Source organism: Phaseolus vulgaris, chromosome 4, assembly GCF_051622355.1.
Source record: "Phaseolus vulgaris cultivar YP4 chromosome 4, ASM5162235v1, whole genome shotgun sequence".
NCBI lineage: Eukaryota > Viridiplantae > Streptophyta > Magnoliopsida > Fabales > Fabaceae > Phaseolus > Phaseolus vulgaris.
The window spans coordinates 36649492-36721580 of record NC_143501.1 but is presented as its reverse complement, the minus strand read 5'-3'; the positions used below and the strand labels follow the sequence as shown (position 1 = coordinate 36721580).

Genomic DNA, 72089 nt, shown 5'->3' with positions numbered 1-72089 from the left:
ACAATATTGTCCTGCGCGCTCACAATCTTTGTTAGAGCGTCTTCAACTTTATTCATTCTTTCAAGCATGGATGGATCCTCAACTTCAGGTGAATTGTTCTGATAAAAACAGTGACCATTAGGATGAACACCTCCACAAAAATCACACCTGATTGACTGACTTTGGCTTTGAGATGAATGAACAACATATAATTGTTGGGGCAATTTAGCCATTTGTGCAGTTAGTTGCTCAATCTGCTGTGTCAGAATCTTATTTTTAGCCAAGAGTGCATTTTCTAACAACCCTTTATTCTGAAGATCTTGTCCATCATGTTGGGCTTTATAATCAGTTGATGCCAATGCATCAATAATTATTGTCGCTTGTTCTACATCAAGGGCCATCATTGTGCCGCCAGCTGCAGCATCTAGGAGCATCTTTATGTCAGATCTGAGACCATTCAGGAATATGCTCAGTTGAGAAATATCTTCAAACCCATGATTTGGGCATTTTCTCAATATCATCTTAAATCTTTCCCATGTATCACAAAAGACTTCATTTGCTCCTTGTCTGAACATAGAGATCTCAGACTTTGCTTTGATGTAGCGAGAAATTGGAAAAAATCTTTGCAAATTTTTTTCCTCTACATCCTTCCAGCTAGTGAGGCTCTGATTTGGAAGTGATTTGAGTCATTCCTTAGCCTTTCCTGCCAATGAAAAAGAAAACAAGTGCATATAAACATTTTCAAGATCACCTGATTGAAAACCCATTGTTCCTACCAATTCATAAAATGTATCCAAATGTGAATATGGATCCTCATGTTCTATTGCTGTAAATTGATAGGCACGGATGAGAGTGAGAAAATCAGGATTTATTTCCAAGGCCTTGGTAGTAGTAGGTATTGCAATACTAGAAAAATATCTTGGTCCTTGGTACATGACATAATCTCCAACGGTCTTCTTAGTAGGTGGTGCTTGTTGTTCTGTCATGTTGCTTTCTTCCTAAAAGAGAGAACTTTTTTTTCTTTAAAAAGAATAAAATAAAATAAATTTGAAGATAAAAATAAAAACAAAATATGTAAAATAAAATAAATAAATAAATAAAACCAAAAAACAAAAATAAAACACTAAAATGACGTTAAGAGAAAATTAACAAAAATATTCAAAAAAAAAATATAGATAAAATAAAAACTAAAAACAGAATAAAAGAAAACTCTAAAAACAAAAAATAACGTACTAAAAAAAATAAAAAATAAAATAAATACTAGAAATAAAATAAAATAAAATAAAGTTAAAAAAAAAATTGAAAACTATAATTATAAACAACTAATATTCTAACTAACTAGCTTACGTAGAAATAAAAACTAAAACTAATAATAAAATATAATTAAAATAAATAAATAACAGTTACGTAAACATAAATAAAACTACCTAAACTAATCCTAAAAAAACTAGAATAAAATATAATAAAACAAAATCAAAATCAAAATCAAAACAAAATAAAATAAAAATAAACTAAATTAAATAACGTAAAGAAAAGAAAAGAAAATAATATAAAATCAACAACTTTCTTTTTTTTTAAACAGCAAATGTATACTAAAATCAAATCAAATCTAATTTTAATAAAATAAAAAAAATCAAAACAAATAAAAAAATAAAATATTTACAATATTTAGGAAATTATACTCAACAAATCAAATCTGGTCCCCGGCAACGGCGCCAAAAACTTGATGACTTTTTAGGGCAAGTGCACCGCGTTTGTCAAAAGTAATAATTGTCCCTAAGGACAATATCGATCCCACAAGGAACAATGAATTATCGAGTACAATAATCGCTAAATATAAAAACAGAACAATTAAAAGAGTTTTGAATTAATTGTGTTGGCACTGATCAATAAGAAAACAAACAAAGAATTAGTTGTTTCAATTGGAAAAATAAGGATTAGTTTCATCTCTCTCACTCTCAAGTATTTTGATTAGCATGTCGATATTATGTTCTTTGATTGAAATTGATGCCCGTATAAAAATCATTTATATCGATTCCTCGCATATAAAATCCTTAAGAATGTCCCCTAACTATCGATCCCTCGCATAATTATAAGAACAACTTAGAACGAAGCTCAGACGTTTAATAGCAATTAACATTTCAAGTCTATTCCTAGCACTCAAATATGTTAAGTATTGTTGTTTACGTCCGAACCCTAAAAATACCTCCCGGTCAGATTTAAGATTCTCAATTTGTCACGGAAAATTAAAAGTAAAACAACAATACCAATAATCAATCAAGAACTGAATATTAATATATAAAATATCACCTCAATACATAAGAGTTTGAGCAGATTACTCTGAATCCCAAAGGGTAGAATTAGCCACGCATACTTATATCACCTTCCATTCTCCCAATTGGGTTACAATTCACTCTATGGTGTTTTCCTCTCAATCTGGCACACTAAGGTTGAGCCTCTAGCCCTCTATTTATCCTAGTTTTCTAGGGTTAGGTTTTTTATTGTGTCGCGCTAATGGACTAAATGATAAAACATAAAAAAGGCCCAATCTTCCTTTGCATCTTTTTCCATTCTGGGACCTTCAATCTTTATCTTTTTAGCTCAAATCATTCATCTTTAATCCAAATCTCCAATCTCCCTTAGAAATCTGCAATTAACACCAAATTTGGGAATAAAATACTCTTATTCAAATAAAGATCATAAAAAATGTAAAAAGGTATAAATTCATAAATTAGGGATTATTTTTATATGTAAATTAGCAATAAATCCTCATAAGTGCCTATATTTTAATATGAAATATTACTGAAATTAGACACTTATCAGCCATGTGGAGAATGCTTCTAGAAAGTGACCAAATCTTTAGCAAATCTAGGTCAAGTCTCATGGAATCAAGTTTATTCTATTTACACCACAACTAATACTAAGCTATCCTTAATGGGCCTTCATGTAGCATATACAAGTTGCTTCTTCTCCCATCCATAGTTTGGCCCAAGTCTCACATTCGTAGCTTGGTCATGGACCTAGTAATAGGTCCTAGACGGTCTACCCTTCCTTCTAGACGCTCTCCCTTTAGACGCTCTCCACCTTGTGCTAGACGCTCTTCACTTTGGCCTAGACGCTCCTTCCTTTGGCCTAGACGCTCTTGGTTTGGCTTTGGATGCTCACGTCTTGGCTCTTGTCTTTTTATATGAGGTTGTGCTTGGCCCTCATTCTCCAATTGTTTAGATGAAATTGATTGAATATCCTTGGAAAGTTGTTTCAAAAGGGATTTGATGGATTTCACATCACTTTGCATAGACTTTGAAGAATGAGAAGACATGACTAGAACTTTGTCTCTAGAAATGTTTTATTTTGAGAAAAAATGAGGGAAGTTAAAGAAGGTAGTTTTCCAGGTAAGAGAGGTGAGTCACAATGGACTACTTAAATACCAAGTCTTGCCTTAGCCAAAAACTATCCCTCAAGATATTCCACAAATCTTTCTCTTGGTAAACCACTTAAAACACAATGAGGTTGGAGAAATCAATTTTTTTTAATGCAAGAAACAATGCAAACTATCTAACAACCCAAGAAAAAATTATCAAAGCTTAAACAAGACAAATCAAAGCAAATAAGCGTAGCTAACTAAAGGCAAAAAGATGCAATTAAAGCAATTAACAAAAACTAGACTAGATAGTTCTAAACTAGTCGGCCCTAAGTGAGGCTTCTTGGACACTTGGAGCCCTTGAAGACACACTCACCGTCTAATTACGTAATTAAACAAGTAATTAACAAAAGTTAAGTAGTAAAGAAATTAGATGAAACTCCCTTTGTTGATTTTCTAATAGCACTTCCTTTGTTGTCTCCTCTTTGTTGGGCCCTCCAATGTATGTGGTGTATTTAGGAAGTGTTTGTTTCTGCCCCTTGCCTTTGTTCCTCTTGGAATTAGGTAATTAATTCTTCAATCCAACACCTATTAAGCAAACTAGACTCTCCTCAAGTCAATTCCCACTCAATCAAGTACCAATTGATAATTAATCCACCACCAAGCTTAGAGGTCAAAGAATTAAAACAAGAAACAAATTAATTTGAAAAACAATACCACATAAATGGAATTAAATGTGACAACTAGAAAGAGTTTCAATGAAATATTAGACAAGCAAATAAAAGGTACTCAAAGAAAGGATGGCACACAAAATGGAACCTATGGAATAACACTAGATTTGATTTCAAAATAAAAAACAGCACCACTGAAACAAGTTGTTTTGGTCCAGAAAGCGTGATTTTCACAGATTTATGCTGAGCTGGCCTTTTAATATTTGCTTCTGAAAATTTATATTCAATCAGATCAAGATCTCAAAAAATTTTTGGCGTTGGTTTCACTCCAAACGCATGCACCATTGTTTTTTAATAAATTTTCTAAAATCAGTGCTCAGATTCGCTAGTTGTAGCGTCAGGATTGCACACTGTTTTTGTAATATTTATCATTTTTTTTCTATTTGTTTTTTTTTTGAACTGATTCTTTTTTTGTCCTCTTGCTAACACCTCAATCTTGAAAAATCTAGAGGCTTAGAAATTTCTTATGTGTATTTTAATTTTCATAAGCAAAATCAGCCAAAACATAATGGTGTAAAACAGAGGATTCTGTAAATCTGGAAATAAAAACAGAATGATATACCAAAGGAAACACAATGGAATTAGTGAAAGGATTTTGTGTGGATCTAACACACAAATATGAACTCAAACTAAAAATAAAAAGCACCAAAGGATAAAAAACACAGCAGATTCAGATCAAGCATTTATACTAAAAACAAGAAACAAATAAGCCAAAAAAAGTACTACTAGAATTTGATGACATTTTTGGAAGAACATGACTAGACAAAACACATATAGATTCAGAAATTAAAAGACTCAAATGAACACAATATGAACCAATTAAAATTGCAATAAGGACTCAAATACCTAAAATAAAAACAGCAATACAAATTATATGGAATCCTACCAAAAATTGCACAAAGATTGACAATTGAACAAGATGCACCGATTGGAAATTCCAAACAGCACACCAATTCAAAACGAAAATTAAAACAGCAAGACAATATGGAATCAAGATGAACAACTAGGAAATAAGAAGAACTCAAAAGAAAAGACACAAAGAGATACTCATCTTTGAAGAACCATAGCTCATGATACCAAATGATGGATTTCCTACGAGCTCTTTTTGGATGTTTGTAGAAGATGGTGCGGAAGCTTAATGGAGGAGATGGAAAAGGTCCTCCTAAGAGGTGTGGTGAAATGAAGATTAAAACCTAGAAACTAGGCAAGGAGTAATGTATGGCACTAAATTGGCAGCATAACAATACTCTATTCAATCTTGAAAATACAAGGTGTAGGCTCCTCCTTTTATAGGCTAAGGAGGACCATAATGCAACCCTAATTCTAATCAAAATGAAATGCAAATTTACAACACATGGAGCACATGGCCATGTGGAGAATGCTTCTAGAAAGTGACCAAATCTTTAGCAAATCTAGGTCAAGTATCATGGAATCAAGTTTATGCTATTTACACCACAACTAATACTAAGCTATCCTTAATGGGCCTTCATGTAGCATATACAAGTTGCTTCTTCTCCCATCCATAGCTTGGCCCAAGTCTCACATCCGTAGCTTGGTCATGGACCTAGTAATAGGTCCTAGACGGTCTACCCTTCCTTCTAGACGCTCTCCCTTTAGACGCTCTCCACCTTGTGCTAGACGCTCTTCACTTTGGCCTAGACGCTCCTTCCTTTGGCCTAGACGCTCTTGGTTTGGCTTTGGATGCTCACGTCTTGGCTCTTGTCTTTTTATATGAGGTTGTGCTTGGCCCTCTTCCATCACTACAGAAGGACCTTTGCTTCAGTCTCCGCCCAACCATACCGGGACTCATGGTGAACCAAGTAGTGTGGGTAGCTCCACGTTGGAGAGGAGAGGTTCGATTAAAGATAAAGCTATACCAATTGCGGGAGAGGAATCCAAAACTCCAAAGAATATGCGCAGGTTGCGAGATATCTGGGAGCAGGGCACAAAACAATCATGCCTACGGTGGAGGTCCATGGGAGGCTTAGGGCCCCTTCATTATGGGATTAATTCATCATCCAGGTTAAGTCATTGCTCCTTTGCTGAGTCTGATAGTGATATTGAACATTGCAATAACAGATTAAGGGTCGAGGATAATGTTGCGGAATCTGCTCGTATTTGGGAAGCGGGAAAACATCTAGGTTTGAGGTGTTCGGGGGAGGAGGTGGATGTGGTGGTAGAACTGAAGTGCATGGAGGTAAGGGATAAGGAAGTCAAAAAATGCGCTGAGGAGGGTACAAGTCATGTTGAATTATGATCATTGTCAATCTCAACATTAGGGGTCTGGGAGGGGGAACCAAAGCAAATTATTTGAAACATTGTATAGCTAAGGAGGGGGCGGAATTTGTGTGTTTGCAGGAGACAAAAACAACGTCTATTTCTGATAATAGATGTTTCTCACTATGGGGGAACAGTAATATTGGTTGGGTGCATAATGAAGGTGACAATGGCGCAGGAAGCATTTTATCAATGTGGCATAAAGATAAATTCTGCTATGATTCGCATGTTGTAGGGATTGGTTTCATTGCGGTAGTAGGTGAGCACATTAAATCTAGTCGTATGTGTTTCGTGGCTAATAATTATGCAGCTTGTAACTGCAAAGTAAAAGTCACTCTATGGGAAGCTTTAACGGCCTTCAAGAGGACTCATCAGAATACGGTTGGGTGCTTCTGCGGAGTCTTTAACGCCGTAAGAAGGGAAGATGGGAGGAAAGGAATCAGAGGGGTCCTAGTTAGAGGAAGGAAATGAGTGACTTTAATAGTTTTATTGATACAAAGTGTTTGGTGGACATTCCAAGAGTGGGCAAAAAATATACCTGGTTCAAGCTAAATGGTACTGTTAAAAGTAGGTTGGACAAATTTCTTATTTCTGATGAGTGGATTCAAAGCTGGCCTTTCTACAAGCAATATGTGCAACAAAGAACTATGTCTGACCACTGTGCTATTGTGGCGAAGTCGTGGGCTAAAGATTGGGGTCCTAAACCATTTAGTTCCATAGATGCTTGGTTCATGGAGCCAGGGTTCAAGGAGTATGTGAAAGAGAAATGGGGTTCCTATAATGGCCAGGAAAACAACATATCTAGTTTCAAGGAAAAACTGAAATCTTTGAAGGCAGGCCTTAAAGTGTGGAATAAGAATGTGTTTGGGTGTTTGCAGACAAATCATAAGCAAATCTTGAAGGAAATTGAGGTCCTTGATGTTAAAGACGATAATGAAGATCTCGAGGAGAATGGTCGGCTAAGAAGAATGGAATTACTTAGTCAATTGCGGTTGCTTGATAATAAGTTGGATTCCCTTTCAAGGCAGAAAGCAAGAGCAAACTGGTGCAAGTTTGGGGACATGAACTCCAAATTTTATCATGCGGCTATTAGATGGAGAAGACTCAAAAACAAAGTCAAAGGAGTGGAGGTTGGGGGGCAATGGTGTGAGGAACCAGAAGTAGTTCGCAGGAAGCTAAGTCTTTGTTCGAAAAAAGGTTCATGACTACACAAGATCTTGGAGTAAATTTGGGCTCTATGGAGTTTAAATCTCTCCCTCGAGAAATCAGTGTAAGTATGGTTACAAGTTTTACAGAGGAAGAAGTGAAAGAAGCCGTGTGGAAATGCGAAGGATCAAAGAGCCCAGGTGGTTTCAATTTTACTTTTATCAGGAATTGTTGGGATTTTCTTAAATATGATATTATGGAAGCTTTACATCTGTTCCAAGAAACTGGGGTTATACCAAAGGGGTGTAATGCCTCCTTTATTGCTTTGGTACCTAAAGTGAGTGACCCTCTTTCTCATGATCAATTCAGGCCCATCTCCCTTGTAGGAATTTTTTATAAGATTGTCACTAAGGTCTTAGCGGGTCGTATGAAGGAAGTCCTCTCTTTGGTTATTGACGAAAACCAATCTGCTTTTCTGAAGAACAGAGGTATGCTACATAGTGTGCTCATGGCAAACGAGGTGGTTGAGGAGGTTAGGAGGAATCAGAGGAGTGCACTTTGCTTCAAGGTGGACTATGAGAAGGCATATGATTCGGTAAGGTGGGACTTCTTACTTGACATGTTACAAAGGTTAGGCTTTCATAGTAAATGGGTGAGGTGGGTTAGAGGATGTTTGGAATCGTCCTCCATCTCAGTGCTTATTAATGGAAGCCCGACAGAGGAATTCAAAACGTCAAGAGGGTTGAGACAGGGCGATCCTATGGCCCCATTCTTGTTCCTTGTGGTTGCTGAAGGTCTGGTCGGGCTAGTGAGACAAGCGTCCAAGCAAAATATGCTCACAAGTGTGAAGGTGGGATGGAAGGAAATAAAATGTAGCATGCTTCAATTTGCAGACGACACTCTCTTTATGTGTGAAGATTCTTTCTCTAACGTTTTCACTATAAAGACGATCCTAAGATGCTTTGAACTAGTTTCCGGTATGAAAATTAATTTTCATAAATCGAAACTGGCAGGGTTAAATGTTGACAAGTTTACCTTAGAAACCTATGCCAATACTTTAAATTCTAACACAATGCGGACGCCTTTCAAGTATTTGGGATTACAAATAGGAGGTAATCCAAGGAAGGTACAGTTTTGGGAGCCTGTCATCAATAAAGTCAGAGCTAGACTTAGTACATGGAAAGGGAGATGTCTATCTATGGCGGGTAAAATCTGCTTAATTAAATCAGTATTCATATCCATCCCTTTTTTCTATTTATCTTTCTTTAAAGCCTCGGTCTCGGTTTGTAACAGAATCACGAGTACTCAAATGAGTTTCTTGTGGGCTTGGGGAAGAGATAATAGATCTATACCTTGGGTAAGCCAGGGGAATATCTATAGACCTCCTGAAGAAGGTGGACTGGGTATCAAGGATATTAGGAAGTTCAATTACGCTTTAATGGCAAAATGGAAATGTAGGCTAATGAGCGACGAGAAAGGGAACTGGAAAGATATTCTAGAATCTAAATATATGACAAAATCTGGCATTAGCCATGTTCGACCATGTTATCACTCCTGGTGGTGGAGAAACTTAGAAGAAATATGTAGGGAGGGTAACAATGTAGGCTGGTTCCAACAAGCTGTCACATGGAATGTCAGATCTGGGGACTTAGTGCGTTTCTGGGAGGACCCGTGGGTTAACAACAATAATCTCAAGGACTTATACCCGAGATTATTTTCTCTCTCTCTCTAAATCGAGGGATGACGGTGGGGCGAGATTGGTTTTTGGGATAATCATGGGTGGCATTGGCACCTAATATGGAGGACGGAGAGATTTCACTGGGAATCGATCTTGGAGGAAGAATTATTAGCTATTTTGTCTAGAGGAGTTTTGTACAAGGATTCCAAGGATTTCATTACTTGGAGTGGGGACCCCAAGGGGATCTTTTTGGTGAAATCAGCATATGGTCTTTTAGCTAGCCAAGGAACCAGTCCAAGTAACGTTGTTTTTGGTTTGTTATGGAAGACCAAAGCGGCACCAAAAGTTGTAATCACGGCTTGGAGAATCCTGCTGGACAGAATCCCAACTAGCCAGAATCTTGTGGTACGAGGAGTCGTGGTTAACTCCCCCTTTTGTTTGTTTTGTAACCAGTCAGTAGAATCCACCCAGCATCTGTTCTTGGATTGTGATTTTGCTTACCGTGTTTGGATGCTATGTAAGAAATTATGTAAATTAATTTCTGTAAAGTGACTCATATGACTTAGAGTTTGGGCTTTGGGCCTGAATATGATTTAATAATAATAATAGAATTAAAGGGCCCATTGGTTAACGTCAGAAATATATATCTGATGATATACCTAATGAAAACCTACATCTGATGGAGATTGGGAACTAAAGGCTATAGGGTTCTGTCTCTGCAAATAATAGTTGTCTCACTGATAACCATCACGAAAGTGTGTGACAAGAACAGAATTGCTAAGAGATAGATTGGGACAAAGGAGATAAAGTAATTGCTCAAGTAGGATCACTCATGGATCAAGGTAAGTGCCTATTCCTTCATTGTATGATTATGTGAGAATCATGATATGATAAGATCTGTATGAGAACATTATTGTATGTGTTCAATTTTACGTTTATTCATGTTTTAATTTACATGTGGTATCAGAACCTTGTTGCTCATTTTTGTGATTCTCCATTAATGTTTTTCCATAATTTTAAGAACCCTAATTCGGTTCCCAATTTAATTAATCCCAATTGAAGAACCCTAATTTTAAAATTAGGATTTATGGATCAAAGTTTCCATTCCTCAATAACAGAACCTAATATGCACCCAGCGCCATTAACGTCGTTAACACCCTGTATCTGAACCCATTATCGGAGTCGTTGTCGGTGCGGAACCGCAAGCCACCATCGCTCGTGCAACCTCTCTCGTTGTCGGTGTGCACCTCTCCGTCACCACCCATATTTGCGCACCTCTTCGTGCAATGATCGTAGATTTGTAAGGATCATAGATTCATTCCTGCACCTTACGTCATTTATTTTATTATTGATTTTATCAAATTTTAATTAAAGTTTTATTATGTTATAATATAATTTAATTTGCATTATATTAAAGTTTAATTAATTGATTGAAAGTGAGGAATGAAAAATTAATTTTTCCGCTTTATGGATTCAATTTTAAATTGAAATTTTGGAATTATTTGTATGATAGATTTGTAATCACCAAAGTGATCAAATCTTTATGTTTTATTTAATTCCAGATTATAGATGAATTTTATTTCAATTAATGATATAATTTCTGGAATTATTTGTATGATAGATTTGTTAATCACCAAAGTGATCAAATCTTTAAGTTTTATTTAATTTCAGGTTATGGATGAATTTTGTTTCAATTAATGATATAATTTCTGGAATTATTTGTGTGATAGATTTGTTAATCACCAAAGTGATCAAATGTTTTAAGTTTTATTTAAATTCCAGATTACTGATAAATTTTATTTCAATTACCTATAGAATGGATGCTAAATTATTTAAATATGGGTAAATGAAAATTCATTATTATAAGACATTTTTGGATCACCCAAAGGTTGATTAGTTGTCCTTATAATTAATGGATATAATTGTTGGTAGTGAGTATGTATTATGAGTTTTGCTTGTATATCCAAAGATAACAAGTGTTTCTAGTTAATGCATACATCTTGCCAAATAAAGTTAATACTATTAGCATCATTATGTTTTGTGTATTAATGAATCTCCCAAAGGAGAACATAGCATACATAGAATGTTTTCTGAATCTGTATTGTATGTTTAGTTTATGACTCGAAGTATTAATGTTAAGCATGTGTGATTGCAGTATCTGTTCCTGTAGCCTTACATTCGCAAGCTACGTCTGTTCCAGTCTTTAATGGTCTAAATTTTTCAGACTGGAATGAAAAAGTCCAATTTCACTTAGGTGTATTGTATCTTAATTTGGCCATTTGAATCGAGAAACCTACTGCTATTACTGATGATAGTAGCAATGAGGAGAAAGCTCATTATAGGGATTGGGAAAAGTCAAATAGACTTAGCTTGATGTTTATGCGAATGAGCATAGCAAACAATATTAAGTCTGCTCTTCCCAAAACCGAGAATGCAAAAGAATTTATGAAATTTGTGGAAGAGCGCTCCCAAAAAGATGATAAGTCTCTTGCTGAGACATTAATGAGTACATCAACCACCATGAATGCTTATTATGTATGTTTTGAATCAAACTTAACTGAAGTTTCACATAATTCTTGGTGGATTGATTCTGGATGCACAACTCATGTTTCTAACATGATGCAAGGATTCCTTTCAACCCGAACCATAAAGCCAAATGAAAAGTTTGTCTTTATGGGGAATAGAGAGAAGGTTCCAGTGGAAGCAGTCGGGACTTATCGTTTAATCCTCGACACTAGATTTTATTTAGACTTGATGGATACTTTTTATGTACCTAGCATATCTAGGAATTTAGTTTCATTGTCTAAACTTGATGTTGTCGGATACTCTTTTAAATTTGGGAATGGATGTTTCAGTTTATATCAGTGTACCTATTTGGTTGGATTTGGTACTCTTTATGATGGATTATATAGATTGAATCTCGATAGTCTATATGTTGAAACTCTTATGACCTCGCATCATAATGTTGGCACTAAACGTAGTTTGGTGAATGAATGTTCTGCTTTCTTGTGGCACAAACGTTTGGGACATATTTCCAAAGAAAGGATGGAGAGATTGGTAAAAAATGAAATACTTCCAAGTTTGGATTTTACTGATCTGAATGTATGTGTGGATTGTATTAAAGGCAAACAAACAAAACACACAAAGAAAGGAGCCACAAGAAGTACTAAGCTTCTTGAAATTATACACACTGATATATGTGGATCTTTTGATGCAAGTTCTTTCAATAAAGAAAGGTATTTTATCACCTTTACTGATGATTTTTCACGTTATGGTTATGTCTATTTACTGCATGAAAATCGCAAGTAGTGAATGCCTTAGAAGTTTATATAAATGAAGTGGAAAGGCAATTAGACAGAAAGGTGAAAATTGTCAGGTCAGATAGAGATGGTGAATATTATGGAAAGTATGATGAAAGTGGAAAACACCCTGGTCCGTTTGCTAAGTTCCTTGAGAGACGTGGTATTTGTGCTCAATACACAATGCCAAGTACACCACAACAAAATGGTGTTTCAGAAAGGCGTAATCGAACCTTAATGGATATGGTTAGGAGCATGTTAAGTAAGTCAACTGTACCTATTTCATTGTGGATGTATGCTTTTAAAACTGCCATGCATCTGTTGAACAGGGTTCCTAGTAAGGCAGTTCAAAAGACACCTTTTGAATTGTGGACAGGAAGGAAACCCAGTTTGAGACACCTGCATGTTTGGGGATGTCAGGCAGAAGTCAGAATATACAATCCGCAAGAAAAGAAATTGGATGCAAGAACAATCAGTAGATATTTCATTGGTTATCCAGCAAAGTCAAAAGGGTATATGTTTTACTATCCTACCCATAGCACAAGAATTGTTGAATCTGGAAATGCACGGTTCATTGAAAATGGTGAAACCAGTGGGAGTGATACTTCACAAAATGTGGAGATTAAGGAAGTTAGAGTACAAGTTCCTTTAACTAGTATCTTTACTTCAAGTATTGTTGTTCCTAATGTAGTTTAGTCACTCAACGTTGAAGAAGAATAACAAATTAATTATCATGAAGTTAACAATGAACCTGTAGTAGAACAACGAAAAGAAATAGTATTAAGAAGATCTCAAAGAGAAAGAAAGTCTGCTATTTCGAATGATTATGTGGTTTATCTACAAGAGTCAGAAAATGACTTAGGTATTGATAATGATCCAGTTTCATTTTCAGACGCCATCAATGATGATAATTATGATAAGTGGTTAGATGCCATGAAAGATGAGCTTAAATTAATGGCACATAATGATGTATGGGACCTTATAGAATTTCCAAAAGGATGCAAGAGAGACGGGTGTAAATGGGTCTTTAAGACTAAACGTGACTCTCATGGCAATATCGAACGTTACAAGGCCCGACTTGTTGCCAAAGGTTTTACTCAAAAGGATGTCATTGATTATAAGAAAACATTTTCACCTGTTTCTAAGAAAGATTCCTTTAGAAATATTATGGCATTAGTAGCTCATTATGATCTTGAGTTGCATCAGATGGATGTCAAAACTGCCTTTATGAATGGGGATTTAGAAAAGGATGTTTATATTGACCAACCAGTGGGGTTCATTGAAGAAGGAAAGGAACACATGGTGTGAAAACTTAAGAAATCAATATACGGGATTAAACAGGCTTCTCGGCAATGGTATCTTAAGTTCAATGATACTATTGTGTCCTTTGGGTTTAAGGAAAACATCGTTGATCGGTGTATATACCTGAAGGTTAGTGGGAGCAAGTTTATATTCCTGATTCTGTATGTTGATGATATCTTGCTTGCAACTAATGATCTTGGTCTATTAAGTGAGACTAAGAAGTTTCTCTCTAATAACTTTGAGATCAAAGATATGGGTGAGGCATATTATGTGATAGGAATTGAAATATTCCGTGACAGATCACAAGGACTATTAGGTTTGTCTCAGAAAGCATATATTAATAAAGTTTTAGAGAGATTCAGAATGAATAAATGTTCGACATCTCTTGTTCCAATACAGAAAAGAGACAAATTTAGTCTCATGCAATGTCCAAAGAATGACTTGGAACGGAAACAGATGGAGAATATACCTTATGCATCTATTGTTGGGAGTTTAATGTATGCTCAAACTTGTACACGACCAGATATTAGTTTTGCAGTTGGTATGCTTGGTAGATACCAGAGTAATCCAAGATTGGATCATTGGAAAGCTGTAAAGAAAGTTTTAAGATACTTGCAAGGAACGAAGGATCACATGCTTACTTATAAAAGATCTGATCATCTTGAGGTGATTGGATATACAGATTCAGATTTTGCTGGCTGTGTGGATACACGAAAATCTACATTTGGTTATGTGTATCTTTTAGCTGGAGGAGCGATTTCATGGAAAAGTGCGAAGCAGACAGTCATTGTTGCATCCACCATGGAGGCTGAATTTGTGGCATGCTTTGAGGCCACAGTTCAGGCTAATTGAATGCGGAATTTTGTTTCAGGACTTGGAACTGTTGACAGTATTGCCAAGCTGCTGAGAATTTATTGTGATAACTCCGCAGCTGTCTTCTTTTCTAGAAACGACAAGTATTCCAAAGGTGCTAAACATATGGAATTTAAATATTTTGCCGTTAAAGAAGAAGTTCAGAAACATAGAGTGTCGATAGAACATATTAGCACTGATCTTATGATTGCTGACCCTTTAACAAAAGGGTTACCGCCCAAAACATTTACTAGTCATGTTGTAAATATAGGCATTATGTCTACCAGTGAATGATGAATGTTGTTATTAATGCTTATTTGACACTCTGAACTCATTGATAAATAAAGTTTCTGAAATTTATGTTTTCTATTTTATGTATATGCATGTAAATTATGTTGTGGAAAACAAATTATGTTGTTATTGATGAACATGACATTATGTTTGAACCTATTATGAATTTCTCATTATAAAGTCATATTAAGGAGAAAGAATGATATAGTAGTACATGGAAGGAAATGTGTTGATTGAAATGACATGTAACCGCCATGACTCTTATTATTTTTGTATCCTTGATTTAGATTAATGATAGAACCAATGTATGTAAGGTCTTATAAATGCGCATTTATGTAATTATTAATCATGAAAGTATTATAGCTCATATGAGTCAAGTGGAAGAATGTAAGAAATTATGTAAATTAATTTCTATAAAGTGACTCACATAACTTAGAGATTGGGCTTTGGGCCTGAATATGATTTAATAATAATAATAGAATTAAAGGGCCCATTGGTTAACATGAGAAATATATATCTGATGATATACCTAATGAAAACCTACATCTGATGGAGATTGGGAACTAAAGGCTATAGGGTTCTGTCTTTGCAAATAATAGTTGTCTTACTGATAACCATCACGAAAGTGTGTGACAAGAACGAAATTGCTAAGAGATAGATTGGAACAAATGAGATAAAGTAATTGCTCAAGTAGGATCACTCATGGATCAAGGTAAGTGCCTATTCCTTCATTGTATGATTGTGTGAGAATCATGATATGATAAGATCTGTATGAGAACATTATTGTATGTGTTCAATTTTACGTTTATTCATGTTTTAATTTACATGCTATGCTCTAGATGGATAGGTGTTTTGGGAGCACAGAACAAGAACATATGTAATCATTTTCTGAATTTTCATTTATCTAATATGTCCGTGAAACAGAATCAGGTTTGGAAGGGAGTGTGAGTGGCGATTGCACGTTGCATCTGGGAGCACAGGAATAACATCATTTTTAGACAACGGGTCCCTAACTTTGAGGAAACCTTCCAAGCAGCTCAACTCATGTCTTGGGTCTGGTTGAAACATAGGGAAGGCTCTTTCTCATACTCCTTCTCTGATTTGTTGCTAAATCCAATCCAGTGCCTCTCATGTGTGAGCTGAGTAACCCTTGTGAAATGTACTGGTTTGTGGCTGGTTTACTGTAGGTGTTTTGTTGCTGGGACAGACTAGAACTGTTTGTTTGGTCTGTTTATGGTATTGGCGGGCTTGGTGGGATGCTGGCATTCTTTGTATGATGTTGTTATGGTGGGTTGTATGTGCAGTCCACTACCTTGCAGTAATGGACTAGAGATAGCCAGGGATCTTGTCTGTTATAGTGGCTTGGTGGCCTACGCACGGAGTTATGGAGGGTGCTTGTGTTACGATGCCAATTATGGGATGAGTAAGGGAAACTAGATGGGGTATTAATGTTATCAGCTCTGGATGTGCTATGGGTAAAAGTTATGTTTTGGTTGTGATGTTAAGATGGAGTGAGAAAGGCTTGTCGGATGATGATCCCAATGTGAGGTAAAAAAGGCAGTAAACACACCTCTCCTTTATGTGAAATCTCTGTTGGTGAGGTGTGAATCTTACTTTTGAAGCTGCTGGTATTTCTGATGTGTTGTTCTTTGAAAGGAAATCAGGATGCACTCAAGGGTTGAAATGTGACAATGATGCTTCTTAGTGGTGTTGATGTCAAGCCACATATACCTCATTTAGGGGTTGTCCTGAAAGAATAACTAGTGCAGGACCAAATAAAGACGTTATGCACTAGCTATCAGAATATCTTAGCTAACGTTTTTTATAGTATTTTGCAGGTACAACACTTTTCTAATACAGGGATGTAGGGGGCCTTATGATGAACCATTGGGGTTTCCAGTGACCTTAGTGGTTGGTGCTAGCACAAATATTATGTTGGTATTATAAAGCCAAATCAGAGCCTGCTTTTCGTTGCTAGGCTCCTCCATGGTCCATGGTCTTTGGCTTGAAGTTGCCTTGTGATTTACGGGTTGTGATGCATCAGTGTTTCTGAACAACAATGCTTTGATAGAAAGCGAGTATGGTGTAAGGGGTACATATGAGGGAGTGATTTTGTTCCACTAAAAGGATTTGGTGTGCTGGGGGAGAGTAATTAAAACCCAAAGTGACCAAAGAGTCAGGTGACGGTGGTTCGGTGCTTTATGGGATGTTGGTATGTTTAAAGTGGGGTTTCTGGATGTTGAAAAAGTGGCATGTAGGAGGTTTCTTTTAGCATGTAGGAGGTTAGTTTTTTTTAGCATGTAGGAGGTTAGTTCAATTTAAGATACAAACGGTGCAACAAAGTTTGAACAATTCTGGCTGGGCTTGTTATCTTTTCTCTAGCTTTTCTTTGTATCGTGTATCTTAGTTGTTTATCTTTATATAAAGGGTTGGAACACTTCCAAAGTGTTATTTTTAATTCATTAATTTGTTGTCGATAAAAAAAACAATATAAACTTATATAACCTGTTGTGGTTTCAATTCTTATGAAAACGCACCAATTTATGGTTTTCTTAGAGTTCTCTCCAAATAGATATAATGTATAAAAGGTTCAGATTATATGATCCATGTGGAAAGCCATAAAAAAAAGGCTTAGTGGGGGAGGAATATCTTCAACTTTGAACACCACTCATCCTAATTCAAAATTTTGAAAAATCCTAATAATTCCAATTTTTTTATAAATTTTAAATTTTTGAATGATTAATCCAGATAATTAACCCAAAATTCCATTTAAAACATTGCTTTTTTATTGGAAATAGAGCAATAATACATAAAAAGAATCTGCAAACCTCTCAAGACCTAAGCAAATCATAAATGAGAAAATACCTCCTTAATTCCACAAGTAACATGCTCTTCTCGTCATTTATCAGAACCAACATCTACTTCACCAGTGGTATAGTTGCAAGCCAAAAAAATATCCTATGCCATACCATTACATGCATAAATTAAATACTTACGGTGACTATAGAAGAATAATCGATCATCTAGAAACTAATTGCGTAAAATTAAACTATAAAATTCTAAAAGTAGCAGAGTCTTCATATACAACTGCGCCTTACTTCCTGTAAGGGATGTGAGAATTCTTTTGAGTCAGGGTTGTGATCATATCTCCCAAACAAGAAAGAGATTTGTTAATAAATTGTGATTCCTTTAGTCTTTCCCCTATAATTGTCTACTCGTTCACTTCCAGCTAGGTCTACCAAGTGCAAGCAACTGCGAATGGAGTTCCCAGATGTATCTTTGCCATGAACATGCACAGTAAGTACACTACAAAATGTTGATTAGCCTTATCAGTGCCTCAAACAACCCCAGATACTTTATATAAGAAAAACAGAAATTCACCTGTGGGAACGACTACTCCTGTTGTTCATTGAATTTGAACTGACAGCACAATTAACCTCACTAGGTTTCATGAGGGTCATAACATCAGTTGTAGAATTCACAGGACGCAATTTGGCATCTGGAAGGCTCAACCTATCAGCATTGCAGCTCCAGATTTCTAATTTAAGGTTTAGTTAAGGAGAGAAATTACTTATATCTTGGTCATTATATATCAACATTATGCTCAACAAGATACAGGTTAGATCATTTCTTATTTTCAAAGCTTTTGTTTATTGATACATGGTTGCATTAAATAGGTGTCAGAATAATTAACTCAATAATTTATTTTATTCTTTTTGAGATAGAGTGTGCCCTTTGTATTTTCCTGATACACTTTTTTCGAAATTTACTTGATTCTTCCTATGCAAAGTTAATGAAGCAGGTAATCGTTTCATCCCAATTTCCAAATTTTAGGATTTCCAAATTTAATTTTTTACACAATAATTTTATTTTAAACATTATTTAAATTTTAACATTTGGATTTACATGCTTATTATTATTATTATTATTTATGTCAAATAATTATATGTTGTCTGTAATGATTTTTTTTCTAGGACGACTTCTTTTTATGTTATATTTATCGTCATCAAACTTCTTAAAAAATGAACAAATTCATTATTCCAAAACATGTATTAAATAAAACAATTTGTTTAAATAAAAAAAAATTTAAAGGTTTTATTTATTGATACATGCGTGCTTTCCATATATCTGATAGCAATCAACTCACAAATTTACAGATACTGTCAACTACTTGATTTGTACTCTTTTAGATTGAGTCTGACTCACTTGATTTTGTATTTTTTTAGATACACGTGGCTAATGTAATCTCTCTTACACAGTTTTCAAAATATTCATTCTTCTTCTCTATCAGATTTGGTAGATATAGATAATCATTTCAACATTAAACATTAATACTTTAAATTTAAATTTCGCTTCCCTACAATCATTTTTTTATATAATTAAAATTTAATTCATTTTCAATATTATTTAAATTTAACTTTATTTTTATTATAATTAAATATTAAAAAATTTATATACATAATATATAATATTATATATATTATATAATTATGTATTTTGTATTATTATATTGAAGTATACCTGTTATAATTCAGTTTAATTGTTATTTTTTAATATTATTAAATGATTATTAATTAATTAATATTAATTAATGTTGTACTTGAAATGAAAGAAACCCTGGACAAACCAAAGGTCATAACATTGTGGTGTTTTTTATTATTCACAACCGTACTCTTTTCTACTTGAATCTTTTATAAAATATTCTCCTCTACTACTTTCTTTCTGGTGCTCTACTACTTTCTTTCTGGTGCTTTCTCTATTATTCATTTTCTCTCACACTTACTTCTTGGTGTTTTCTCCATTACTCATTTAATGGCACCCAGTGCTGAAGAAATCATTAGACTTCAAACAAGAGTCTTTTGGTGCATGAACAGCCGTGGTGAAGTATGTATATTTATCTTTTTTTTCAAAAATTTCTTCTTTTAAACATTTTCTTCATTTGCTGACATTTTTTTTCTTTATTTCAAAATCAATAACTTGGTTATGTAGATCGAGCTTTCACCATCGAGTTTCAAAAAGAACTTGGAAAGGAGTGGACCCTGGTTGATTCAAAAGGAAACGTCCATATAGTGTAATATAACGAAAATTTATTGTCGCCGGATATATTGAGTGGATGGTTTAATTTTTTTGATTTTTATGGTTTCATAGATGATAACTACATTTTATTCCGTTATGTGGGTCACAACGCTTTCCATATAACTGTTTATATGGATGACGTCCCTCAGAGTGGAGTAAATCGTTATTTGGACGAAATTGAAGGGAATGAACCCTTAAGCATTGGTCCCTTCGACCATTTTTCCATAAAGTTGTCTCGATTAAGTATCAAACTCAATTATCTGGTTAGTATAAAATTGATTTATTTAAAAATGCTCTTTATTATATTCTACTTCATTTCTATTTACTTATTATTTCGATATTGTTGTAGGATCTTCCTGCTAAATTTTCACAATATATTCGACAAGGGAGATTCAATAAGGTTACTCTGCATGGTCTACTAATGGATGTGGAATGCAAGGTCTTGAAAGGGAAGTCTCCTTCTAGATGGATTAAACTTGGCAAAGGGTGGAAGAATTTTTGTAGTCTTCATTCTTTTCGTGAAGGAGACAAGATTATCTTTGAATGTGATACGAGAAATCCTTCTTCTCATATCAGGGTTTTGTTACTTACTTCTATTCACAGTTTAAGCTATCCTGCATAATTTCTTTTATTATTCTGATAGCATAATAGTTACCAGTGATTAAGAAAGCTCAGACATATTTATTTTTCTGCTTGGACTTTTTTAGAAACCTGAACAATTAGGTACTCTTTATGTTTATGTTATATTCACTATATGTCTTTGTTTAGTAGTATTCATATTCTATTTGTTCATGCATTTCTTGCAATGTGAATACATAAATTATTACAATTTTATTTCATTATCTGGTATATTTATAATAGGTTGGCATTATTACATATGTTTAACGCTATAACATTTGCCAGTATATTAAAGTCATAAAAATCTTTGATCATATTTTTTATTTTATATATTTTGTGTTAATATTAGAGAATGCTTATATTCATTTTATTCTTTGTATATTGTTTATTATTAATTAGTCATTGAAGTATTAATTGTTTCTTTTTTTATCTAGAAACCTGATTATGTATATATGTTTATTATTGTTGTATGTTTTTTAAGATCTTTAGTTATTTATATAATAGTATTTCATTGTATTTATATTTCATTATGTTTTATTTGTATTACATTTTAATTTAATTTATATCATAAAAGGTAACTTCATAATTTAATATGATTTTGCCTACAATGTTTCTGGAAGAAACACACATTTACTGATAGTTTTTTTTGTAATAAATGTACTTTGTATAATCTAATAAATTCTATTTTTTAATTGCAATAATTTTTTGGAGAGTTTTTTTTTGTAGATTAAATTATAGAATGAAGAAAGCATGAGGTTGGTGAAGAGGACTTCATTTTTACGATAAATACAAAATGGATACATAGCATTAGATAATTGTTTATATAATGTATTTGTTCAAATTATTGTATTGTATTGTATTTTTATTGTATTGTAATTTATTTATTATGGCAAAGATATATTCATGAATTTTTAATTATTTATGTTATGTTATATTAAAGTCATTAATATATTATACTATTGCAATATATTTAATTTAATTTCATCAACTTAATAATTTATATATATCTAAATAAAATCATTATTTCTAATATTAATATTTACGTATAAAAACTAGTATAAGAAAAACAGAAATTCACATGTGGGAACGACTACTCCTGTTGTTCATTGAATTTGAACTGACAGCACAATTAACCTCACCAGGTTTCATGAGGGTCATAACATCAGTTGTAGAATTCACAGGATGCAATTTGGCATCTAGAAGGCTCAACCCATCAGCATTGCAGCTCTATATTTCTAATTTAAGGTTTAGTTAAGGAGACAAATTACTTGCAAATATTAAGATCAACAGACTATAAATCAACCCTACTCTTGCTTATTTCTTTAGAACAATGTGGAAATGTATGGAATAATTAACAAAGTCGATGCAAGCGCACTTTGAGATCTTGTAATAGGTAAGTGAGCCACTGGATCTCGCATGTGGTGGCAGCCAACGCTCTATATTCAGCCTCCGAAGAACTTCTGGAGATGGTTTGTTGTTTCTTTGATTTCCAAGAAATTAGTGATTCACCAAGATAGATGGAGAAGCCGGTGACAGATTTCCTTGTCTCAGAACAAGAAGCCCAATCAGAGTCGCTGTATGCCTTGAGTTGATGTGTGCTGGTAGCTGGCAGAAAAATGCCATGTCCAGGAGCATTCTTAAGGTACCTAAGAATGCGAAAGGCAACTTGGTGATGAGTTGATGTAGGTGCTGAGACAAATTGGCTGAGTTTGTTCACACTGAAGGCGATATCTGGTCTAGTGTTTGTTAAATAGATTAGCCTTCCCAGAAGTCTGCGATATGAGGATGATGTTGTATCAATGAGAGGAACACCTTCATTACTGGAAAAGGTTGAAGAATGAACCATAGGTGTTGGGACTGGGGCACAATCCAGCATTCTTGTCTCGTGTAACAAATCCAAAGTGTATTTGCGTTGTGAAAGGTGTATTCCAGCACGGCTACGGGCAACTTCCAGACCCAGAAAAAAGGTAAGATCACCCAGATTTTTTATCTTAAATTGTTGATTCAGCAGTGTTGTGACGTGAGTGATTTCCTCAGTGTCATTTCCAGTGAGTACGATATCATCAACATACACAAGAATAATAGTTATGTGAGTGTCATGCGATTTTATAAACAGTGAATGATCAGCAGAGGATAAGACATAACCATTAGTAAGTAAAAACTGGGATAATTTTGCGTACCATTGTCGGCCGACTTGACGTAAGCCATAGAGGGAACGTTGTAATTTGCAGAAAATGTTTGAATTGGGGACGGCAACTCCAGGAGGTGGTTTCATGTAGACTTCTTCAAGAAGGTCTCCATGGAGAAAGGCGTTGTTAACATCCAGTTGTTTGAGGGCCCAGTTGTTTGAAGCAGCAAGAGCAAGAAGAAGACGCAAGGTAGTCTGCTTTGCAACTGGAGTGAAGGTGTCAAAAAAATCTAAGCCTTCAAGTTGTGCATAGCCTTTTGCAACGAGGCGCACTTTGTAGCGATCAATGGTACCGTCTGATTTGTGCTTCACCTTGTACACCCAACGGCATCCAATGGCCTTTTTGCCTGAGGGAAGAGGTACCAGTATCCATGTGTTATTGGCGTGTAGAGCAGCTAGTTCATCTGCCATTGCCTTTTTCCAGCATTCATGTTCAGCGGCATCCTCGTAATTATGGGGTTCAATGGAAGAAGAAAAAGAAGAAATAGTGTTTTTAAATTTAGAGGATAATTTATGATATGAAACAAATTTATGAATTGGATACTTAGAACTTACCGCATGTGCAGATGGTAGATTTGTATGGAATTCTTCAAGGTAGGCTGGAGTTCTTCGAATCCGTGTGGATCTTCTTGGTTGCTCGTGATCCATATTTTCAGTTGGAACAATAATTTCAGCAGCAGTATTGGGGTTATCAGACATAATTTCAGCAGCAGTATTGGGGTTATCAGACAGAAAATCATAGCTGAAATTATAAGACTGAGGAATGGGCAAAGATAAATTGTTGGGACTCTTTTATGTGTCTTGAGATCTCAATTTTATGATTTTGAAGATTAAGAAAAAGATATCCTTTAGTATGAGGTTGAAAACCTAGAAAGATTCCAGAAATACATCAAACTTCTTCCTGTGTGAAGTAATGGTGCTAGAATAGCAAAGACAACCAAAAACACGCAAAGATGAAATATCATATAAAGAACCATGCAATTTTTATAAGGAGTCATATTGTGTAATAAGGGAGTAGGAATACAATTAATCAGGAGAACAGCGTGTAAAACAGCAAAGTGCCAAAAGATAGGAGGTAAATGAGCTTGAAAAAGAAGAGCACGTGTTACATTAAGAATGTGTTGATGCTTGCATTCTACAATACCGTTTTGTTCAGGTGTTTCTATGCAAGTTTTTTTATGGATAATACCTTTGGAAGAGAAAAAAGTTGTCATGGCAAATTCAGCCCCATTGTCAGAACGTATAATTTTAACAGTGGTTTGAAAATGATTTTCAACATAGGATAAGAAGGTAGCTATATGAGTTCTAACTTCAGATTTTGTACACATAAGAATGGTCCAAGTATAACGAGAAAAATCATCCACAATAGTTAAAAAATACTGAAAACCATGCATAGATACAATAGAACAAGGACCCCAAATATCCATATGCAAAATCTCAAAAATTTTAGAAGTATTAGAAATACTCAAAACAAAAGGGAGTTTTCTTTGTTTTGCTCTATGGCAAGTATCACACAAATATGTTTTTTTTAGCAGAAACAAAAGAGTATCGAGATCTCAATACATCCAATCTTTCATTAAAAAAAAATGTCCCAGTCTATTATGCCATGCATTGATATCTTTCGAAACACAATGAAAAGAAGGATCAGATCTTTCTCTGATGGGTCTTTGAAAAATAGAAGCATGAAAAACATACAAGCCACTTTTGGCCTCAACTGTACCAATCTTCTCTTTCGTTAGATTGTCCTGTATCACACAACTCTTAGATGAGAAAATCAAATGACAATTCAAATTTGAGGCAAGTTTAGAAGCAGAAATCAGATTGAAGGTGAATTCAGGTACATATAAGACATTTGTTAAGTAAAATCTATTACTGAAGGCAACAGTTCCAGAATAACTAGTATAAAAACTATGCCCATTTGGTAAACTGATGAGAACAGGTTTGATACTTTTATATGAGGTAAAATCAGATAAACAGGTGCAAACATGATCAGTTGCTCCCGAATCTAAGATCCAGGAGCCTTTAATGGTAGTATAAAAATTTAAAACAGTAGTGTTACCGTTTGGAGAATCCTTATGATTGTCATCAACCGTGAAAGAACCCACTTGATTAACTTGCACCGGGGGCTGATTATTTGCAACATTATTTGCTACGTTCTGCTTGATAAGAGTAGATAGAACTTGGCATTGTTGTGCTGTGAAGACAGAACGCATGTCTCCATTTCCCTGTTCTTGCACAAAATTCTTAGAGGAAACATCGTCAGCTAAAACAGCATTAAGTAAAGGGGCAGTCCTACTATTGGGAAAATTATGGCTGGGGTGAAACCCATGCTTCCGGTAACATGTATCAATTGTATGACCACTCTTACCACAGTGGGTGCAAGCTTTTCTATTACCATTAAACCTAAAAATCTTATGTTCTTGATTCGGAAAACCCACTTTCCTAAAACAAATGTTTTCAGTATGACCCAATTTTCCACATAAAGAACATGTGACAACAGAATTACGATTTGTACCAGCATGGTTAATGTTCGTAACCAAGAAATTACTTGCCAATTGACGTTCTTGTTGAGCCACAAGAGATAAGATTTTCGAAATAGGTGGTACCGGTTCCATGAGGAGCACATGAGACCGAATGTTGTTGTATTGATCGTTGAGTCCTCTAAGAAACTGCATGGCCTGGTCCTCACATTTCCTTTTGCTAATAACAGAAGCCACAGAACATGAGCACTTGTGCTGACAAACACAGATAGGATTAGGTCGAAAATTGTCTAGCTCGTCCCACATTATTCTTAGCTTCGTAAAATAGTCAGTTACGGACAGATCATTCTGACATAAAGAGGATGCTTCTAATTGCAAATCGGAAACCCTAGAAAGATCACCTTGGGAATATCTAGTTTTTAAATCGGTCCAAATATTAACTGCTATATCCATCCAGATCACGCTTTGTCTAATAGAAAGAGAGAATGAATGCACTAACCATGACACAACCATGTTGTTGCACCTGACCCATGCCGAATGGGTAGGATCACTCGTCGGTGGACACGGATGGGTGCCCAAGACAAATTCTACTTTATTCTTCGCACTCAGCGCTGTCATGACGGACCTACTCCAAGAATGGTAGTTCGTTGAATCGAGTACCGGTGAGACCAAAGAAGTTGCGGGGTTCTCACCAGGGTGAAGATAGAGATAGCTGTTTGAGGAAGGTTCCACCACAACCGACCTTGTTGTTCGTTCCTCCGCCATCTTACTGAAAGAAAGAACCAAGAATCAGAAAGTAAGAACTGATGAAAACATAAAGATGAAGATAGAAAGAAAAAGAGGATAGAGCGCGCAGCAGAGCTCTTCAAAGGAAGAGCTCTGATACCATAACAAAGTGGATGCAAGCTCTTGATGTTGAATTGTTGATTCTGCGGAAGCAAGGAGAAAACCCTGTGATGCAAAAGAAAGAAACAAGAAAACAGAGGAACCCAACACAGTGAAGGGAGAAAGGGGATAAAGTGAAAGAGGAATAGTGAAAAGAGAAAAAGGATATTGAAGTATTATTATATCAGATTGTGTAATTACAAAGAGTATCTACTGTATATAAAAACAGTAAAGGGCCAAGCGGTGCGGTGCTATTTAGAAGAAGGGAAGCAGCCCAGTCGGCCCAATACAAGCCCAAGGTACAGAAGAATGACAGAATAAGATACAAAGCAGAATTAAAATATTATAAGTTTATCAATAATGAATATAAAAAGGATATTTGTTGTCAGTTTTGTCCTCTGCAAGTAGATCTCTAACTTGTTCATTGTAAATCTCCACCATTTGAACATAAATGTCATAGTTTATGATGTCATTCCTTTCTTTAGACATTTGAAACAAATCAGTAAGAGCCAGATAATTGATTCCTATATCCTTAAATGTTCCACCAGAGGGACCACTCTGCAGCAAAAAATAAATATTTGATTGAATCATCCAGGTTTTCAGTCTGCAAATATAATGAATAGTCATTGTTGGTTCTTGCATTGATCAGTAGCCAGGATAGTAATGCAATATTAGTATATTTCCTATCTGAAGTGCAATTTTCATCTTGATTTTTTTAGAATCAATTTAAACAAGACATCCATGATGCAACTGAATTAGAGTGTGATATTCAATATCTTACCATGGTGTGAGTCTTTCCAGATCTAGTTTGACCATAAAAAAAATACAAACATTGTATCCATCCATCACATATCTAATCAATGGTTGAGTATCCTTATAAACCTCATCTGAGCACAAAACGGTAAATTTCAACAAAGGGATGGTAAGAGAAAAAGGTAGTCACACTAGTTCAAAATACTATTGGCTTTTAGAACTCTACCTTGGCCAACTGTTGGACCTAATACACGATTAAACTGAAAAAGTTTTCTTCCATCTTTCAGTGTTTTTTATGGATCTAAAATCAATAGAGAACCATCTTCCCCAATGAAACAATATTCCTTGATTCGGCTTGGAATGATTGCCTGATTCTACAGTAAACTCGAATATTACCTGAGTTCAAAACTAACTTATCATCAAGACAAAAATACAAAAAAAAAAAGTGACCTTATACATTAGACATGTCCTAGTAACCTGTCATTGTTTCCTATTTTTATTAGTGGATGTATGTTTTTTTTTCGAAAGTATTTTTTTTAGTAAGGCAAGCTCGAGTTTTAATATGTTTGAATAAATTTATTTAGAAAACAGATTGAGAAATAAAGCAATTTTATGCTTTTTTAAGAGAAATAATCACATTATTTTTTATATATAAAAAACAAAAGTATATAGCTAATTAGCCATAAGATGGAAATAAATAAATAAAAAATTACAAATTTTATTTCACATATTCCTGCCAAAATTTATGAGAAGGAAAATAAATAAACATCACATTACATTTTATTTTTCTTTCTTTTTTGTCTCTCTCTCGGTTCCTAATTTAAAACCTAATTTAAAGTATTACTCACTATCATTGTTCACTTTATTGTTCTTAAGAATATGTAAGAAAAAAAAAAAAGTAACTACAATAAATTTATGAAATGTAAGAAATATAATTTATATCAACAGAAGAAACTGCACCCATATTAATACTTCTTCCATTCCATTTTTTATGTCTGTCCGAAAAAAAAACTATAAAATAAGTAACCAATTCCACATGTAAGATTTTATTATTAAAGAGGGATAATAGTATGAACCTGTGATGAGGGGTGTTTAATGGAAGGCAAGTGCAAGACAATATAATCAGAACATGGAGGAAACGATCAAAGTCACCAACCTGGATTAGCAAAGGTGTATAATGTCATGCTTATGCTAAATAAAACTTTAGGTTAGAGACTAAATAAAATCTTCCAATGAATGCAAAACAGACAAAGTGCCAAGCTGAAAAAACTAACTAAACAACATTAGAAGCTGAAAAAATGCATGTTAATCGACATTATTAAAAAGCATGTTAATCCAAAAATGCTATTGCCCAACAACATTAAACTGTATGTACGCAGAGTCTTCATCATGGACAACTGTGAAGAGTTGATTCCTGAGTATCTCAGCTTTGTTAAGGGTATTGTGGATTCTGAGGAGCTTCCTCTCAACATTTCTAGAGAAATGCTGCAGCAAAACAAGATCCTGAAAGTCAAAGATTACTTATTAGTGCATGCGTTTATTAGATTAGAGAGAGACAAAGGCAGAGACTATTACCTCATCTTGCAATTATACCTCATAAGAAATTTCACTTACTAGCATGCTAATTAATTTATTATAAAATTATAAAAACAACTTTTACTTAAATCATTATCTAACAATAATTTGCTGTTATAGTTAGTCGTGACAGGGTAACAATTATCTAGTTTGAAGACTCTCCTATATATATATAGAACAGATGGCTCTATTGTATCATTTAGCTGTGTATGCGGGATACGGAAAGCATATGTGGAAAACAAATGAAGATTTTACTCAAGGATTACTCAAAAACTAATTAACTTAAAATAAAAGAAAGATAATTAGAAAGGGTAAAACTGCTGATAAAATATATTATATATATATAGGAATGTTGAATAAGCTTTTTTTTTTTTGTCTAAATTTCATTATCTGTTACGTTAATTTCATGTCTCTAATAATTCAGAATGATGAAATGCCAGTTTGTACCAGAGATGAAGGGTCTTTTTTACAAGATAGACTCTTACACTATCAGAATTCAAAAATATAGGCAACATGATCACTGTGCAAAGGAGAAGAAGTATTTAGGGATTGAAAAAAAAAGGAAAAAAATGGGAAACTCAAAATTCAGAACAAAACAAGTTTCGAAGGAAATGAGAAACGCATGTAGAGTGGAAGGAGAAGCTTCATCGTCGTAATGTGGAATAGGAAACGCGGGAGCCGGAAGAAGAAACGTGGAATCCGTTGTGTCGTAGTGTGGAAGAAGAAGATTAGCACGCGAAAATCGTAGTGTGAAAGAAGAAACGCGGTAACCGTAATGTGGTAGAAGAAACGCGAAATCCGTTTGGAGAAGAAATGCGGAAGCCGTAATGTGGAAGAAGAAACGCGAAATCCGTCGTATGGAAAAGAAATGCGGAACCCTAGTGTGGAAGAAACGCAGAAGCCCCAGTGTGGAAGGAAGAAGGAAGAAGAAACGCAAAGCAGCAATGTGGCACGGGGAACAAATAACTTCTTATAAACATAACAAAATACTTAATAGGTTAGTTTTTATTTTAACTGTCATAATAAATTTCATAATTATTAAAAGAAAAATTATTGTTCAACAGATAAATTATACTCTTCATAATAACTTGTCATTAATACCTATTTTTCCACTAGTACTCAAATCCAATTTAAAAATAGTTAAAATTCAAATTATGCCTTTCCTGTTTAAGAATTTTGTATGCAAAACAAAATGGTGAATATATAAAATAGAAAATATCTAAAAAGGATCCAACTCATATATCTTCATATACCATTAAGGTTTATTAATATCACTTTTAAATCATTGTTAAAATGAAAATTCACAAAGGCTTTCAAATTTTCATATTTAAAATAGAATAAAGCTATTACGAACTTTTGTTGTCTTAAATGTTAATTAATTTATATTTTATTGTCTTAAAAAAATAAGTTTCCTTTTTATATTGGTCAATATTTTTTTTTATATTTTGTACATTTACACTAAAATAATTTACTATTACAAACTCATTTCCTATCTGAAATTTTTTTATTATTAAAATATTTAATATTGAAGGATTTTTTTTAATATTTTGTAAAATATACAAATTTTATAAAATAATTTTAAAAAAACTTAATTTTATGAAATTTTCTAAAAAATCACACAAAATAAAAAATTTCTAATAGTATTTATTTTTATATAACACAGAATAAATAACATTATCTTGTTACTCATGTAAACTATTAGGCTGTATTATAATTTGAACTATTTTTATGCGGTTATGAAAAATTAACCATCTTTCTAGAGGAAGCCATTGCAAATATTACAACTTGCTCAAAACAATTGCATTGCTAAATGTGACTAAGGAAAAAACTCTTTTTTTTGGTATAGGATAATACATTCATGTTATACCAACGAGGTGCAGATTTTGAGCTTCTATATTGAGATACCTTAAATATTTCTTTCTACTTTTTATTTAATTTATTTATTATTGATAAAAAAAAATTACATTTGCTAAATGCATTTTCAAAGTAATTTTAATTTTATTATTTTTCAAATCTTAACTTTCTCTCACTATTTTTTAATATCTTTCAAATACTAACTTAGAATTCTCTCACTATTTTTTAAAGGACGAATTTGGTGGTTTATTTTTTATACAAAATTGTCGTGTAACGTAAAAGTTCCAAGTTTGTGTTAGTTACCTTTCTTTTTCACAAGTCTTCTGATAAGTCCATTGATTGGAATATAATTATTTCCCTAAGAAATTGTCATTATTGATTTATTCCACAACTATCAAATTTGTGTTCATACTTTAAAACCAACAACATTTCATTTAGCAGCAATCTCATTGTTGATGCTATGTAATTGCGTGTTTATTTAATGTATTAGATAAATTAAGTTATATTACTTTATGTAAATTGAATAAAATATTGTAATTAAAAAAATTAATCTACAAATCTTGCATGCATCATTTTCAAATGCATAATAATTATAATAAGAGCATAAAAAACTATTAAAGAAGTTATTTGTTCAACAATTTTGATCAAATAGAAAATTTCATTGATCCTGCCAGTTGAATCGAAATGCCTTGAATCGGAATGCCTCTGTGTGTCTACGTCACTCTTTCGTCCAGAATCTTTGTGTTCACACGTGCCGTTCCTGTTATAAATGCCTGAAAACACAAAGACAAGGGGTGCCCTAGAGGTTGTTTGCACTCCGACGCTCAAGTCAGTACTAGGGCCAGGAAACACCAAAATTGTGTAACTGTCACTGTGTGTGTTAAGCGGCACAAGGGAATAGCGTACCTTGCCAAGTTTGTTACCTTACTATTAGTAAACTGAAATTAGGGTTTCCTCTTTACCCGAAATGGGTTTTTCTGATGGGGCGGGCCCTACACTGTTGTTACCTTACTCTTAGGATAACCTAACGCGTGGGGTCCCTAACTGGAATGCAACCTCTGATGGGGTGACCACCTGGGCGCCTCCTCGTGCACCTGATCTCTGGGGTCACCCGCCTATGGGAGTGCCCTAGCTGTTCACGTGTCATGCATGCAGCTCACCCCTAGAACGCGACCCTCACGAGTCATATCTTTCCAGTGGCTCTACGCTTTGTGTTACGCCTGAACACATCATCCACTCTACACGCATGGACCCTCGTGATCTAGGCTTCTCCTTTACTAATAACTGGTGTTTGGTATGAGATCCACCTCTCGTGGCCCAGCTCTACTGTTGGGTTCCTGATGTCCGATCTCTCCACACTGTCTAGTGGCACGTCGGTACATGTTGATGACCGATGTCTGACAACTCTTTGGCTCCTTAGTGCACGTGCTTCGCGGGATACTGGCTCACGCCGCTCGTGGAACCCGCTTACGTGGCACCAACATTACTAGTGGTCAACCACGCCCAAGGACTGGTCGATACACAAGTCCCCCAGTCTCGAGCTGTAACTTGTTTAGCGAAGAGACTAAGTCCTTGCCCTGGGTGACCTACGTGGCTCTGTGTGATAGAACATGAATACTGCACCAAAGTGACGTCCTTCTGGGCCTGTCTTATCTGTGCACACATGTTTTGATCAACGGCTAGGGCTTAACGTCGCTTATGCTTCTTTGTTTCTTTTAAACGTTCGAAAACGCGCGCGTCCAATCACTGTTTACTCATTCTCTGAGACTCTTTGATTGCTTCGTCTTCTTCCCAGAAACATTCTCGTGTTTCCCCTACACCTTCCAATACCTTCTTGCTATCTGATCAAAGGTACGAACTTCGAGTATTGTTCGCACTCGTTTATTGATTCAACTGCCTGTGCTGTTTAATCTTTGCATCAATCGCCCTCTGTTCCTTTTTCCTGAGTTTCCTTCGAGTTAGGGTTGAAGAACCCCAGGACTCTGACGGAGCTAACTCTTATTATTGTAATGTTGTGTAACCGTGTTCTGCCTCCGTGCATTCGCATGTTTTTTCTCTGTGTTTCCTTCTGCACGCATGTATGGTTCTGAGTGAAGAGAAGCGGGCCAAACTAGCTGATATCCTCGCTCGCCTCCGTGAGATTTCTAGGGATGTGGGCACTTCTAGCCGCCATGCCCTTGCTTCCGCCATCATCGCGCCCTCACCTACTCCTTCCACTCTTGGAGTCGCGGTCCCTCTCGCTGTCGCCCAATCATCTCCCGCTCCATGTCTTTACAGGGGTAAAGCGGTAGTGATCGAATCAGACGAGAACTCCGCCGAGGGGCCAATCTCTAAAAAACGCAGTTCTATGCCGGCGGTGGCCTCCCCTTCCTCTTCTACCGGTTGCTCGGTTTCGCCCTTAGATCACACGACCAGCGTTCCCCTGTATCCTGACCTTGGTGGGACGAGTGCTTCTGCGACTCCTCCTGCCCTTGAGCTGCTCCTTGTCCTTCAGCATGCCCTCAAAGGCTTCCAACTAGGGGTGATTGTGGACACGAATGAGGCTGCTGCGAGGGAAAGATTGGGCTTTAATTTTGGGGCTCTTCTCGCTAAGTCCAACGCTCTCCTAACCAGGCCTGAAACGAGGGTAAAGGCCAAGACTAAAGAAGAAACATCCCTGCTGGCTTCGTTTGCTGCCCGCGAGGCTGCACTGGAACAGGAGTTGGCTTGCCTTCGCCATTCTGAAAAAGATCTCTCTAAGCAACTTCACGCCAAATGCCAAGAGGTTGCTGAGTTGGAGGCAAGAGTTATGCCCTTGCGGATTTGGGTCTTCTAACTAGAAGAGGCCGCTGAGGTGTCCAAGTCCAAGATTGCGGGGCTTGAAAGAAGGTCCATCAGTCGAGAGGTGCAGCTGGGTCAAGTGGAGGTCGAACTCCTTCAACAGGCTAAGAGGTTTGAAGAAGTCGAGGCTGAGATGACCGGAGATGTTCTTAATGCCTATGACGTGGGATTCAGAGTTGCCCTCGCTCAAGTTGCTTGCACACACCCTGGGATGGATATTACGCCTTTCACGACATCAAACTGTGTTGAAAACGAGCAAATCGTTCCCAGGGTCATTCCTTAACTTGTATTTGGTTGTCAGACAAACAATTTATTACCTGCTCAAAACTTTACTTTCTCGAACATATAACCGCTTTCATTTCCTTAAATCGAAAACTCCTCTTTAACTTGCTTAACTGCTAACTCATGGTGCATGGCACCGTGATGCTTCTTCTAGCATTTTTTTATATGTTGCCCTCATCGTAAGGAGGGGTGTTAACTGTGAACTAGGTCGTTCCTCCTTGACGCTCTTGCTCAAAATGAGGGGTGTTAACTGTGAACTGGGTCGTTTCTCCACTTTCGAGACCTCTAACGCCAGGGGAAAAAACTATCAACTGACCTCGGCTTCTCTCAAAGGCGCGGAGGATTTATCTGGTGAATTATTTCATTCAACTTTGGCGCTTTCACTCGAGAGGGGAGGTGTTCACTCACGAACCTACCTCTCCGCTCACAAGACTTCTAACGCAAGGAAACAAATCTTTTAACTGACCTCGGCTTCGCTCAAGGGCGAGGAGGATTTATCGTGCGAACTATTTCGTTTAACCTTGGCGTTTTCACTCAAGAGGGGAGGTGTTCTCTCGCGAACCTACCTATCCGTTCACAAGACTTCTAACACAAGGAAAAAAAATCTTTAACTCACCTCGGCTTCGCTCAAGGGCGAAGAGGATTTATCTGGCAGACTATTTCGTTCAACCTTGGCGCTTTCACTCAAGAGGGGAGATGTTCTCTTGCGAACCTACCACTCCGCTCACAAGACTTCTAACACAAGGAAAACAAGTCCTTAACTGACCTCGGCTTCGCTCAAGGGCGAGGAGAACTGACCTCGGCTTCGCTCAAGGACGAGGAGGATTTATCTCGCGAACTATTTCGTTTAACCTTGTCGTTTTCACTTAAGAGGGGAGTTGTTCTCTTGCGAACCTACCTCTCCGCCCTTAAGACTTCTAACGTAAGTAAAGCAAGTTCTTAACTAAATTGTACATAACTTGAGAAAATATTTCAATCGAATTTTATTCGGTGACCTCATTAAAAAACCCTCATAAGGGAAAAAGAGTGTCCCCTGATACCATGTACAACATTCCTGCTTAACTGAAATAAAACTTGAAGTCGGCCGCATTCCATGTGCGGGAATCGGGCCTCGCCTCAACGTCTCAAGTCTGCATGCTTCGTCCCGAGGACCTCTGTTACTCTGAAAGAAACAGTCCAAATGGGGGAGGCATGACGTGAAACCAATGGGGTTGCCTTCTCTAGTACCTGGTGTCTTTCTTCAGGTCCTTGGCATACTCTGCTCCCCCTGTGTATAAGTTTTTGAAACTAGTCCTGCTTTTGCACAAGGACTGAACTGATCACCTGATTGATCATCATTGGGTACCAACTAAACGATGTGCTTGGCTGTGGTTTGCACAGGATTGGAGGGCTGGCTAAGTACTCCTTCAACCCAATGAGCACCTCTTTACACTCTTTGTAAGGGAGGTCGCCCCCTCCTCCAACTGGTGTATATCCAGACAAGACAGACATGCGCCTTTTTGGGTTTGTCTCCACACACTCAATGAGCAAGGAACCTAGAAGCTTCCCTGATTCTCTCCCGAACACCTCAGGGTCCGGTTTCATCCCGTACTCTACTATCTTTTCGACCAGTCTTCGGGTCGTTTGGCCGGGGGTGTTGCTCAGCTTGGAGACCTTCTCTCCAATCTCTCTTTCCCCAGGGTTGCCAAACAACTCAAATCTGACCTCCCGGACTATCTTCCCACGGGTAATTTCTGCCACAATCCTGGCGGGTTCGGTGCGTCTGACCTCTGGCGGGTTCAATGTACGATGGTCCATTAGTGACCATATATACCCCTCTCCTTGTTTTGAGGCTGTTCTCGTAGCATCTCTTGGTCTCCTTCTGATCTGATTTGATGGTAATTACCTTTCCTGTCAAGTCCGGTAGCTTCATCTTCATGTGCCTCGTCGACGACACCGCCCCTAACCTATTCAAGGTTGGTCTACCCAACATGTTATAAGCAGAGGAGGCATTGACGACAAGGTACCTGATGCTCTCTGTTCGAGACGCGGTGCCATGGTCCTCAACTCTAAGTATTCGCGCACCTCTACCTGGTCTCCCGCAAAACCGTATAGACAGCCGCCATAGGGCCTCATCATGTCGGGGGATAGTTGCAGTTTGTTGAAAGTCGTCCAGAACATTACGTCTGCCGAGCTTCCCTGATCTACTAACACACGGTGCACCTTCCTTCCTGCGGTTACCGCTGAGATCACCACTGGATCATTGTCATGGGGGACAACGTCCTCTAGGTCGGCCTTGGTGAAGACTAGGTCGACGTCGAAGGCGTCGTCGATCCTTTGTGCTTCTACCGACATCACCGTTCGAGCGTCTCTCCTCCGCTGAGAAGCGGTACATCCTCCTCCTGAGAACCCTCTTGCGATGGTGTGAACCTCACCTTGTACAAGGACTTCATGCCCCAGGCCACCCCCTGTTGCCGCCATGTCCTCGGTCCCCTTTTTTTCTTGCAAATAATCCCTTTGGAGACCGTTCTTCACCAACTCGTCTAGCTGGTGTCCCAACGCTAAGCAATTGCATATGGGATGGCCGAATGCTTGGTGGAACTCACACCAGGCGTTCTTGTTGGAACCAAGCCTCTTGTCGGTCTTGGGAGGTACCTTCAGCTTCTCAACTACATTTGGGATAGCGATGAGGTCCTTTAATTCTACCACGAAGTCGTGCCTCGGCGGCACGTTCTCTCTCCTGCGTCCCCTGCCATTGGGATTTCTTGGTTGATAAGGTTGCTGCTTCACGAGGGTCTTCTTCTTTTTCGTTGCCTCGTGCACCCTTAGGGTTTGAGGACAACCTGTCGCGCGTGGTCGCGTGGCAACCACGCATGTGCGTTTTTCACTAACTTCTTCCTCCGCCGCAATATGAGCCACCGCGCGGCGTCTTATCTCGGCGAAGTTCTTAGGATGGTTTCGGATGAGTGACTCGCTGAAGGGTCCTAGCACAATGCCCTTCCTTAATGCATGCATCATCATCTTTTCGTCTTTAAGGTTCAGCCTCACCACTTGCGCTCCAAAGCGATGGAGGAACTCCTTCAAAGACTCTCCTTGATATTGTCTTACATCAAAGAGGTCATAAGAGATAGACGGGGGAGCTCGATTCGCGATGTATTGTGCCCTGAACAACTTTGTAAGTTGTGGGAACGACGTTACAAGGCCATCAAGGAGGCTGATGAACCAATTCATCGCTGTTCCCGCCAGAGTGCTCATGAACAACTTGCATCTCACCGCATCGGAGCCCCCAACCAGCATCATCTGTGTATGGAAGGCCGTGAGGTGGGCCTCTGGGTCCTCTGTACCAGTGAAGGTCACCTTGGGCCCTACAAGCGTGGCTGGTATCGTTGCATCCACGATTTCTTGTGAGAACGACGTTGGGAACTCTCTCGGTGGCGTCACAGGCTCCTGATCTGCACCCTCACGCTCTCCTGCGCGGGTTTGCAGATCTCTGCGCAGTTCCTCGTCCGAACGGTGCAGTTCTCTGTTCACTGTTTGCGACTCTACCAAGTCAGCTTGGATTCGTTCTTGGTTCACTCTCGACGCGACCATCTCTTCCTAAAGGGCTCGCATCGTCTCCATAACCTTTTGCAGGGTGAGGGCCTCACCCCCGTTTGGTGCAACAGGTTCTTGCCTCGTACTTCTCATCTCCTGGATCTTCCTGGTTCTTGCTGGTGGGACAATGTTTTGTATCGTGCCCCACGGTGGGCGCCAAATGTTCTTGTCGGTTGACTCGGAATGCCTCTGTGCGCCTACATCACTCTTTCGTCCAGAATCTTTGTGTTTACACGTGTCGTTCCTGTGATAAATACCTGAAAACACAAAAAAAGGAGCGCCTTAGAGGTCGTTTGCACTCCGACGCTCAAGTTAGTACTAGGGCTAGGAAACACCAAAATTGTGTAACTGTCACTATGTGTGTTAAGCGGCGCAAGGGAATAGCGTACCTTGCCAAGTTTGTTACCATACTATTTATAGATTGAAATTAGGGTTTCCTCTTTACCCGAAATGGGCTTTTTTGATGGGGCGGACCCAACACTATTGTTACCTTACTCTTAGGATAACCTAGCGCGTGGGGTCCCTAACTGGAATGCAACCTCTGACGAGGTGACCACCTAGGCGCGTCCTCGTGCACTTGATCTCTGGGGTCAATTGCCTCTTGGAGTGCCCTAGCCGTTCATGTGTCGTGCATGCAGCTCACCCCAAGAATGCGACCCTCACGAGTCATATCTTTCCAGTGGCTCTACGCTTTGTGTTACGCCTGAACACATCATCCACTCTACACGCATGGACCCTAGTGATCTAGGCTTCTCCTTTACTGATAATTGGTGTTTGATCTGGGATCCACCTCTCGTGGCTCAGCTCTACTGTTGGGTTCCTGATGTCCGATCTCTCCACACTGTCTAGTGGCACGTCAGTGCTGATGACCGATGTCTGACCACTCTTTGGCTCCTTGGCGCACGTGCTTCGCGGGATACTGGCTCACACCGCTCGTGGAACCCGCTTACGTGGCACCAACATTACCAGTGGTCAACCACGTCCAAGGACTGGTCGGTACATTCATGTATCACTGATTCAAGTCTACATATACATGCACTAGTGGAAAAATATTTTTTATGACGGTTCTACAAGGTTTTTTATGACGGGTATGAATGGGACATAGAATCAGAAGTTATAAAAACTCTGCACTTTCTATGTCAGTTGAAAAACTGACATAGTAAGTTGACTTACTATGACTATTGTATATGAACCGTCATAAAATGTACAAAATATCTGTCATAATATATTCAGACAAAACTTTTTATAACTGATATTTCAACAACCGTCATAGAAAATACGACTTACTATCATGGTTCTCATCAGAACCGTCATAGTAAGTGGTTTTCTATGACAAATATTCTTACACCTGCCATAGTAAATAAGACTTTTTATATCATTTATTGTAATAACCATCATAATAAGTTTGTTTTTAAAAAAAAAAACGATTATTTTATCAATTTTCTAACATTCGTTAATAACAATCATCTGCATATAAATTTCAGACAAACTCATTCATTAATCGATTTTCCCTCATTCATTAATAATAATCACTTACATATCAATATTATCTAGACAAATGCATACAATTTTACAGAAAAACCCATCTGTTGATCAATTTTACTTCATTCATTAATAACAATCATTTGCATATCAATGTCATCCAGACAATTACATATAATTTACATATAAATTCATTCATTGATCAAATTTTTTCCATTCATTAATAATAATAACCTGCATATCAATGTCTCCAAACAATTGCATAAAATTTCCAGACAAACTTAATCATGAATCAATTTTACTCTATTCATTGATAACAATCACTTGCATATCAATGTTATCTAGACAAATTCCTTAATTAATAAGCTATCAAAATTTACATCTTATCAAAAACACTTAAAAAGAATGAAGTTCAATACATTCTAATATCTTCTATATCTTTATCCTTGAATGGAGATAGATAGTTGAATAACTAAAAAAAAAATCAATAAAAAGTGAAATTCACAACTAAAGTATTTGAGTAATTTACCATGGTATCCTACCAGAATGATGAATTAATGTAGAAACTCCTTCAACCTACATTAATAATTAATAATCACATCAATATTTAGAATTTTTTACCACCACTCTGAACTCTGGGCAAAGGGTATACAGGTGCTTACTGCTTAGCTCGATAAATAGGCCAAACAAGGGAATTCCACTGGAATAAGTGATGTAAAGCTAAATATGCTAGTAAAGCTGAACTCCATAATAGTGACACCATGACCTTAAATGTTGTATATACCTCAACAAAAATTCCAAAGTAAGCTATTTTCTGGATGCAGCATTTCACTATATCCCCAACTTGAAGTCTAGCCTGTCGTAAGAAACATAAAAAAAATTCAGAAGAACACTTCAATTCATTGAATCAACAATACATGCTCCATGCTAATTCAAGAAATGCTTAAAAGATCTTCCAATTTCATATCTGGTGAAATTTTATCTTCAACTTTACCATCTATCTCCGGAGATGGAGAAGAATCAGGATAAAACATCTTAATATCAGTATCAAAACTTTTATGCTTGTACATTGATGGATCCAAGCCCTTCTGTTTTAACCAGGTCTCAAAAGCAAAGAACTTCCATTTGGAATTAAGATTACGGTATGGCAGAAATCCCACCAAGGAACCAAAAGAAACCTGTAAAATGGTTTAATTGAGTTCAGAATAAATTAAAGAAACAATCTAAGACTAAGAAACTGTTTTTCTATTAACAAACTAAAGTCCAGCATACCGCTTTCTAAGTACTTACAATGAAACCTTTGGTATTGCAGCTTACTAGTTCCACATCTTCTTTGTCTCCGGTCTCAATCAAACCTTCTGCCCTAGTCCAATCAGCATCTTCACCTTCCTACAAAATTAAAGAGCACAAGGTTAACACAAAGCTAGGAAAATAAGTAAATAACTCATATAATCCATATAATCTGACCTGGAAATCTGACAAATTAACCACATTCCCTAAATTATCACTGCTTGTTTGACCTCCAAGATTAAGGTAAGTGCCCTCTTCAACAAATTTCGAGGTTTGTTTTACATATTGATCTAATCTATAAAAAATGCATTCAAGTAATTAACCAAAACTGGAATCACAACCATAAACTTAACCATTAAACTATTTGATATACCTTTTTGGCTTTGCCTGTAGTGCAACATCCACAACTGACTTTATATTTAATGATTCTCTTAAATCATTTGGCGCCTGATGTAACTCCAGCTGCTCATGTTGCTTCGGTTCCTAATCAGTCAAGCAAAAAATTAGTTAAAAACCAGGCTTACATCACAAAAATTTTACATTGCAAGTAGCAACAAATTTTACATTTTGTATACATATAAAAAACCATAAATGAGAAAGTAAGATTCCCATCAATATGGACATATATGTGATCTGTGATCTGTAAACAAGACAAACACATACAAATGGTGGAACCAGTGAAAGCAAATGGTCAATTTTCACATATTTTACCATTAAGTAATGCCTTTTGAAACTCTAACAAAATTATATTTTGAAAGTTTCATGCCAATAGTTATCTTTCTAATAAGCCCAAGACTTCTAGTTCTTTTTAATTAGTGCATACCAGTTCATTTATATATATATATATATATATATATATATATATATATATATATATTTAAATTAGTGTGTGATGTGCATGAGGCCATTTCTCGTTGACAAGTACAAGTCAAAAACAGTTTGCCTACTTGTGGCCAGAACAATTTAGCAAACAATTGGCAATTCAAATAACCTAGAAAATAAAGCTTAACCAGTAAGAGATTATTCACTTAGCATAATATATATATATATATATATAATATAATATAATATATATATAGGTTATTATACAAAAATAAAGATACTATATAACTATAACGTGTTTTATGGGATGATTATTGTCGCTATACACTAATGATCCAACATACGTGCATGAAAATAGAGTTATACAAAAATGATTTAGAAAAGTAAGACATGGTGATAGTCCCTGGTTTACAACTTTTCATTCATAATGGTCCTTCAAACCACCTTCTTTTCCTCTATATAAAGCCCTTTAGTTTAGGACATCAACCCCACACATATCCTCATCCCAAAAACTCCTCTCATTCTAAACCCTCTCAAAGAAAAACAAAGTGTTGCCATAGGGCTAGTTGTCATTATGGCATCATCATCATCATATCTTCATTTTCCTTAGTAATAATAACCCTTATACTTGTTCCCTTTCTATTTTCCTCCATTACTTTCTCTTACTCATTCAAAGATATTCAATCATGGTGCAACCCTCAACCCTCTTTTTTTAGCTCCCACACATGCTTACCATATGCATCCAGCACCCAAACGATATACAAATACTCCCTGCACAAAAAACCTAAGTTTTCTGAAGGTCCAAAGTTGCATAATTATGCACAGTACAGGGGCTATAATTCTAAACTGGACCAGAACTGCAGCTTCCCTTCCATTACCATATTAGTGAACTACGATGATTCACACACCATAACCTTCCATGCATTGCCTGTGACCTTCAGTTGCAGAGAAAAGGTGATTTATAACAACTGATCTGCATCTCCACACACCAATACTGCTGCTTCTCAAGCTAATGTTGTTGTGGCCAAAAATGGCTCTGGAAAGTACACAACAATGAAAACTTCTGATAAAATATATTATAGGAATGTCGAATAGGCTTTTTTTTCCAAATTCATTATCTCTCACGTCATTTTCATGTCTCTAATAATTCAGAAGGCTCTTATATGATGAATTGCCAGTTTGTACCAAAGGTGAAGGGTCTCTTTGACAACACAGACTCCGACACACTTGGTTTTTATGGTGTTGATACGTCACTGTTTCTAAATTTCATTATCTGTCGACGAATTCAGAAAGATAAAAACAGAGCTAATATGACACCATGCAATAATAATTCAATTCAAGTCCAAGACCTAATAGCAGATAACAATGAAAGACTAATTTCAGCACTCGAAAATTTCAATACAACAGCAAAAACACATTCTTAGTTTAAAAAAATTGCAAAGGCATTCGTAGCACAAGCAAAACGCATCGAAACATGAAACCGCACAAAGCTACAAAATTGAAGGAGAAGGAGCGAACCATGAATACTGCACGAAGGAAAAGAAGTATTTAGGGATTCAAGAAAAAAGGAAAAAAATGGAAAATGAAGTTTCAATTTCGGAGAAAATGGGAAACGCATCAGATTGAACCAAACAAGCGGAAGGATGGCAGGAGAAGAGAAGCTACTACAGCGCTGCGTAGTGTAGAAGGAGAAGAGAAGCTTCAGCGCTGCATAGGGTAGGAGGAGAAGAGAAGCTTCAGCACTGCGTAGTGTGGAAGGAGAAGAGAAGTGCGCGGAAGGAGAAGAGAAAAGCGCGAAAGCCCCCAAAGATTAAAAAAAATATTATTTAAAAAAGGAAATAAAATAAGTTAAAATATTTATTATGTCAATTCAAATGAAAGATGAAATAGTAAAGAATTATTATGACGGTTCTACCCTGAATAGACATAATAAATACTTACTAGGTTAGTTTTAATTTTAATCGTCATTATAAATTTTACGATTATTACAAAAAGTCACCGTACAAATTTTTATGATAGGTAAACTACACCCGTCATAATAAGTTGTCATTTATTCTTATTTTTGTAATAGTAATGGATGACTAAAGTTTCATCATCAATAACATCTTTTTAATTTTTTTTGTAATATTTGTATGCTAGACCGCGATATTTAATTTTGCAGTAATGACTAGATTCATTCAAGTTTTCCTTTTTTATTTACAATATTTTTTACATTTTTTAAATTTATACCTAAATAATTTACTATAAAAAAAACTCATTAGCTAGTAATATGAGATGACAATATTATGAACAAAACAAAAGAGAACTCGTGACATAAGCTATCAGTTGTAAAATAGATAATATTTTGTGTGAATTTCCTTAATATTTAGTAATCTCAAAGAAAAATATTTTTTACGAATTTTATAAAAAAAATCACAGAAATTAGAAAAAATTCTAATAGTTTTATTTTTATATAATATTTTATGTCTACCTAAAATAAATAACATTATTTTGTTATTCAAGTAACCTATTAAATTGTATTAATTTGGATTCTTTATATTTCGTTACGAAAAATTAACCATCTTGGTACTCACAAATAAAGATATTGCAAATAGTAAAATTTGTTCAAAACAATTGCAATGGGAAATGCATTTTCAGAGAAATTTCTTAATTTTGTATCTTTCCAATATTAACTTTCAATTCTTTCATTATTTGTAAGGAGGAATTTGAAGGTTTATTTTTTTTAAATGAAATTGAGAAGTCTTCGAAGTCAATTGATTGAAATAGAATCATTGCCCTAAAAATAGTTTCCCATAACTGATTTATTCTACAACTACCAAATTTGTGTTCATACTATAAAACCAACAACATTTCATTTGGCAGCAATTTCATTGTGGATGCTAAGTAATTTATAGTTTATTTTATGCATAAGATAAATTAAGTTATATTATTTATGTGAATTGAATAAAATACTGATTAAAATATTTAATCTATTGAAATACCTAATAAATATAAAATTGAAATTTCATTATTTTTTATTATTATTTGAAGAGATAAAAATAAAATGAATTTCAAAAGTAAACATGTAGTGCACTAATGTGTGCCTTTCATTACTTTATATTTGTTGCCTTTTATTTACTACTTTATGTACGTATCAATCATATCTACGTATCAATCATATCTATTCATTACTTTATATTTGTTGCCTTTTATTTACTACTTTATCTACGTATCAATCATATCTACGTATCAATCATAGTTCTAAAAGCAGAAAAATGAGTAAAATAACACTAAAAATGCCAACGAGTTGGTGTGTATATATGTGGGTATTGGGAATGCTAAATACAGAACACCTATCAGTATATTTCTAATATTCACTTTCTCTCTCTCGTGATAATGAGGAATTTGAAAGTGATGATGTGTGTGGTGTGTGTGGTGTTGCAGGTTGTTCATGGAGAACTCAAAATGAGATGCCTTCCAAAGGAGAGGGAAGCACTCCTCCAATTCAAGGCTGCCATTCTTGATCCCTACGGCATGCTCTCCTCTTGGTCCACTCCCAATTGTTGCCAGTGGGAGGGGATTCGCTGCAGCAACCTCACCGCCCATATTCTAGGCCTCCACCTTCCTGGACACTATTATTTCGAATATCAAGAACTCTCTGAACGTTATATCAGCGGAGAGATCCACGAGTCATTGATGGAGTTGCGACAATTAGAGTATTTGAACCTCAGTTCTAATTCTTTTGAAGGCAGTCACATCCCTGAGTTTCTTGCTTCTCTCACAAAGTTGAAATACCTTGATCTCTCTTCATGTTATTTTATCGGAGAAATTCCAATTCAGTTTGGCTCTCTTTCTCATTTGAAATACTTAAATGTCGCTTATAATATCTGGAGGGTTCAATCCCTCGTGAACTTGGGAATCTCTCTCAGTTGCAGTATCTTGATATTCGAAGTAATTCTTTGGAAGGAGATGTACCATCTCAGCTTGGTAATATCTCTCAGTTGCAGCATCTTGATCTCAGATATAATTCTTTGCAAGGAAACATTCCTTCCCAACTAGGAAATCTCTCCCAGTTGCAGGAGCTCTATCTTGGACGATGTAAAGATTTTAGAGGATGCTATGCTACTCTAAAAATTAATGAAGGAGGTCAGTGGCTCTCAAATCTCATTTCTTTAACTCATCTTTCCTTAGAACACATAACTAATTTTAACACTTCACCTAGCTACTTTCGAATGATTGCCAAGCTCCCAAAACTAAGAGAACTGAGTTTAATTGAGTGTGGCCTTTCCAATCATTTTCTCCATTCATTCCAGCCTTCCAACTTCAATTTTTCTACTTCCCTTTCTGTCCTTGATCTTTCTTCTAACTCCTTCACACAATCAATGATTCCAATGGCTGTCAAACACTACTTCCAACCTTGTTGAGCTTGACCTTAGTGGTAACCTCTTGAAGGGTTCCACATCAAATCGTTTTGGCTTGGCCATGAATTCGCTTCAGCACCTTCAACTCTCCTTTAATATGTTCAAGGGTAAGGATTTGAACTCATTCATGAATATATGCACCCTACGTTCTTTATACATGTATGACAACAATATGACCGAAGACCTTCCGTCAATTCTTCGTAATTTTTCTAATGGTTGTGTTAGATACTCACTTCAAGAGCTGCAGTTGTCATACAATCAAATCACGGGATCCGTACCTGACCTTTCAATATTCTCATCTTTAAAATCATTGTATCTTTCCAACAATCAATTGAGTGGGAAGATACCTCAAGATACCAGATGGCCATCTCAGTTGGAACATTTGTCAATTGGATCTAACTCTTTAGAAGACAGTGTTCCAATGTCATTTGAGAGCACATGTCATTTGGAGTCATTGGATTTGTCTTATAATAAGTTGAGTGAAGATTTGGCTGTCGTATTTAATCATTTGTCCAGATGTTGTAGATATTCATTGCGAGAACTATATCTTCGTGAAAATAAATTCAACGGTGCACTTCCTGATTTCTCAATGTTTTCCAAGTTGGAAATACTAGATGTATCAGGGAATCAATTAAAGGATGGAGTTCCAAAGTCACTTCACAATGCTACTATTTTGCGTATATTGGACCTATCCAATAATAGTTTGAGTGAACATCTTCCCACAATAATCCATCAGTTATCCCAGTATGTTCGATACTCATTGCAACGTTTATATCTGAGCCTGAATCAAATTAGCGGCACTTTGCCTAACACCCTCACAATGTTCCCATCATTAAAAGGATTTATACCTTGATAGAAATAAGCTAAATGGAACAATTTCTGAAGATCTTCGGTTTCCTACTCAACTTGAAGAACTATCTTTAATGTCAAACTCTTTGAAAGGTGTGATAAAGGACTCTCATTTTTCTAATATGTCAAAGTTAGAATCATTGGACTTATCAGATAACTCATTAGTCTTGAAATTCAGTCGAAATTGGGCTCCATCATTTCAATTGGGTTATATTGGATTGAGATCTTGCAAAGTTGGTCCATTATTTCCAAAATGGATACAGTCACAAAACAAAGTAAGTTTCCTTGACATTTCAAATAATGGAATATCAGACACTCTTCCAAAATGGTTTTGGGACAAATTTGAATTGCGATACTCGATCAACATCAACATTTCATACAACAATCTACAAGGCATGATTCCAAATTTGTCATTAGAGATTTATTTTGAATCCTTTAATCTTGGGTCAAATCAATTTGAAGGTCCTATTCCATCATTTTTACGAGATTCAATGTATCTTGATCTGTCTAACAATAAATTCACAGATTCTTTTTTGTTTTTATGTTCTGGTGGTGTAGTTGGAACTTTATATCAATTAGACCTTTCAAATAATAAGTTGTTAGGAGAAATTCCAAATTGTTGGACCCATTTCAAATCATTGGCTTATTTAAACATGAGTCAAAACAAATTTTCAGGAAAAATTCCTACTTCCATGGGATCACTCCTTGAACTTCAAGTATTGTTATTGAGAAACAATAACTTAGCAGGTGAATTCTCTTCTTCCTTGAGAAATTGCACAAAGTTAGTGATGTTGGATATGACAGAAAATAGATTATCAGGATCTATTCCAGATTGGATTGGGAGCAAATTTCTAGAGTTACAATTTTTAAGCTTGGGAAATAATTACTTCAATGGAAGTTTACCTTTGCAAATTTGTTATCTAAAAAGCATTCACCTCTTGGATCTCTCACTAAACAACCTATCCGGACAAATTCCTAAATGCATAAAAAATTTCTCCTCAATGACTCAAGTGACTTCTTTGAGAGATTATCAAGGTTACTTGTATTTGGCCAACACAAGCCATATCAGAGGTAACATTTCATACAATTTGAATGCATTTTTGATGTGGAAAGGATCAGAGCAAATGTTCAAAAATAATGGATTATCACTTTTAAAAAGCATTGATCTCTCAAGCAATCAATTATCGGGAGAAATTCCAAAAGAAATAGAGAATCTTTTTGGATTGATTTCATTGAATTTATCAAGAAATCATTTGACGGAGAAAATTCCTTCAAATATTGGAAAGTTAACCTCACTTGAATTTCTTGATTTGTCAAGAAACCAACTTGCTGGTTCAATTCCTTTGAGTCTTGCTCAAATTGATCGACTCACAATATTAGATTTGTCACATAATTATTTAATCGGAAAAATTCCAACTGGTACACAATTACAGAGTTTCGATACATCAAAATATGAAGGCAATGTTGATTTGTGTGGACCGCCATTAAAGAAATTGTGTATTGATAAAGTGTTGAGACAAGAACCAATTGCTAATTTTCACGATAAAGACAATTTGATTTTCAATCGGGAATTTTACACAAGTATGACAATTGGATTTGCTATGAGCTTTTCGAGAGTGTTTGGCTCAATCTTAATAATACGATCTTGGCGTCATGCATATTTCAAGATCTTAAGTAATTTAGAATACATTCTTTATATCATGGTAGCAATGAAAGTTTTCAAGTGGTGGCAGACAAGATAATAGGTAATATTCTTTTATTGATATTTTACAAACTCGATTTTTATGTTTAAACATTGTAATCTTTATGCCATGGTGATAGATATAATTATTTTTATAAATACTCCTTTTGCTATTAATATTTGTGTTTTCTTTGGATTTAGGCTTTTTTTCATCATTCTTATTACAAAAATGTTTATTTGACTCCCATTCTCTACCCTACAACCCAATAATATTAATATTTTAATCATTTATAAAAAAATTAATTTTTTAAATTTTGAAACATTTCGTATTTTGCTTCTATTTTTATTAAGGAAGTTTTTTTCTTTTTTAAATTTTTTTATTACAAATATTAATATTTATTCTGGGTGTAGGATGAAGCAGGGTATCAAAATATCATAACCTTCTTATTATTTCCATTTTTGGCAGAGGAAATCTGGATAAGAGGTGTGAAGTAGTGTATGTGAGAAAATGAATTTGTTATTGAAGATTGAAAGTGTTGTGAGGGTAAAGGACATCAAAGAACATAGCAAAGAGCCACTTGGATTTGGAGAAAGAGAACTGAAGAAGGGTTGTTGAACACCTTTGGACTTGAGGGAGACAATTGTGATCGTGATGTTTTTCATTTTCCTTTTTCTACGTATTTTGTTCATAGCTTAGCCTTTGGATCTGCTACTCTTTTGTCTCAAGTTGTTAGTCATACAATGATTTAATGAATCTTCATAATGCTAATTACTTATTGATTTTTGAGTCATGTTCTTTGATTATGTAAAAATAACACTTGATATGTATACTCGTTTCTACCTTGATATCTACCTTGATATCTTGTATGTGATTAAAACGGTTCATATGTTAATCAATTAATTTAATGTGTACTTTAGTTCAATTTTACCTTTCATCAGAGTAACGTGGTTTGAATCACAAGAAAGTGAAAGTTAGATTGTAAGTTGAAGAATTTATAAAAGCACAAGTTGAACTTTTTTATCATTTGTAAAATAATTTATTTGAATTGTTAAATTTCTTGATAATTGATTTGAGTGTTAAAGTTAAATACAGACTTTAAAAAATTGAGTTCACCCTACGAGACTCTTAGCCTGCTTCTTCCATAGGCCCGAGGGTAGTTTGTTGGCTTCCTTATCTTTATTGTTTGGAGCATCTTCAGAGTTTTGACCTTCATCTTCTCTTTTCTTCTTTTCCTAAAATATGATGCAGTTGATATTTAGTTAGAACTTCATCTTGAATTGCATAGAGATATTATCGATATTGCATTAAAAAATTACAAAGCCAACACTAATTGAACTGAAAAGCAAAGAATATTGATATTGCACAGTCGAAACACAACACTTGATTTCATTCAGGTGGAAGGAATGAAGCACTACAGCTAGAAAAAAAAGGAACAAGGAGATAGGAGAAAAGAATTAGGAACTATTAGCAACCTGAGATGGAAAATTCAGAGGACAGTGGAGTAGCCAAAAGCCAAATACTACTGGTTGCATAGCAGGAAAGATAAGGTGTAAGCTAGCTGATTTATGAGATGTAGAGAATTTGATTATGCAATTCTGCAATGCTGATTCTGCAGTAATTAAACACAGATTTTACAATGTTAAATGTAAAGAACTGATATACCTTTTAGCCTAGGAGGGGGAAGGTTTCTGTTGATTGTGATGCAGGCAAAGGAAGAAGAAAGTTGAGAATTTGACTTCTGCAAAGCTGATTCTGCAGTATGCAGAGAATTGACAGGGGCAGCAGAAGATCAATTTGGCAAAGCAGCTAAGATAGTGTAGATTAAGGATGAAAGAAGACAGAGGAGAATGGATGTAGAAAGTTAGAAGCAAGGTGATGATTAAAGGAGTCATACTGCAACATAAAGATGAATTTGGTTACTGTAGAAAAGGAAAATGCAGAGAGAGATAGGAACTACAGAGCTGTCAACGGCAATAAGGCAAAGCAATTGGCTTAGAATATGGAGGAGCTTAAAGTGCAAGTGCTTAGGTGGAAGAAAGCCACTGTTTTGCTAGGCAAAAGTACCAAACGGGCAGAGGAGGAAGTTAAAACTTGTCCAACATGTTTTATAATGTGTGCAACATTTATTTACACAGAATCTGAATGTTAAATCACTATGCAGATTTGCTGCATAATCAATTAGTTAGATAAGATTTTTTGGTATAAGTGAGTGATCTCTTAAATGTTCCATTTTAATTTATTAATTTTTTACTGTAAAAAAAACTAACACTTAATGTTACTTTACCCTTAAAAGAGATATGACAAGCTCAATTTTGTTCATTTTCCTTACTTTTAGCCTTTAAATCTAAATTTCATATTTCCTGTAAAGTTATTAGTCATATAATTTGATTAATCTTCATAACATTAGTTAATATTATTTCTTTGATTTTGAATTTTTTTTGCCATGTTCGATTATGTTAAAGTAATACTTATCTTATAAGAAAAAATAAACTGTACTTCGCACAGGTAAAAATTCTTCGTGTATTAAAAAATTTAAACTTTGTATTTATGAATTCAAAATTCATTTATGATATATGTTTAGATTGTTTATTTTATCCTCTTGCATGTGTTTTACTTTATTTTCTTTCTTAGATAGTATTATTTTAACTTTTATTTTTTCATTTATTATTCTTTTGTTTTTATTTTCTTATATAGCATCCTTTTGTTTTTATTTCCCTGTCTAACATCGTTTTGAAAGTAAAAAGAAATTAATAAATTAAAAATAATTGATAATTTTAATTTTGGATGCATTAAAAAAATAAATGTATGAGTTGTAAAAAAATAAATATTTAGGTTCCTATATTTTGGAGTTGTTCCCTATTTGTGGTAAAGTTTCATCAGAATAAGGAATTACATGTAAGAGAAACTAACTTTAACTTTCAATAGTACCTTAAGCTAGAAGATCTGAATGTGGAGAGGACGTAGTCCCAAGTTTCATTTTCTTCTGCATGATGTTATTTGATACGGGTCTTCCGAAAGACGTAAGTTATTATTTTATTTGTTGAATATACTGGTTGTATAGATCCATGAGAGATCTATGCGATTGTTTTATGTTGGGATTTGAAGAAGATTGAATAATTGAGAAATATAATTTATGTAATTTGGTTTGCTCTTTTGATTGAATGGTATATATTATAAAACATTATTTTCACTAGCTTACCCTTGTTCTTCTTGTTGTGTTTGAACTGCAATGATTGTACTATGTACACGAGCAGATGATCATACAGGTACAAGAGAGTTGTGAAGGCTTTAGAGTGTTGTTTTGAACCTTATATTGTAAATATTTGTATTTTTATAAGTCTTAATCATATACTAGGAATGTTTTGAAAAACATTAAGGTTGTATATAAACATGCAGGATTTGTATTGTAATAATTAGATGTATTTTCTGGGGTGTTACAATTGATGATTTAATAATGCTAATTCCAAGAAAAAAAATACAGGACATAATTATAAAAAAACCAAAGTCAATTAGTATTAATTAGTAATGGACACACAAATAATATTGAAGTGTCTCCCCTAAATGCAAAAACCTAAAAAAAACTAAATATGGATTGTGATGTGACAATGTTATTGTGTTGTACAACCTAAGGAAAAAACAATTATGGAGGAGTGATGTCCCAACATTCACTTCTCGTCATTAATTATGTTTTATTTCGCATAAACTATTTATTGTACCATTGAAGAAAATATTAAATGAATGATCATCTCTCATTTATTTTCCTTTTTATGTTCAACATATACTACATCATTTCTATAATTAACAACTAATAAACATGAAAACATTTAAAAACAATTCACAATGTTACTAATGGTACAAAATGTGTGAGAAAACTGATACAATTATTTCTCCTCGGGTCACACAGAAAATAATGATGTGCATCGCCACATCACTCCTCCATAATTGTTTTTTCCTTAGGTTGTACAACACAATAACATGCATTGTCACATCACTGTCCATATTTAGTTTTTTCTTTTAAGATTTTTCATTTAGGATAGACACTTCAATATTATATGTGTGTCCATTACTAATTAATTTTAATTGACTTTAAATTTGAAATTTCAAAATAAAACTCTCCAATGAGAAGGTGACATATAGACTCATACTTTTCATGTTTAGTTCATACCTTCAATGCTAAATCATCCACACTCCTAAATTGGCATGTGAACATCCATACACTCCTAAATTGGCATGTGAACATCCATATATGCTCATTGTAAAACTAATTTTGCAGCAAAGTAGTTTTTAGTAAATTTGGTTATAAGGATATTTTTGTAGTTTTACTAGTTGAGTTAGGTTGGTGAAGTTTTGTGCGGTTGTTAAGGTACATAATTTTCTTTGTTTCAGCACTTTATAAATACAGTGTAAGCATACGAATGACATAGAATAATTTTAGTTTTACGTTTTTTCAGCTTTTTAGTCAATGTAATACTTGTTTTTATGACTTTTCCCATTCTCTCTTTCTCTTTGTTTCTTGTACTGTCCAAAACTAATAAATTATCATCTATAGTTTTAGAGTTATTTATCTACTACACAAATCCTACAATTAGTCTCTAACTAAATACTTAATGAGATAAAACTTTAAATTTTCTTAATTGAGTTGTGGATTTTCTTAAGAGAATAAATCTATATTAATAAAATATAAATATAAATAAAAGAAAATCTACTTGAGAATAAATTATACTGCATATTTGAGGATATAGATTTTTGACCATTTGTAGATGGTGATAAATATAAAAAAGGTAATTATGGTTAATTTTGATAATATGTTGAATTGGTATATAATATATATTATTAAATAATAAGTGAGTTTTTGTTTATAAACGGAATCAATTAACTTGAGTTGTTGGATAATAAATATTTTCCAAGATGTAAGTGCAAATTCATTAAATGCACCACAAAAATCTTGTCCAGTGTGATGTGTATAAAGTCTATTGTATTAGTCTCATTGATTAAGTCATTCGTCTTTCTAAATCACAATAATGAAGATGGAAACCTGAAATTATAAAAACTAATTTAAAATTTAAAATAGTTGGGATAATATTAATGTTAAATATCAATTTAAACATTAATTTATAAACTTTTATTAATAATAAAAATTATTTTAGATATTAATAATTTTTTAATAAAATAATACTTAATTTAATTTAATTTAGTAATTAATAATTTTTTATATTTAAAATTAGTTATTATTTAATAATTTTTTTATAAATATATATATTATGACACAATCAATTTATCCATAGTAAATTCATATAATTTATTCATTATAAAATTCTAAAAAATAGATTCCATTAAATTAATCCATTTTCTTTTATATGGATGATTGATTTCTTACAGTTTCTTAATATTCTTTTGCAGAACTCATTTTTAATTTTTAAAACTATTGTTTTTATAAATCATATAAAAATTGTTAATAAATGGATTGATTTGCATATTTATTTAATCAATCATCATTGAATTGAAGTTTGAATTAAATTTTCAATAAATTAAAATAGATTAATGGATTTTATTTTATCAAATCCATTCAAATATAAAATAAATTTTACTCATTTTAACTAGTTAAATATTATATAGGAGTTGGAGTCAAATTTGGGTGAGGACTTGCAAAATTGTGTACAGCCATCACATAAGTATTATATGACCACAAAAAATAAACTACCGTGATTGGAACAAGAATTAGAACACTTATAAACTAAAATAATTCAAATCCAATTTCAAAATAGTTAAAATTCAAATTATGCCTTTCCAGTTTAATAATTTTGTATGCGAAACAAATGGTGAATATATAAAATAGAAAATGTCTAAAAAGGATCCAACTCATATATCTTCATATACCATTAAGGTTTATTAATATCACTTTTAAATCATTGTAAAAATGCAAATTAACAAAGGCTTTCAAATTTTCATATTTAAAATAAAATAAAGCAATTGCGGTTTTTTTTGTCTTAAATTGTCTTAAAAAAAAAGTTTCCTTTTTATATTGGTGAATATTTTTTTTTTATATTTTGTACATTTACACTAAAAAAAGAAGTTTCGTTTTTATATTGAAGGATTTTTTTAATATTTTGTAAAACATACCAAATTTATAAAATAATTTTAAAAAAAACTTAATTTTATGAACTTTTATAAAAAATCATATAGAACAAAAAATCACATAGATTAAGATATCAGGTGGTGAGAAGTTGATGTGAGAGTCCATGCACACCATGACATATGAAATGCACGACTTAGGTTGTATTGAACTTACCCTAATCCTTTATATTGGATTCGCTGGTAATCTTTGGATCAAGTGTTAGTCTCTAGTAGGACTTACTTAATACGGGTCTTTCGGAAGACATCAATTATTATTTTGTTTGTTGAATATACTAGATGTATAGATCCATGTGAGATCTATGTGATTATTTTGTGTTGGGATTTGAAGAAGATTGAATAATTGAGAAATTGATTTATGTAATTTGGTTTTCTCTTTTGATTGAATGGTATATATTATACAACTTTATTTTCACTAGCTTATCCTTGTTTTTCTCGTTGTGTTTGAACTGCAATGACTGTACTATGTACACGAGCAGATGATCATACAGGTATAGAAGAGCTGGGAAGGCTTTAGAGTGTTGTTTTGAACCTTATATTGTAAATATTTGTATTTTTATAAGTCTTAATCATATACTAGGAATGTTTTGAAGAACTTTAAGGTTGTATATAAACATGGATTTGTATTGTAATAATTAGATGTATTTTCTAGGGTGTTACGATTGATGATATAATCATGTTAATTCCAAGTAAAAATACATAACATAATTATAAAAAAACCAATGTCAATTAATATTAATTAGTAATGGACACACAAATAATATTGAAGTGTCTACCCTAAATGCAAAATCCTAAAAAAAAACTAAATATGGACAATGATGTGATAATGTTATTGTGTTGTACAACCTAAGGAAAAAAGTAATTATGGAGGAGTATTGTCCCAACATTCACTTCTCGTCATTAATTATGTTTCATTTCGCACAAACTATTTATTGAACCATTGAATAAAATATTAAATGAATGATCATTTCTCATTTATTTTCCTTTTTATGTTCAACATGTACTACATCATTTCTATAATTAACAACAATTAACAATTAATAAACATGAAAACATTTAAAAACAATTTACAATGTTAGTAATGGTACAAAATGTGTGAGAAAACTAATAAAATTATTTCTCCTCAGGTCACACAAAAAATATTGATGTGCATCGCCACATCACTCCTCCATAATTACTTTTTCATTAGGTTGTACAACACAATAACATGCATTGTCACATCACTGTCTATATTTAGTTTTTCCTTTTAAGATTTTTCATTTATGATAGACACTTCAATATTATATGTGTGTCCATTACTAATTAATATTAATTGACTTTGGTTCTTTAATAATTATGTCCTATATTTTTTACTTGAAATTAACATGATTACATTATCAATAATAACAAAAATAAATACTAATTTATGTTTATAGATTCAAATTTTATGTTGTTGTAGGGTTTAATTTTTTTATTTTCTTCAGTCTTACAAAAATATTAAATTATAAACTAAACATTTTTAATTTATTATTTTTTTTTTATTTTGTAAAAACTCTTTTCTTTCTTCAATAATTATATTTCTGAATATTTTAAACATTAAAAATATTTTTTTACAACCAATACATTTATTTTTTTAATGCATCCAAAATTAAAATGGTCAATTTTTTTTAATTTATTAATTCATTTTTACTTTTGAAACGGTGCTATTTAGGGAAATAAAAATAAAAAGGTGTTAGATAGAAAAATAAAAACAAAAGTATGATCATCTATTGTATAGTCATAACAGTTAACAACACAACAAGAAAAACAAGGGTAAGCTAGTGAAAATAAAATTTTATAATATACACAATTAAATCAAAAGAGAAAACCAAATGATATGATCAATTTCTCAATTATTCAATATTCATCAAATCCCAATATAAAACAATCACATAGATCTACACATCCAAGATATTAAACAAACAAAATAACATCTGACGCCTTCCGGAAGACCCGAATTAACACTACAAAAAAAAACGCGAATTATATACGGATTATTACATACGGATCAAAATCCGTATGTAAAGTCAACATTATACAGATTCTATTTCGTATGTAAATAGATATTACATACGAATTTTTTCTTATATACCAAAGGTAATACATACGGATTATATCCATATGTAATTTTGGCGTCATGAAGTGGGAATTAAATTTCGTATGTAACAGGTATTCAAAACTAAGTTCCTTCGGTGACCAAAGACACTTTAACCACTACACCAGACAAATACTTTAATATTATTATGATTTTTATTATATTTCTTATTATTAATAATATTAATAATGTTAATAATATTAATAAAGTTAATGATATTAATAATGTTAATGATATTAATAATGTTAATGATATTAATAATGTTAATAATATGAATATAATTTATATTATTATTATTATTAATATAATCTATATTATTATTATTAATATAATCTATATTATTATTATTAATATAATCTATATTATTATTATTAATATAATCTATATTATTATTATTAATATAATCTATATTATTATTATTAATATAATCTATATTATTATTATTAATATAATCTATATTATTATTATTAATATAATCTATATTATTATTATTAATATAATCTATATTATTATTATTAATATAATTTATATTATTACTATTATTAATATAATTTTTATTATTATTATTAATATAATTTATATTATTATTATTAATATAATTTCTATTATTACTATTATTAATATAATTTATATTACTATTAATATAATTTTATTTATTTATTATTAATATAATTTATATTATTATTATTAATAAGTATAAATTATATTAATAATAATAAGTATAATAAAAATCATAATATGACCAAAGAACTTGATTTCGAGTCTATATACGGATTTTGGCTGTATGTAATTCCAATTTTTCTTGTAGTGTAATTAAGACCTACCACACACTAATACTTGATCGAAAGATTACCGCGCATCCCATCGTTACAATATATATGTTTGTTTGGTTTGATCCAGTTTGATTTTAAAGAAAAAAAATTACTTGTTTGGGTCAGTTTTTGTAATTTGTAATTTTATTTTTTATTACAAATTTACTCTTATTGAGTTAACACCCACAAATACGCAAAAACTAAGTCACCAAATATCTATAGTTGTAACTTGTAGAAAATAAAACACCATCACTTAAACTTAAATTGCAACACTTTTATATATATATATATATATATATATATATATAAAAAGAGAATATAAAAGCAAATTATATCACTAGTGAAAAAAATTCATTTACGACATCCAATACACATTGTTTTTATCCTCAAAGGTTATCCATCAAAATGCGATGAAATTTTTTAAATTAAAATAAGTGTAAAACGACAATTGTGGGTGAAACTACCGTTTTAGAATTTTTTTTTACCCTAATTCGAAACGCACCATATAATTAATAAACTGTTAGATTGTAAATATATTTATATTATTTAGTATTTATAATTAGTTTAATGATTTTTAATTAGATTTCATAATTAGATTATAAATAATTTATTATTTTTTAATTGATATTTTTTATTATTTATAATTGTAATTAAATTTTTTAATTTGTTAATTTTATATTGCATTCTAGACCTAAACATACTGAAATAAAGCATCGATTATGTTCGAAAGAGTATAGTATATTCCCACGGAGAAACAAGTGCCATATATTTTCACAAAGCCTCTTTGTTGAAGAGAGTTTTTCAAAATTAAGAAACCTTTTTAAACACGAGTCCTACAGAAGAAAGATCTTTTGCATAAAAAACATGACTTTTCAAAAGCTCATAATTTAAATGTAAAATATAGTTTTGTAAATCCCGCTAGTCTTGCTAGGTGCATATTTAATTTTTTTGAATAAAAATATTTGATTTCAATCTAAGGGATATATAATCCGGTTTTAGCAAGATTCTCTGAAAAGTATTATCTCTTTTTAGAAAATTTAAATATGAGTTGCAATTCTGTTCTTCTTATTTCCTTGTTACCAATTTAAAAACTTCTCCTATTTAAACACAACAAAATCTAATTATTCTTACATTGACATATTCCTCAAAACCTAGGTCAAATCGTCTAAGAGAGATGTTTAGCTCATGGATTCCCCCTTTTCATCCTCAAACAATCCAATTGCCCCTTTCATTTTTGTTGAATGGGTAGTAGAGGCCAGATTAACTAACGATGACTTTCGGAAAAAGAAAGCCAAACTAGAAGCCCAAAAAGACGTGTTGAACAGGCATTCAAATCTTTTCACTCTGGAATCCCTGACCAAATTCCTCCTCCTCCTGAGGCAAACCATGATCTTCTTCTAGAAGAGAAAATTCGTAGGAATACCCAAGAGATGGTTAGTATAGTCTTATTAACTGAGAGGCGCACTACAATGCAAGTTCTTATTAATATGGAAGAAGAGCATCGTCGTAGGTTTAAGGAAGAGGATTTAATTTAGATACAACTCCTAAGCTAGGTTCTCTGAAAGGATGGATGACCTTGTCCTCTCCTTTTCTCAACAGATGAACCATTCCTTGAATGACATTCTCACTGAGATTGTGCCTAGTCTTCCTCGCCATCGTTCTGGACAGCCTTCCCAACCTCTACAACAGTGACGATTTCTTTCAAATAACTCTTTTAAATGTTGACAAAAAGGGGGAGACAGTAAATGGGTTTATTTTTTTTTAATAAATTGATCTAAATTTTAATAACCTTCTTTGAAATAAATAAGAAATTATTTAATCCCGCTTTTGCATATTGATATATACTCTGATATAGTTGTATGATTGTTTATTTGATTTATAGTTTTTTTCATAAGAAAAGGGGAAGATTGTTGAGTTAGTAGATGAAACAATACTCATCAGATGATCTCATAATATGAGCGTCTATAAGTTTGGATGATAGCAAACATTATAAGGTGTATTGTGATATGACAAAACTCATTCATGTGTAGCACAAGATAAAATAAAAACAAAAGAGAAAATGAATAAGATGAACTAGACGATACAATAAGAAAAAAAATGTTGTTAGACGAAAATAGTGTAAACACTTATCAAACGATCCAATCTTCATGTTTACTCGTGAAATGGATAATACAGTAAAAGAGAACATAGAAAATAAATATCGTTGTGTTGACCAAGAAGCTTTGATGAATCCAATGTGTCATGTTAATTTGAAGTTTTGTATGTATGTTTAGGTATGTTTGTTTAAGACAAAAGGGGGAGAATATTTAGCTTTGTTTGTTGTAATATTTATACTGTTTCTGCATAATTTTGTTTGGTTTATGGTTTATTGTTTGCAAAAAAATTTATTTTGCAAATTTGGGTTGATTATCCTGCTGTTTTGCACATTCTTGTATATTCTGGATTGCTTGGTCTCCTTTATGTTTTTGCAGGATTTCTTTTGTCAAAATCTACAATACAACACAGAGATTTGTCTTAATCAAATAAGGGAAGATTGTTGACCAAGAAGCTTTGATGAATCCAATTTGTCATGATGGTTTTAAGTTGTGTGTGTATATATTTAGGTAGATTTTGATGTATAACTTTGCATTATATTATGATCCAAGTCACTTCACAAGCTAACTCCTTGATTTTTTTTTTCTAAATTTGTTGTATTTTTCAATCAGGTGATTGAAATTTTAATCGGTTAAAATTACTTATATTAAAGATTGCTGACTATAGTAAGTATTTTAACATATTGATTTATCCTATCAGATTGAAAATACTTAAATTTTGTAAAAATGTTTTGTTTTCTAGGTTCTATTTTCTGTTAAGTGAAATCAATAAATTATTTCAATAAAAGAACTGGTTTAAAATTTGTTGATTTCTTCTGTTAAAAGAAAACATTCAACTATTTCAAAAATCAACTAATTTTTTTTAACAAATTATGTTATATTAACCAATCATATTTATTTTAATACAATTATTTTCATTAAATGATCATTTTTTTTGTAATAATTTTATACCTTATATAAAGAATTTCAAACTAAGAGTTTCATAAGAGAGAAAAACAGAAAGTTTTAGAATCATTCTTGGAGATTGAGTTTGCTTCTTGGATCATTCTTGTGCTGTAAAGAAGTTTTTCTGTATTCATAATTTTACTGTGCTTCATCTGTAAAAATCCAAGTTATTCAAACATTTATTCTTTCTTGTATTCTTTTGTAGCAGATTCAGATAGGGTTTATGAATTTCTATTGTGATTAAGAGTGTGTATTTCTTGTAGGTTTCAATACTCTTAGATTGTTTCTTTTGTAAATCTTTGTGCTTGGTTTAGTGAATTCTCAGTGATTTTGCTGAAAAATACGCTCTTGATGTAAGAGTGAATACCAGTATAAATCTGCTGTACAATTTCCTCTCTCATTATGATATCTGTTTTATCTTTTACTTTACAATTTTCTGTGTTTAATTGAGTCGGTTAAATAAACATAAAAACTGGTTTATTTTTTTTTTAATATATCACTGTTGTGATTTTTATAATGGGTTGAATGGAGAAATCAATCTGTTGATTTTATTAAGTTTTCAATATGACTTCAATTTTTACAAAAATCTTTTGAAAACAATTCACTATCTCTTGTTTTAAGCCACCTATTCTAACACGTTTGCATAAAAGGAAAAACAAATGGAATAACACCACATAAGACTAAACACTCGTCAAGGCAAAAACATATAAAAAAACTTGTAAAGAGAACACATCAGACGAAAAATCATATAATGGACAAGACGATGGAGCTGAGAATGATCATATTAGATTATGCTGAAAGATTTTAGAAGCTCTCATCATATGCAAGCCCCTTGGGAAACTCATAGCATATGCATACACTTATAAGCATCAAATGCACACCGGAAACTACACTTATCAGACCAATTACACCTACATTCTTAGAATATTTTATGATACTGTTTATGCTTTTCAAATCTTACTTGACATTTCTAAATTATGAAAAACAATATTTTCAAATAAGATTAATGAATTTAAGTAAACAATATAATATTATAAGAGCTTTCGAAAAATAAAATTTAAATCGTTTCTATATTAAAGGTTCAAAATATAACTAATGAGATAATATCCAAACTAAATTCACTTCAACCTTCTGAATCAATATTAACTTGGAAGAATTTTAAACACAATATTTTCTTACTCACATTTGTTAATCAAATGTTGATTCCTTTATGCAGCGTAAAAAAGACACGGTAATATTTTATTTGACTAGTATAAGACTGCCATTATCTACATCAAAGGTTTAACAACCATAGTTAAACACACACAACTACACGATGCTTTTAAGCGATTTATACATACCAAAACTACCTTAGAGTTAAGATTATCGTCTATATATGAAAAATTTGGCTTGACCATACAAACTCAAATATTGGTGACACGAGGGTGGGATGTTCTCCAGGCCTGAAAGTTAAAGTCAAGAAAAAACAAGTGAGTGTCCCTGAAAAGGAAAACTACTCATTTCTTCCAAATAATTCTTACGAATACTCATTTAAGAATGTCTCCTCAAAAGGTTTCTGTTTCTACTAGGGAGATGAGACCTAAATAGCTATTGAAGTCTTCTTCTCCTTCTTTCGGTTGGTCAGGTTGCTGAGTGGTGAACTGGGGTTCTTCTCGTCCTCCTGTTTCTCCTTCGGCACTCGGTCTCGGGTGAACACCGGATGATGGGGTACCTGCGAAGGCACTCCGACGCTCAAGTCAGTAAAGCGAGTCATCAGTACTCTGGTAGGTGAACAATAATAAATGACGTACATTTGTCATTGGGATGTGTGCTATTTATATTATTCTAATGGGCTTACCTTATTGGGCCTGATTAGCGGAGTGAATCTTGCTTAGGGTTGTATTACCTAATCCTTAATGATGGATTAACTTCACTAACCTTGGTTTGAGCGTTAACGGTAATATGGGTCGGCTGACCGTGATGATTCCGCTCGTCTCGGCCACGCTTACTGGCTTCGGCCAAGTCTCTTAGATCTCGACCGCCTCGGTCAAGACTATCAGGGTTCGGCCAAGACTCTCGGTCAGGCAGGCAAAGTTTCGGGCAACCAAGTGGGTCTCAATCAAGGGAGTCCAGGTGTCGGTCTCGCCCATACCGATACAGTTTCTTTTCAAAATATTTCCAAAAAGTAGTCTTAAGTGGAGGATGATTCTAAAACAGTTCTAAACTTATATTATAGGCAAGATAGAGTTCCTATTATAAAATAAAGAAGAAGAAAAAATTTTGTCCACAATTTTTTGAAATCCAAAAATAAGTGTAATGTGATTCTAAATTAAACTTAAATTTCAAATACAAAAGTACATTTTAAACTCAAGAATTTGTGAATAAACATATTTTAATTTGAGAGAAAAGAAGTAAGGAAGAAAGAGAGTTAGAAAGGGAAACGATAACCTGTGGGGGTCGTGCATATTTCTCCCGTCCCATCTCTTTTCTGCTAGTCTTTAAGCCACCTCTTGTATTTGGCAACTTTTATTGTAATCATGTGATAAATATTATCGGTTAAGTTGTTCAACAACCTAAAATATACTTGTCGCCAAGGACGATTGACCACAATGGAGGTAAAAGTTCCACACAAGCCTGTAATGAATCCAAGTATCATACTCACATAAAATGCATGATTAACAAAGAAATTTCTATCTTCATCTGATTCAACATTTGGTTCATGAGGTGGCTCCTCTACAACACACAATTTGTCAAGTGGCTTGCCACAAAGATTGGAATTATATTCATAACTGGAGGCATAAAATTTTTGTAGTTGAGTGCCAATTGGAATTTGCCTAGATAAATTATTATGAGATAAATCCAACATGGTAAGCCCAAAATCATGAGAAAGATTCAAAGTGATGCTAAGAAAATGTCCAAATCATAGGTTTGAAGACATTGCTCAATTGAGTATCTTTCATAATGGTCTCAAATATGATACCAATATGCTTCTAGACGCTGCAGCTGGTGGTACAATGATGACAATTGATGTAGATCAAGCAACATATATTATTGATGCATTGACATCAATAGATTATCAAACCCAAAATGCTAGATAAATTGAGAGAAAGAAGGCACTACAAGAAATTTTTTATTTACATGTTGATTATTACATACAGATACAAATTCGTATGTAAAATTAGCATTACATATGGATATTTACATACAAATTTAATTGAGTATATAAAAAGAAATTACATATGGATTTTTTCGTATGTAAGCCAAAAGTGATTACATATGGATTTAATCTGTATGTAGTTTTGGTGCCATAAAGCGGAATAATTACATACATACTATATTCGTATATAAAGGTATTACATACAAAATTAAAAAAATAAAGTAGTTTTCAGATATGTGTGAAAAAGGGCCTGTAAATATGATGCATGGTGATGTGGCAAGGGCAGTTTTGTAAGGAGGGTTAGGTTAGAAGGTGAGCACGAAGGTTGAGAGCTTGCGAAGAAGGGGAACAACTTGGCCTTGAGATTCGTTCTTCTTTGGAAGGGTAAGCGACATTTGTCAAGAAGAAGACATAAAACTGAAAAAAGGGAGAAGGTAGGGTAAATCAGAGAAAAGAGGGAGACAAAGGGACAAATAAAAAAGAAAAAATGAATAGATGATAGAAAAAGGAGGAGAATGTTGTCACCTAGAAGACTGAAAGAGAATTTCATCCGGTTACCTTCATCAGACAAGGTAAGGTTTAGGGTTTATGATGGTAAAGATTAGTTATTGTTGTAGGGTTAGGGTATAAGGTTTTTATGGTGAGGATTAGTTATTGATGTACGATAGGGTTTTTACGTTCTCTACTTCATATATTTTGTGTTTCTCGTATTATTATGAAAAGGATCCCTCTAAAGTCTGAACCATTGTCAAATTTTGTGTTTCATAAAGGATTTTTGTGACCTTTTACTTGTCATTCTGCGAAATGCTTAAACTTTAACATACCACAGACACTTCACAACTAGGTCAGTCATCTCAGCATCCAAAACAAGGTCCCACCAAAAAATAGAAGGACCTCAGCAAAAGAAGAATTGTACATAGGCTAGAGCATTGGATGTTCTTTCTTCTAGTCTTTTTGCAAGACAAGTTTATGTAAATAATTTTTGGCTTTTTCTGGGGGTCCAAATAGAAGAATAAGCTAGAGTAAGGTGTACTTAGTAAATTAGGCTTGTGTCAAGCCCACCTTTCATGACATGTGCACCTAGGTTTAGGGTTTCTTTAACCTACCTTCTAGAAGGTTTCTCACAAATTACGCCCCTACCCCTTTCACTCTTGTTCCCTAAGTCACTCTCTCCTATATAAAGGGTGTTTTGCCTCATGTATTTCACACACTTGAAATTGAATAGAATTTTTTTTTTTGTTTAAGTGTTTAGTGAGCTTTGTTCTCCTAAAGTTCTTGGGTCTTATCTTGAGTGTAGTGCACATCAAGTGGCAGCTCTTCACCACCCATCTTGGAGTCTTCCACCACTCCAAGTGGCATGTTCTTCCTTTCATCATCCATAAGCATCTCTTATCTCTTCATATTTTCCTATCATATTTTACGCCATTGTCTTCCATCTATGCTCTTTGATTCCTTTTTTTTTCATTCGGTCATCATCTTATCATTTTTATCTTATGTTGTTTTAAATTTCGCAATTCATCATCTTCACCCTATTATTGTGTTTTCTCTTTTGCTTTCTAGAAGAGAACCTTCACACTTACTTAACCACTTGATTAAGTTTGTGTCCAGTGACAATCTTCTTTGAGCCTATCACCATAATTGTGAAATAAAAAATCATAAACAAAGTCCAACCCATAAAAATGTGCAATCCTAAAATCAACTCACATCACCTTTTACTTATCATTCTGTGAAATGCTTAAACTTCAGCACTTTGGAACTTATTAGTATGAATGTTTCCTTGTATAGGCATTGCTTGAACTCTTAGATCAAGTTGATGATGCTCCAGTTTGACACAACAACACCCATTCCTTTAAAGTACCTCAAAATCAATCTAATGTGCTCTTTGTCAAAGTCAAACCTGCAATAGAGAGGACCAAATCACATTTACCTAAAGAGGTTGTTGACGTCTTCTCCAATTCTAACTATTTGGTTTCGGAGGTATGATTTTGGAACTAAGTGTTGTTTTTAATTGTTTTTGGGTTAAAATAAAATAAAATCTCTTATTACTATTTACTTTCTAGTTAGGTATCTGAACTTAGGTGTGATGATTCCTTTGCCGCTCAATGCTCATACAAGGTGTTGTAGGGGTCATTGCTGCATTTTCTTACTACTTCGAAGAATATCTCATTAATAATACTAGTTGATACACACTAAACATATGTCCAAATAATATCTCTTAACGATTTCTTTTTGAATGTTGTAATTCAGGATCATGAGCTTAAAGAATTTATGGATGGTGCATCTCTGAAATCACCTTGTAGGGTTTCTTCACCATCATTGAGCAGGTACACATTTTTTTTTGTTAATATTATACTAATTAAAGTAAATTATAGCTTTCCATGTGGAGTGAACGTTTCCTCAGAATAAAATATCTATGCGCATTTGGTGGGTCTTTCGGAAATTTTAGGATTCAATTTGATGGATTCATTGATCATTGGGTAGAATATAACAGAAGTTCTAGTACTAATTTATGAAACAAAATAACTCCTTATTCTAAATTCTAATCCCTTGATTTGCGTATTTTTTAATAATAGGATAACATATGTTTGTCAATTTTGAAAATTTCATTTTTAGTTCAATAGCGAAAAATTGACTGGTATTTATATAATAGGTTTATTTTTGTTTGAGTTTTAACTAGTCATATTAGGAATTTAGAGTATTTTTACTGGCTAATCTTTGATACAAACCACATCGACAAGCAAATGACTAGGACACAACAAACACTTCACAATTAAGTCAGTCATCTGAGCACACAAGACCCGGTCCCACCAAACCTCAGGAGAGTCTCAATAGAAGAAGAACCAAACATAAATCAGAATATCAGATGTTCTTTCTTTTAGGCTTTTCACAAGACAAGTTTATGTAAATAAATTGAGCTCACTTTGGGGTCCAAATAGAAGAATAAGCTAGAGTAGGGTGTATTTAGTAAATTGGGATTGTGCTAAGCCCCCCTTTCATGACAAGTGCACCTAGGTTTAAGGTTGACCTACCTTCTAGAAGATTTCTCTCAAATGACGCCCCTACCCCTCTCACTCTTGCTCCCCAAGTCACTCTCTCCTATATAAAGGGTGTCTTGCCTCATGTACACTACAAGAAAATCATGAAATAAAAATCAATTTGTAGAAACCAAAATAATAGTTGCAATAGTAACTAAATTAGAGACCATTTTAGAAACTAAAAAGAAATTTGGTTTCTAAATTAGTTTCTATTATTTTTTATTATTGTTAAATAGTTTCTAAATTGGTATCTAATTAGCAACCAAGGTTTTTGCTACCAAATTTAGAAACTAAATAATTGGTAGTTAAAACCTTAGTTGCTAATTAGATACCAATTTAGAAACTATTTAACAATAATAGAAAATAATATAAACTAATTTAGAAACTAATTTTTGTTTTAGTTTCTAAAATGGTCTCTATTTTAGTTCCAATTATAACTAATTATTTTGGTCTCTAAAAATTGGTTTCTATTTCATAATTTTCTTGTAGTGGTATTTTCACACATTGAATTTTGAAAGTAAAGAAACTCTGTCAGAGTTTTTAGTGAGCTGAGTCTCCTATTATCTTTGGGTCTTATCTTGAGTGCACAACACCTCAAGTGGTGGCTCTTCACCACTCCTCTTGGAGTCTCCTCCCCCTCCAAATGATAGGACCACACTTTCATCATCCTAAGCTTCTCTTTCCTTTCATCTTTTTATTTTCCATTCCTTTATGTTCTTGTGTTCATCTTTGTCTATTCGATTTCCATCTTCTTTCTTTCCCTTATATATATGCTCTTTAATTCTGCACCTCTTCATCATCATCATCATATAATTGTGTTTTCTCTTTACTCTCTAGAAGTGAACATTCATACTTACTTAACCACTTGGTTAAGTTCGTGTCTAGTGGAAAACTTCTTTGGGTTTCTTACCATATTCTGCTTAAAATAAAAAAACCATAAACAAAGTGCAACCCATAAAATGTGCAATTTTAAAATCAACTCACATCAATCTTCAACAAAGATTTTAAACATAAAGCCTATTATTTACAATATTTTGTATTAAGGAGAAAAATAAAATCTACATTGTGGAAAATGACTTCTATAAAAACTATTAAAAAATGACCACAAAATAATATTTAAATTCTCTCTTAATATATTTTTTATTTATTGTAGAACCTAGAAAATGTTACTTAAATTTTTAAAGTGAAATCTAGTTTTAGAGAAAAATTAAATGTGAAATATATTGTGGGTAGTATAAAGGGATTAACAAAATATTGCAAGATGTTTAAAGATATTCTTAATTACCTACGTGGCTATTTTTAACGTAGATGATTAAAGTGATTTAAGAATTATTTATTTGACCTGTCTTCGTTTTTCGTAAATAAGGTTGACAGTTGTGTTTTTATTACATTAACTAAAAACAATGGGTACAATTGGTTGAGTACTACCACTAGATGACAATAATGAAAGTCATTCCACAAATAGCAGACTATCAACTTCTGAAACACAAACATGTTTGACAATAACTGGGAATAACTGGAACGGCCTTTTCATTGAACATGCTTAACATACATGTTTGGATTGGTGTTCTTCTGACAGGACTTAGGACATTGGTCCTCTCAGCATTATATCTATATGATGTTTGGGATTTATAGATAAAAATGTTTTAAAACTGTTTTAGAAATTGAATCACTATGCATTTATAATTCGTGAAATGACAAAATGGAGGGATAATATACCATTGTTGAGTATCGTTCCTTATAAGTATGATGTAATTGTTGATTAGTAGTATTTGCATGCTTACAATTGTCCATCGTGATAGGCAAAGGAAATATTTGCAGCAAAAGTGAAGCAACAGTAGGAAGTAGAAGTAGAAATAAGGTGTATGATTGATCTAATAAGGCTTATATGTGCTTCCCATTTCAGATTCTTCACGGCATTTAGGTCAGTGTCCATCTTCCTCTGCCTCCCCTGCTTCAATCGTGCTCGGTTTTATTACTTTCTAGTTTTGTCTTGATTTTCATGTCTAGATACTTTTGTTTTATAGAATTTCAGTTCTGAGACATCGATCTTTAGTTACAAGCAACACATAGCAAGGCTTGATATATATTACTGTAGTGTGAGCATGTTTAGTTACAAAGATATTGATAACATTTATTGTATATCATTGGTATATTTCATTTATTGTATATCAATAATATATATAGCGATTAATCCCCTTCTTATCACATTCCACTTCCTTCAACAGATCAGTATCCAATCCAAACTTTTGATGATTATATCATTTTAACGAAACTGGAAAAACTAGGAAATAAAATGAATATAAATTCTTGTATTTTGGATGAGTGCTGGCTACATAGTAATCTATAATCACATGCTTTTTTGTATGTTTTAGTATGAATTAATGGTCTATGTGCTATGTGTAGGCGGGAAGTTCTGAATTTTAAATGATGTGTTGTGTATGTAATTCCTATATAATTTTCTCTTATTACCAATTAAGAGTGGGAAAGTCAGTGTGTGGGTAATACATGTGAATGTAATATAAATCTTCTATTAAGAAAAATATTGGTATAAAGTTTATGATATTGGTAGCGGGTGGTCATGGTATGGTATGATTATTTTTTTTCACTAGTATACCACCTGGATGTAATCCTAGCTTGCATTGCTATGAGTCTTTTATTTTGTATTTTAGGATGCAGAATTTAGTGGGATTGGGTGGTTAAATGAGTGAAAAAAAATTGTGAGGTACTGGTGTATCGAGAATGATAATGAAGCTTAAGAGATGTGAGGCCAACTCCTAAGAAGTTCTAAGCTAGACACAAAACTAGTGCTAGCAAAGAGTGAGGTAAGAGTCTAGTTGAGGCTGAAATTTTGACAACAATTCAATAGTCTATTCAAAGCTAATTTACAAGGGGGCTAGCACTTGTATTTATAGTGCCATGGGCATCCAAGGTGCAAGCTCTAACCCTAAAAACTCTCCACTCATAGAAGTACAAGTGACTCTCTCTAATTGGAGCAAATCCTCTCAAATTAGAGGTTGACAAGTGTCCTTCTCTAATTGGAGATAATCCTCTCCATTAAGGAGATGACATGTGAACCTTCATGCCTTCTTTGCCACTCCATGCCTTTTATTTTCACTCTAAAAATTTATTTGTGCACCCTAAATGGTCTAGAGTTGCATTGGGCCAAGGAGGCCCAATTGTAACTCTAGCTAGACTTTTTTTTATTATTATTTACACCCTACTCTAATTGGCCCAATACATAGCCCATGAAAATTGGCCCAAAACATGGCCCAAATACAAGCCCAAAATAAATCATATACTACTTTGTATAATTTTTGCAAAGCTAAATAAAAAATGGAAGAGTAGACAACATTAATTCTTGCTGAGATGAGAGTTTTCTAAGATCCTTTATTTGCTTCCAATCTTCTTAGCCAAATGTTTCTAGACTTGATGGTTTTCTTCATTCCCTCCCTCTTGAAAAGGATATTCCTCAAATCAGAATGATGCTCAATGACAACAACCTCTGTTTATTTGTTATTTTCCTACTGGATCAAATGTCATTCTACAATAGACTTCAAACTAATATGAGATAATTTTCTTCAAAAGAAAATTAAAAAGAAAAGAAAACATAACAGAAACAAGGCTCTTTATTTTTATAACATTTTTTAAAGAAAAACATAAGGCCTTTTTCAAAACTATTTTTGTTCACTTTGTGTTGTTTATTTCCGAAACTAGGCAACAACATCACAAAATTTTGTTTTTGAGATTTTTGTGAAGAAGGATGAGCATTATAGAATTAAAAAGAAGAGTTCAAAGTATTGCAATCCCCCTTTAAGGATTCTTTCTCAGCTGTGCTTGCAGGGGGTGTCATAAAAGACTCTTATTCTTTGTTGGTTTCCTCTTCTTCTTCGTTTTCAATCAAACATTCTTATGTATTTTCTATGAAGGAAAGATTTATATCTATATCTGGTTTAGCTCAAGACATAGATTTTTCTTCAAGCACATCCTCACAAGGTTTTGTAATTGAAGGGAAATTTTTATCACTATCTGGTTCAGCTCCAGAAAAAGACTTTTCTATTTTTATTTACCTTTCATCCTCTTGTGACCCTTCATACCTGGATTTGGAGGGGTGATCTTCCCTTTTTAAACCCTCTTTTGGAATAGGAAGTATGAAGATAATCTTCTCTAGAGGTAGTCCTTCTTAAATTCGTTGTTCTATCCTAACACATTTTTGAACTATTTCATTCAAAACTTTAAAGTAATTAAAGGGAGAAAGTTCAACCCTATCCCGGATTTCAAGGTTTAGACCACTTTTGAATCTATCAATGGTTTTTCTAGGCTCTTCTCTTATTCCTACCCTCAACATAAGTAACTCCATTTTTGTCTGTATTCTTCAACAGTTCTATCTCTTTGTTGAAGTCTGTGGAGCTGATACAAACGCTCTCTCAGATTGCTCATCAAAGTCATGATTTATTCTATGCCTATGCCTTTCTTCCTCACACCATTTTCCCATGTTTTGATTGAGAACTAATTTTCCAAACATTTCTCTCATCTCATCCATTTTTTTATCTGTATTTTTCTTTATGTTTTTCTAATTTTGTTCTCAATAACCTAGCCTCTACTTTCCACCCATAGTTATCTTTTGTGTTCTTATTACTACCTTGAACACTAGATGCATGGTTATGATCACTCATTTTGAAATTAAAAAGACATGATTTTCACCAAATTTTTTTTCAAATGAGTGATAAAATATTTTCACAAAGAGGTTTTAGAGTTGGTGAAGTTTCAATCAAATTCAACAAGTCAAATTGTCTCCAAGTTCACTCCCAGGAAAGAGAGGTGAGTCACTAGGACTTCTTAAATACCAAGTCTTCCCTTATCCAAAGCTTACCTCAGATAGTCTTAACAAAGTTTTTCCTCAAAAGAAACTTCAAAACAAATTTTCCCTAAATGTGATGTATGCAAGGCGTCCTAGTGATCAAAGGAAGATCAACTACAAATGGAGAGCAATAACCTAGGTATCACGAAGACTTAAAGATTAAAAGAAAGCAAGAAATTAAACAAGAAGGAATTAAATGCAAAGAGAAAATAAAGAAAGAAAGATGGAAAAGTAAACTAGATGTATCCTATGTGAAAGTGCAAGTGACACTTAGAGCCCCTTGCACATTTTCATGACTAATGAACGAATTTAGCTATTACAATGTTTTTAATGGGATTTCTTTGAAAGAATTTTCCCCACCAACTAATATAAGCAAAAATAAGCAAGGAAAATAAACTTGAACACAAAGGTTCGGTGATACAAAGCTAAAAAATAAAACAATTCTTTTTTATGAATTTATTTTCTTCAAGTTTTCAAATCTTTTTTCTCTTTATACGAACTTGATTCTTGTCTTCTATTTCTGCCGTCTCCAAATAATCACTAGCTTTAGCCTTTAGCTATGAATCATCAAGTAGAAATTAGCTTCACAACTTCAAAACCAAACTTTCACTCAATATGAATTTCACCTTATGGGGCCAACAAGTAAAAATCAAGAAAAGCTCAATTAAAATTGCTAAACTCAAATGGATTTATTTTGGCAACTGCAAGGAGTATTTTAAGACACAAGTCAACAATTAAAGCTAACAAAAACAATGAGCACTCAAATAGGAAACCTATGAATGGAACTAGAATAGATTCCAGAACAAAAATTCTAGAATGAAACCGACACTGAAACTTCCAAAATTTGTGAAAATTCATACACAAACATTGTGTGCATTAAATGTTTATGTGATAATATCAACACAATATTTGATAAAACGAAACAATTTTTAGGTCAAACGGGTGTGTATTATGAGAGAAATAAATCAAACACTTGCAGCACCAGTATTCAGAGATTGAAACTGTTTTTCAGCACTGGCAAAGATAATTCAAAACTTTATTGGGGAAATATTATAATGAATTTGAATCCCAAAATTTTATCCCAATTCCAAAACACATCAATTAAGGTGTGGTAAAAAATTCAGGTCAAAAAACCCAAGGAATAAGGTGCAGTAAATTGTTTTCTGAGAGTAACACCACACTGAAACTATTTTTTATTCTGGGCTGAAAACGTCCTGACTTTTATTGTTTATAACTTTTTTTCTATTTTTTTGGACATTCTGTTTTAATTGGATACGAACAACATCTCAATAGGGTTCTGTGAATTTTTTCAGATTTTTTTACCAAAATAAAAAACCACAATAAATTCTCACAACAGAGACAAAGTTTCACAAAAAACTGGAAAAAAGAAACCTAAGGAATTTGAATAAAAGAATTG

At 33.8% G+C, this 72089-nt stretch overlaps 3 protein-coding genes and 2 pseudogenes across 3 annotated transcripts; 2 read left to right on the top strand and 3 right to left on the bottom strand.

Moving 5' to 3' along the window:
* The first annotated feature begins 468 nt into the window (after positions 1–468).
* Positions 469–574, top strand: LOC150028035 (small nucleolar RNA R71; annotated as a pseudogene).
* A 21110-nt stretch (positions 575–21684) lies between these two features.
* LOC137838690 (uncharacterized) lies at positions 21685–27400 on the bottom strand. The gene is made up of 7 exons (XM_068647922.1): positions 27394–27400; positions 27236–27312; positions 26581–26721; positions 26165–26229; positions 24494–26047; positions 21986–23540; positions 21685–21837 (listed from the first exon to the last, which is right to left on the bottom strand). The coding sequence occupies exons 1-7, from the start codon at positions 27398–27400 to the stop codon at positions 21685–21687; spliced, it is 3552 nt and encodes a 1183-aa protein (XP_068504023.1).
* Positions 27401–35397: 7997 nt separating this feature from the next.
* Positions 35398–37017, bottom strand: LOC137838691 (uncharacterized). Its single transcript, XM_068647923.2, has one exon. The coding sequence runs from the start codon at positions 37015–37017 to the stop codon at positions 35398–35400; it is 1620 nt and encodes a 539-aa protein (XP_068504024.2).
* A 1897-nt stretch (positions 37018–38914) lies between these two features.
* On the bottom strand, positions 38915–40193 carry LOC137838692 (uncharacterized). Its single transcript, XM_090301020.1, has 6 exons — positions 40166–40193; positions 39970–40082; positions 39793–39891; positions 39492–39680; positions 39287–39358; positions 38915–38974 (listed from the first exon to the last, which is right to left on the bottom strand). The coding sequence occupies exons 1-6, from the start codon at positions 40191–40193 to the stop codon at positions 38915–38917; spliced, it is 561 nt and encodes a 186-aa protein (XP_090157146.1).
* A 3771-nt stretch (positions 40194–43964) lies between these two features.
* LOC137836480 (receptor-like protein EIX2) lies at positions 43965–47605 on the top strand (annotated as a pseudogene).
* The last annotated feature ends 24484 nt before the right edge of the window (positions 47606–72089 follow it).

Bases quoted from the DNA above. Each gene is read 5' to 3' on its own strand.
- LOC137838690 (XM_068647922.1), bottom strand. The intron at 26,230-26,580 runs GTTAGAGATCTA...TTTGCATCACAG, and splicing joins TGGAGATTTACAATGAACAA to GGTTTTCTCCTTGCTTCCGC. The intron at 23,541-24,493 runs GTATGTTTTTCA...TTATAATTTCAG, and splicing joins GTTGAGGCCAAAAGTGGCTT to CTATGATTTTCTGTCTGATA.
- LOC137838691 (XM_068647923.2), bottom strand. From the start codon at position 37,017: ATGGTCGCGTCGAGAGTGAACCAAGAACGAATCCAAGCTGACTTGGTA.
- LOC137838692 (XM_090301020.1), bottom strand. From the start codon at position 40,193: ATGTTGCACTACAGGCAAAGCCAAAAAG. The intron at 39,681-39,792 runs GTAAGTACTTAG...ACCATTTTACAG, and splicing joins GCAATACCAAAGGTTTCATT to GTTTCTTTTGGTTCCTTGGT. The intron at 38,975-39,286 runs GTATATACAACA...TTTTTTTTTTAG, and splicing joins ACTTTGGAATTTTTGTTGAG to TTATTCAACTATCTATCTCC.